Source organism: Saccostrea cucullata, unplaced genomic scaffold, assembly GCF_032062105.1.
Source record: "Saccostrea cucullata isolate Sc308-1 unplaced genomic scaffold, CSIRO_AGI_Scuc_v1 ctg202, whole genome shotgun sequence".
NCBI classification, from domain to species: domain Eukaryota; kingdom Metazoa; phylum Mollusca; class Bivalvia; order Ostreida; family Ostreidae; genus Saccostrea; species Saccostrea cuccullata.
The window spans coordinates 6,439-78,527 of record NW_026927292.1 but is presented as its reverse complement, the minus strand read 5'-3'; the positions used below and the strand labels follow the sequence as shown (position 1 = coordinate 78,527).

Sequence of the window (72,089 nt, the reverse complement as noted above, 5' to 3'; positions counted from 1 at the left end):
TAAACTGCTGGACATACTTCGTAAGAAAACGCATTTATTATGTCCTTTCTGTTTCGGTTGTTACTTATTGAAAAGAGAAACATTAATTTTGGTTTAAAAGTACGATAAGCTTTATTAAAGATAATGACCTTTGCTTTTTAATGTATACCTTTCAACACCAGACAGAGCAGTACTTTTTCCAGTTTACTGAGTGTTGCTTGTATACCCTTAGTTGATGAGGATAAGATATAACCAAGAGGAGAAGAAAAACACATGTTTAGTTTAAACATTTATTTGGAAAATGAAGTAGCAATGGCAGATCTACAAATACACAAACATATATACAATACCATAATACACATAGTCACTGAGACAAATACTTTTATTACCTATTCACTTGAAAAATAAGAAAATTAATAAAAATAAATTAAATAAATAAATAAATAAATAAAATACAAAAAAAAAATTAATAGACTAAAAAAATAACTTTTCAAGTGGTGACAACGGGCAGCTGGTAAAAAGTAAGTTTAATTTCACGCACTCACAAGGATGGGCCCATGCATCAATATATATAGCAGAAAAACTGCTTAAACAATGGGGGTAAAAATTTACTGACCAATGAGATTTTGTGAGTAGAATTCATGAATGGAGACTAACAACGAAATATGACAGAAAGTAAATTATGGCTCAGTAAATTATTCAGAAAAGATAAAAAATTATTTTAAATAAATATGACCCTGCTACAAAAATAACAGTATCATCTGCATACATTTCCAGTTGAATGTTCGTGTCTAAAGTGATAGTTCAGCGATACATGAATCTAATTATGATGGAAAAAATAAATTACTTAAATGGGGAGGGGCTCAAATTATCGCTTTGACGGGCGCCTAAAGCTTTTTAAAATGTATCTGAGAAGATTACATTTTACGGTTATGTTTCTCAACAATAAGGAAACATGCAGTATATTTTTTTCAATGTGCAATCAGTCAACAGCGCAATGTTTGCAAATTTCATATAATCAATGTTAAAAAGTTTCTTTCAGAACCATTAAAAAAGCTTCACCTGCCTTTCTTTGAAATCACTGCAACCTGTACGTGTTTAAAGGGATTGAGATGGGGTTGTGTGGGGGCTTGAACTTTGCTTAAATGTTCAATACCTTTATGGTGTCTTAATAATAATAAATACATCCTGGATATAATGTGTATAATGAATTGATGCAAAGACCGATTAACCCCAACCACATCCAAAAGAAACCGGTCCTTCTTAACTTTTTTCATCGTACAGATTTGAAAAAAAAAATAAAATGAGCTGTGATTGTATTAATTTCTTCTTATATTACTCTTGTTTCAGGTACCTCTGCTCCCCGTTGGATGATGTTTCCACGGGAGTATGCGCAAGACAAGAAGTAATAAAAAGAAGTAAAAAGGAACAGGAGAGAAAAAGAATAGAACACGAGGAGAAAATAAAGGTTTTGAAGGCCAAACGTGAAATGGTATATAAACAAATCATTTAATTAAAATAGAATAATCAAAATATGCACATAATAACAATCTTACTCTTTGTTCTTCCTTGACTATAAAGATTAGCACAACATTCAGTTGTAATGCAGGGATGTGTCATTATAACAGGGGTGAAATTAACCCTGATCTTAAAAGTTTGTACTTTAACAGCCAATGTTTTTTTTTGTGTTAAAACATTGGAAGCATATCAATATGAAGTCTTAAGTATTTTGCAAAGATTTTTCGAAACTCTTTTTTTGGGTATCCACTGTGACGTCAAATGTGACATTGCAGGAATCCTCCAGTGAATATAACTTCAAATCTAGTGAATTTTTTAGGCATTTAAACTCTCCAACCTAATGGGGCAGATAATTCTTTTTAAATTCAAGTTAAAGGTGATGCTAAATTTGACAATAAGTAAATAGTCAAAATAATGCTCAGAACGATCCCAGTAATTGCAATGCATGTGTTTTTAAAATGCCTTAAACTTTGTAAAATTGCCTCAGATAAGAAGATAACACACTTTAAATTGATGTATTTAACTCTTTACTCCCTACTGAACTGTTATTCAACATACATTAAACGTTAACATCATAGAAAATGACGTTGCTTATCCCTGTCTGGACTTCATAGCACGGTTAGCGTCTCTATATGAGTGATAAATTCTCGAAAGAGACGTTAAACAACATACAATCAATCAATCAAAATTTCGATTGCCTAAAAGAGCGAAAACTTACATTGTACACATATTTTTTCTTTATATCTTATAAACAAAAGATATTTTGTTAATACATGATGAAAAACAAATGTGCAGAATTGCTAGTCATTTCATTTGATATCGATTAAAAGGGGTTGGCTCCCTCAATTAGCGAATAAAGTCCTTGAAATTTTTCAGTTTATAACTAAAAACGGTATCCTGGATAATTGAAAGAAAGATGTTTTTGACACCTTATTGATCTCATGAAAATGTTTATTTGATCCGGTATATTGCGTAATACTTACCAAGACAGGTAAACAGGTAATCAGTTTCATTCGACAAGTTAATCAGATCTCTTTATGTGTATAACTTAAACAAACTTGCTGCAGATAATATATCGTACTATATTTCATGCTCATATTCTTCTTTAATAAGGTTTCGAGCGTGAATCAAATTCACAAAGTTAATAACATGTAAGGAGACGGTCATTTTCCACAATAAAAATTATCCGTCCCTGACGAAAAGGGAAAATTTTAATTCTCAAAATTTCTTTTGTGCATGTATATTCATTTATTGGGTACAAAATATGGTTGTTATACATTAAATATCTTAATGGCATCGCAATTAGACATTATACATGTAGATTTGTACAAACGTTTATAATACAAAAATTATTAACTGTGAAAAAAAAAAAACAGAGGGAAATGTCTTCATAGATTAAAAACACAATCACATTGATTTCTCTTTAAACGTTCAGCATACAATGTTTTTACCCTTAGTCCCTGCATTTTGATAATACGGATTATACGAAAAAAACACATTTGAGCGAACGAAGTTAAAGATTTTCGGACGTTTTACCAAATTAAATTAAATGAACTAACATTTTGATTTCAATGCACAACAACTATGTTTTCTACATTAATTCATATGGTTTGGGGTTTCTAAATGCGTTATAGATCATGACCTTCGGTAATATAAATGATGTGCTGATTCTAAAAAAGGCAATATATGACAAGTTATTTCATCACCTATCAAATATAAATATATCACGGCATCCATAAAATAATGAAACTTCACTTTGTGGTTCTTACAAATATTTGCTCAGTGTATAGTTATATTCCTATGCAATTTCATTTTTCAGAAAAAGTCAGAGTGGAGGGCACAAATAAGGAAATTTTTGGTTGAACAAGTAAATGATTCTTTCACATACATGACAACGGAAGATGGCAAAGAATTTATTCTGAATCCCAAAGGCTGGACTCCTATTATGGAGGAAACATACGTTCCCTTCAGTTTTGGTGACAATGTCCATGCGAGAGTGAACCACTATATTGTTGAAAAAGTACGATCTCCTGAAACTATTGACGAAATCAAAGCCATAAGAGACGATATATTAAATTTCTTCAGAGAAATTTCCTCTGAATTACGAAATATGCAAAAGGAATGGACAGGAATGCTTCAGAATGATGCAAGTAAACAAGACACAGACGAAGAAGATTCCGTCGCGTCTTATGTCGCTGGAGTAATTACATCTCCATTATGGTTCCACTACTGGTAGCTGGAATTGCAATTGCGGTTGCTTCACTGCCGATTTCTGCACCATTCCTAGCCTTTTTTAGTAGGGATAGCAGAAAAAAGAAAATTATCGATGAAGAGTATGAAAAAAGTAAAGGATCATTTAAATCTAAATTGCGCAATTCATTGGAAGAAAATCATACCGATGCTTTGGAGAAATTAATAATTAAGGTCACAGATGTTGAACTGGAAAGAAGAATGAATTTCTTTCAACAAACGATTACAGTAATTTCGGATAACCGGGAAAAAATAATCGCAAATCAACAGAATTTAAATCGCCTTGCAGAAAGAATCAAGTCTATGAAAGAGATGTCAAGTGAAATAAAACAAGTTTTGCACTCGTGTTCATCCGCGTAAACTTGCAGTGAATATCAAACGGAAATTAAAGAAATATACATATATAAAAATATATATAAGAGATATATATCTTCGATCTGTGTACATGTCAATGAATGAAAGTACAGTTTCTCATTTATGTTAGTAACCGCCAGAATGTGAGTGCAATGCAGTTACAATAAAAAACGTGATTGAAGTTAGTTGATGCCTTTCTGTAGTTGTTTTCTGCAAAGAAAATAAATTGTAAGAATGTAAAGCAACTAGAGAGTGTGTGCTATCTCAATTCATTTTTACACATTATCAGACGAGATGCTTCTTAAATCATTAGGGATTATCTATGAAAAGTTATCAAAATCATTCAAAGGCATAGCAAGGATAAAGCATTCCACTCTTGTGAAACAATAGTCACACATTAAAAATAATACTAGTATAAAATTAATTAAAAAAAACATCACAAAATGCGTTGATTTTAAAATTAAATAAAATGATTCCTAATAAAACAATTGGAATGAGACTCAAAACAATTTTTTTTGCATAAAAAAACATGTTTTAAAAGTATAATATACATTGATATTGTCCACAAACATTCCGAAAATTCCTATTACATGTATATACATGTTTTTCATTTTAGTTACCCCGATGTTGAACTCATAGACATATCACGGATTTTCCAAGCACATTACATTCTTTAGATTTTTCAAATCTACATCCTTTCTTTTAATTCAATATGCACAGACAACTGAAGTACTCAACTTATGATCCGCTGCCAAGAAAAAAAAAAGAGAGGCGTATTCAATTCAACTAATAGTAAACTGCTGAGAATTTGATGACTATTTATGGATAATTTTTGATGAAGTATAATTAAAAAAGAAGTGTATTTAACCTGTGGTCACATGCAAATAAAAAAGAGGGGATTTCAACAAACCGTAAGCTGCAGAGATTCAATATTCAACAGATATCAAATATATACAAATGCATGGCAAAAGGTCGTCTAATTGTCAATTTACGGTCAATTGATTATCGAAGAACAGTCAGAGGAATGCCCTATTGAATATTAATTTCCGTATTGAAGTTCTGTAAAATTACTATTCATAACCTCACCCCATCCCACTTTCACACTTCTACACTTGTTGCTTTGACAAACGGACAAACGTACAGCTAGAGAGATGGACGGACGGACATCCCGATCATTATATACTATCCCGCTTTTCAAGATTAACAAAATTAATAAATATATATTTTTTGTAAATGTTACCTTGCTCCAAGTCATTTAATGGAATAAAATTACATTTCTAAATAATAATATCACGATAATTTGTGTTCTTAAATTGACATCGTTTTGCCTTCTATAACGTTTTTAATAATATATTAATGTTCTTGTCCAATTAAAAATTTCTGATTGTTTTTATACGCAGAAGGATAAAACGTACGCTGAACTAGGACCTGGGGTCCCCCGCAAATAGTTCGTCGTTTTGCGTAGTAATAAAACATTCTAGGAACTCTCCAGGAATAAAGGCATAAAAGTAAATTCATCGATATCAATACGGAGACCTCAGGTCACCTTATATATTAATTGAATTTTGTATGATAGACAATTTTCTTTGTCTTACTCCAAAATAATCATATTTATAACCTTATATAGATCAACTTTCTTATACATATATATATATATATATATATATATATATATATATATATATATATATATATATATATATATATATATATATATATATATATATATATATATATATATATATATATATTAGCAGAAACATGAAAGTAATAAAGGGTAACCAGAGGTAACCTCATATTTTACATCAATAGAGGGACCAAAGATCACCTTACATTGTACATCAGTAGGGGGACCAGAGACCACCTTATATTTAATATCGTTAGGGAGACCAGTGGTCACCTTATATTGTACATCATCAGAGGTATCATAGGTCACATTACATTTTAAATCAAAAGGGGTCCAAAGGTAATCTTTTATTGGACATAATATGGGTGACCTGGGGATACCTTATATCGTACATCATTTGGGGGACCAGAGGTCACCCTATATTGTACAAAAGTAGGGGGACTACAGGTAACCTAATATTGTACTTTACATCAGTAGAGGGACCAGAGGACACCTTTTATTGTACATCAGTAGGGAGACCAGAGGGCACCTTATATTGTGCATCGGGGGGGGGGGGAGGGGAGGGAGAGGACACCTTATACTATGCATCTGTAGAGGAACCAGTGGACACCTTATATTGTTCATCAGTAGGTAGAACAGAGTTCACCTTATATTGTAAATAAGTAGGGGGACGAGATGACACCTTATATTGTACATCAGTACGGGGATCAGAGGTCACCCGATATTTTACATTAGTACAGGGACTAGTGATCACCTAATATTGTACTCTACATCAGTAGAGAGACAAGAGGTCACCTTATATTGTACATCAGTAGTAGAACCAGAAGTCATCGTATATTGTACATCAGCAGAAGGACCAGATGTCACTTTATATTGTACGGGGACTAGTGGTCACCTAATATTGTACTGTACATCTGTAGCGGGACCAGAGGACACCTTTTATTTTACATTAGTAGTAGGACCAGAGGTCATCTTATATTGAACATCAGCAGAAGGAACTGAGGTCCTCTCTTGCATATCAGTAGGGGGACCAGAGGACACCTTATATTGTACATCAGTGAGGGAAAAGGGGTCACTTTTTATTGTATTAAAATTTTTTTCCACATTCTCTGCGAGTTAAAACTAAGGCAGTCTGTCCCGTAGACGAAATAATAACTCTTAAATTATATTTTTACATAGGATAATCTCATTATGAGGGTAAAGGTTGATTTTTAAGCTACTTACTGTATTTTACTTTGTATTATAGGAAAAAATTAGATATCAATCCAAATTATATTGTTTTACCAAGGTTAGGTGAGTTTACGCTTTTTGAACTACTCAGTGGTTTATAAAAAAGCATAAAATCCTTCAATCCAGGTTACACCAGTAAAACTTGTTTTGCTATGTAAGTCATTAAAATTTTAAATTATTAAGCAGAAATACAGTGTAATTTCTCCCTTTAAACGTCTTAAAATTGTACAAATTTTAAACGTAACGCAAAGTGGATTAATGTACTTTGACATAAGTCATTGTAACTTACACAAATTGGGTTGTAAAATTATTATTATTTTTATATCGAGTAAATAACAAACAAAATCAAATTATAATTGACTGTATCTAAACCTAAGAGCAACAAGCGTTAAAAAGTAAGTCATTGTGACGTAGGCAAACCAGGTCATATAAATTAGATTATAGTTATATACAATCAAATAACACTTTACAGCCAAATATAAATTTTACCCTTACTTAATCATAATAGCAGCAAGCGTAAAAAGTTAACAATAATCTTTCATGTAGCAGTGTTGAATATTTTATCTCTTTAATTAGCAGTGGTATCTTAAGCGTAAATTTCAACGATATAGTGAATTACGATTGCAGTGTGACCTGAAAAGCAGATGATACAAAATTTTGTGTTTTTAATAACCTTTATATTTTTCCTCTCAAAACAATTTTGAGTTTGCAGTAAAAAAAATCATAAGTTGTGTCTTTTCCCGAGAAATATACAAGAGCTTGTCCTGCATAACAAAACAAAACATGAATAATTGCAATTAGTTTTGTAATTCCCTTTGTGGTTTCAATAATTTATATGCTGACTAAAGAACGGAAAGACACGAACAATTCGAATATTTAGTAAACTATAATAACCGTACTTAGTCGATTATAAGTCTGTCCACCTGTAAAATGCTCTAGCAATGTATGTTTTAATCTATTTTCAATTGATGTTTTTTTTTTTTTCAGTGATGTTTTTATTTTATTTTTTTTTATTATTTTTTTTTGTTTTGTTTTGTTTTGTTGTTTATTTTTTTTTGAAACAGGTGTCGATTTTTAACTTTAAATTACTGTAAAAAAATGATGCCTTCTTAACATGTTAATATAAATTATTGAATATATGTATTATATGAGAATACTTATAGAATACTACGTATGTTTCGCTGTGCAGAAAAAAAAACCCAGTCATTTATGGCACACATATAAGTCGGATATAGACATTTGGAGTAAAATTTGACTCTCCAAAACCGACTTTTAGGCTAATTTATAGGTAAATACATTCTTATTACAGATTAATGCAGGGATAACATTTATTAACAATATGAATAAGAGTCTTACCAGTTAAGAATCTGGACCGTTGTCAGTACTATAATAACGATTATACATAAACAAAATGCTGCAAGCATCCCATAAAATCTAAATTGGTTATCATCTTCTTTCAACGATAGAACTGTAACAATAACAAGATCTAGAATTTGCATTTTCATATTCAAAATATTTTGAAAACAAAACAGACAATAGCAAACAGCTAGAAAGACAGGGCAAAAACTATATTCTCCAACTCTTAAATAATTGGGGATAAAGGTTGAACATCAAGGTTTCAATAAGAATGACCAACAACCCCCATTTCTACTTCACAAAATAACATTTGGTATAATCTATCTCTTTTAATATTCGAAATGCGTCCGGTTATTCTAATACGAAGATGTCAAATTCGGCATTTGTTGAATCGCCAAGATTTTAAAAATTAGAATCATCTAAAACTTTTAAGTGTTTTAAAATTAATGTGTTATTTTTAAAGATGACCAACAACATGTGGTTAAACTCTTTATTTCAAGATAATCGCCTTGCAAACAATTGGGTCCTTGCAAACCATTTTTACACCCCTCCTTCAAGTTCAAAATCATTTTATTCAACTAAACTCTTTATTTAAAGATACATGTAATCGCCTTGAAAAACAACTGGGTCCTAGGAAACCGTTTTTACACCCCTCTTTCAAGTTCAAAATCATTTTATTCACCCAAACTAAGACTGGTACATGGGTTTCAAATAACATATATATGTTATATATCTTTTGTAGGGGCATCGGCGCTACACGTTTTCCTACAGTTATTCCCACAATGCCCTTGTGGACATTATATATAAGAATAGAACAGTACTTGAGATCAAATAATATTACGATTTTTATATATAATTAGGGTTAAAAATAACAGAAGAAAGATTCGCATTTAACATCATTCATGTATTCGAAACTTTTGAATTCGATTTTTTTATATTTCTCCTCAATAATTAAAGTTTGCAGATTATCCAAATCTAATCAAAATTTTGTTAGATTCGCTGGCATACACGCTACACTAACATCTAACAACATCCCATAGAGGGTATACGTAACGTCAGAGGTCAAATTCTCTCAACCAATCAAATTGTTGCTGGCAAAATCGTTGGATATTTAGTGACGTAATCGAAGCGAATAGGTCTAAAGTTGTTCCGAATTTGACCTTTGACATGACCTTCTATGGGATGTTGTAAGATGTTAGTGTAGCGAGTATGAGAGCGGATCTATCATCTAATTTTTATTAGAATGCAGATTATCCCAGCAGCTAACTATGATCGACCTATGAACAATTTCTAAAACGAGTCAAATCATTGACATACAAATTGATAAAACAATAATATAAGCAGTCTCTTTTATGGTCATCATTTAAAAAGTTATATGATCGATACAATGACCTTGTCAGAAAATAAATCTTATCAAATGCTTGCTGGCATATTTCATACTTATATACCAGTAAGTCAATTATTTATACATTGAATTAACCACTGATGTTTCCCACATCACGACAAGAAGCACACCGAGGGTTGGACCGGTCGGCTGGGGATGCTGACTCCTTCATAAAACCAGGTCCCACTTCTGATGTTTTGGAGGTCCCTGTTTGCTATGGTCCTATTTTGTATCGTTCTCTTGACTTTTGATATTTGATACTGTATAGTGTCTCCAAATGTTCACTTATTAAAATCGTAGAAAAAACTCCCCATGACTTATTTTTCCCATTATTTGGAACTTGCATGAAATACGAGAACTGTTCAATACATGTAATTAATGCCCCGAGCTCTATGACATATAAAATAGAAGTCATATGACATTAAGTTTGACTTTCTCTCTAAATTGAATCTTTAATGAATTGATCACGAGGGCTATTCGAGACATTGCATTAAAATGCATGATAAAGAATCAGTAAGCTAGAGTGAAATTCAACGCTTCAAGAAAACTGCTTCAAAACTCGTTATGAATCCCTTGCAGGCGATTTTCCCAAGTTTTGGTATAAAATTTCTGTCCAGTAAGATTACTGATGAAAGTATTGTTATTTATTAAAATTTCACAGGTTTGAAACGTTTTTTATTTCGCAAAAAATACATTGGATAAACAAGGAAATCCTCCATAATATATAATATATATATAATGAATATCTTAAATTATTTCTCAATTGTTTTTTTTTTGTATGAAGAATTGGAATTATACATAAATTAGGAATCTGAAGACTATTCATATGACATGTTTAATATAACTGAGGATTATCCAAGGAACTACGAATAAAATAAATATGAATAATTGTTTGTTGTTTTTAATTACTTTTTTTCAATTTTTATGTTTTTTGTTTATGATACTGTTGAAATCATATTGAGAAAAAGGAAAAGAAAAAAATTTAAAGAGCACAATTAATCTTTTAAGGCTAGAAATAATTCTTACCCGTTATACTACGCATCCCAAAAAACCCTGCATCACAGTCTTCTAGACAACTTCCGTTTACATGGTGACATTGCCTACCGTTCAGACATTTTCCACATGTATTTGTACATTCTAGTCCATATGTTAAGCTGTTGCATTCTAAGTGTAAACTTCAAACTGTTTATCAGGTATAAACGTATTAAGTAAGCCGGATCTTGTTTTGAGTAATGTAAATTAATGATATTGAATTAAAAAATTCACTTAATAAAGAACATTTAAATTGGAGAATGTTCTATCGCAAAACAATATAACTTCGTCTTTTAGTCTGTGTTTGTGCTTGTTTTTAAGTATCAAAATTCATGCTTTTATTAAAATATATTTAAGAAATGTTTTTTTTTAATTTATGGGGCATTTCAGATAAGGTTCCCTACCTTGAGTGCATAGTGATCCCATCCAACCAGCAAAACATTGGGAAAGGCATTTTCCTGTAAACCTATTACACGTGTCACAGTGACCACACGAGAGGGAACAATTCTTTCCATGGAATCCCATAGAACAAACTGTAAAAACCATTTGTTAGATATTTATTGTGCGTATTAGTGTGTGTACAATGTGTGTGTAAGAGTATGTTTATATTATAATTAAGACTTCATCAGTCTCATTATTTGGTAAATTAACAGATAATTTGAAACGTAGCACTTATGAACCAGAAAATCATCAGTAAAATGTCCTCTTTTTCTTCACTGTTTAGGCGTCAACGAGTCTAACATAAAGAAAAAAGTCTATAGAGAGACAAAATGATCCTATTTGAAAAAGTATGCTCAAAGTGCCATTCATTTCTGTCAGTAGAAAATAAATCAGTGCCATGAAACTGCTGTTTAAGAATCATACTTTCCTGTCACAGAAATTATTTTTGAAATGGTGCCTTATTTTTCAAGGTATCTTCCGAAAGACCAGAAATTTTCAGTTCAAAGAACCGAATGCTTTGCAAGGGAAGGGATGATACGTATGCTTTCATCAACTAAGGCGGGGGTTAAAACCCTCGAACTTTCGATCACGGAGCAAGTGCTCTTAATTAAGGTCTTCCGTTTCCAACGGAAGACCTTCTACTTATTTTGATGATTAAGATTATTCTTATTATTCTTCTTTTTTTCCTTTTCCTAGACGCCAACTTTGAGGCCTCATATTTCACTCATTTCTCAATGGATTTTGCTCAATTTTTTAGAGTTGATAGACGTTACTAAACTCTATCAGAATGTTATCTAAAATTTAAAAAGGTCACTTCTGGTTTTGAGTTATTTCCCGTTAAACGAAAATTTATAGGCTTTCGTTTCCAGACAAAGGCTTAGAGACGGCTAAAGCTTGAGCAAAAATTCTACTGATTTTAGATAAATTATGTTATTTTTATTGCGGTGATGTAAACATCTTATGAAATTTAACTTAAATTCTATTTTTAAAGTCTTTTGAGTTTCACACAGAGGTGAAATGGCATTAATTTTTTTTCGGAGCAATATCTTTTTTTTTATACATATAAAATGTATCATTTTTATTTATATCAACGAGAAAACGAACATTAGTTTTCATTAATCAAATGCTTACCTACATTTTGTACAATAATCACCACAACGAGACCTATAATAACCAAGGCAAATACGATCATCGCAGCTAACCATCGTTTTTTTTTCCAGGTTGTCGTTCTTTTATCTTTTATTTTTTTTCTTATTTCTTTCCTCTGACGTTATCTGATTCTGTTTTACTTTACTTGTGTGATCTTTTTTTCTGTCACTTTTAGCCTCATTCTCAGAAACTTCGTCCAGCTTTGAACAATTTTTTTATAGCATTATGTTTCATAAATATTGCACAGATTGAATAAATTGAAGTGGTAGGAAAAATGAAACTTGCTTCATAGTAAGTATGTGATGATAAGCGTATGCTCTGCCACTAAGCTACCGTGACCGGTTATGAGCATTAAAATGTATGTATGAAATATATTGAAAAATAAAATCCTTACCGAAGCCATGTTCTGTTGATCTGTTCTAGGAAATTTGAGTTCAGTGTACATGTTAGTGATAATAGTATTGTTCTCCCGCTTGTCTCGTAGTCAATTTTTAAAAGTTAATACATTTAACTGATTTTTAACGATTTTAATTATATTCATATGGTTTTCATAAAACATTACTTTTCTGGGAAAACAAACAGAGATAACTCTAGTTTTGTTAAACTTTTTTTACTATAGAAATCAACGGAAAACGAAACAAAATTTCACCACCCCCAAAACAAATAATGGGAATATTGACAGCCAATTTACAAATTCATAAAAAGGGTATATTTTTTTGTGTGTTTCACCGGTGTTTGTGTTGTGTGTGGGGTGTGGGGCCGGGGGGGGGGGGGGGGGTGGAGAGCGGGTGGTGCTATTCTTATTTTTTCTCAGCGATTAAAAACAAAAAACATTGTATTTTATTAAGATAAATAATTATGTTTAATTCATTAAAAAGATAAGAAAAGATATTAGGAAAATTTAATCAAATCTCAAACGGTTTCAAAATATGGCTATATTGAAAAGTCCGATTAAAATGAAAATCAACGTCTCCGCCCCCACCCCCACCCCTCTTTATTTCAAGAGCTTGAATTGGGACAATATTTCTTTAAATAGCTGGTATTAATGTATTCATAATTTACAAACTACCAACTGTTCTTTGTTTTTATTGCCACATCGCAACTAATATTGAATGAAAATGTGGCAAAATATAAGCTGGAATCAAGAGTTATCGTGCGTAGTTCTTTTAAACATGTACATACAATTGTAAGCGATTAGGACATTTCACATCTCAAAATGAAGTTCGTTTATTTGAATTGAAAAGAGCATCCAAAGTAGATTTTTTTTTAATTATTTATTTAACCACAAATTCGGATGTATTGTCCAGAGATGTAACATCTTAGGGTTTTTTCTTGAAATATGAAATTGGAATAAATATATTCTTATATATTATAGATTTAAAATGATACTTTACTTTCTGTATCCCTAATGATTTGTTGTTTGTTGCATTGAAATAAAAGGACACTTTCGTTTGCTAAAAGTTAAGCCGTGTAGCAATCTCAAATGATAAATCGCCGCTTAAAATACAAATAGCATTAAGTGTTGCAATTACAACGCTAAATGCCATAAATTATTGCATTAATAGCTGACATTCTCAACCGCTAATGCTTAATCGCCGCTTAATGATAGAATTATATCATTAAGGTAGGTCGCGGGTTTACTTTTGTCATCAATTTTGGTATACAATTTTGACGATCCGAGCGATTGTTTTGTGCACAAGTGATTATGACGTCAATGACGTCACAAAAGCGACGTTGCGTTCTTTCCCGTTTAATTATCTGAAAATGACTTAAGGTAGGATTCTTCTCATATTTCTAATAATTAAAAATTAATGAAATTTTCACAGAATCAAGAAGACAATATTGGTAAGTGATAGTATCAGTGAAATTAAATTTGACCGTTTTATATTAGAGGCAAGGTCAGGTCAAGGTCATTATCTTTTTCCTTGACATTAAGAATTAAAAATAACTGTTGCCAATCATGTGATACCTACTTCTATTTTAAAAGTTAAATGATTGTTCTTTTTACATAAAAACATATTACTATATCGGGTCTATAGCATGATATAACCAAATTTACATAAATAATTTAACTTAACTGGATATTGCCTAATCCGAATATTCTCTGTTTTTCTTAATTTTTTAGGATATATTAGTTATTTTCATATGCTTCCTATAATTAACTTTTTCTTATTTTCACATATAATAAAGTAGTCTTATAAATGTACAAAATGATACGAAAACCAAAAGTTTTGATCGTTTGCTAAGAAAGAAAAAATACTTTTTATGGATTTTTGGCTCAAATCTGCACTTTGATAGGAAGCTTTAAAGCCATATATGGCGTATGTACAATGAAAATTATTAGACTAAAAATTATAAGAACTTATTATTTGTTTCATCACTTTATATAAAGATAGAACTTTTCTGTAAATTACAAAATCTAAGTCAATTGCGTAATAAAGATATCACAATTTAATTTGGATTCTCGGAATTTTATCCGACTCGGAAGAAAATACAAAAGATTTAAATAACACATAACATAGAAGATAAAATCGTATTATTAGTTGAAACGAGGTGTTCTCCGTGTTCAGAATTGTATGAAAAATTTTAATTTAAATGTATTAACTGTATTTCTTTACTTAATTTTGTATTTTTCAAAAATACATTTTTTTTTATCAGTTACGCCATATATGACTTTAAAAGCTAATAAAGTTTTAGTTTGTTTGATAAATTATTTTAATTTGATATATTTTGAAAGTTTAGTCCCTCATTATTAATTTAACTTACATTTCTTCGATTGTGTAAAAATTATAACTAAATTCATCGTTTTATTATAAATGTGTGAGTCAGAAAAGAAGATATTTTCATACGCCACCATTCCGCCAAAAATATAGTCCCTGCTAGTTTTCAAACGCAGTTTACCATTTCTATTTAAAGTTGTGAAATTGTGATGAGGAAAGAAAAATATGGTCTTTTAAATTACTTACACCTCAATGTATAAGACATATAAGCAAATATACTTTGAATGTTTCATCTAGTCAGAAACCAGAGAAGAATCCTACCTTAATGAAGTTATGTACGAATCAAATACGTTATGCATGTACAAAATACTCGCTATTGTAAGAAAACTTCGTACATGTATAAACCAAGATCTTTTCAAATCAAATTACAGTCTAAAATTCTGATGTTATTTGTAATTGTCTTTAGAAAATAAAATAAATAAATAATTAAATTAATAAATAACCCTAGAAAGGAATTAATATTATAAGTGAAAGCTTTACTAAAATGCTCAATTAAAGTTAATCAAATAGAAACAGCGTTAAAGTTGTTGTATACAAAAAAAATCGTAAATAAAATTGCTAAGCCCAAAACTTGAGGGATTATGTGTTATGTGCGCATTGACTAAATATTTTTTTAATTCAAAGGAACACGCGTATATATACATGTAGCACCATGACTGCAAATCAAAGCCGGGACAAACATGTATACTCGCATACAGAATGAAACCAATCCTCAACACTAAGAACGAGTGAAATTTTATTACATGTACAATGTACATACAGGAAATAATATTTTATCATTCGCGATGTTGTCGCTGCATGCTAGTTCTCATGCACGATAAATGTTTATACAGTTCATTCTGACTTTCAGAATATGAATTTCACAAATTTACACAAATATTTCACAAACCTGCGACCTACCTTAAGCGTCACAAACGCACAGTAACACTGACGCTTAATGAAACAAGCAAATATCGACATAGACGACGACTAATGATACACACTAGTGTATCATTAAGCGTTGAAGCTGCAACATTTAATTTTTTTACCTAATCAAGTGAATTTTGTTGTTTTATTAGAGATTTGATATTTTCATCTATTCTGTATTTGTTTTCAGTTTTTCTTATCTTTTCAAACCGATCTATTGACCGGTCAATAGAAGCGCGTTCTATTGACCGGTCAATAGATTGCGCGTTCTATTAACAACGTATTTCGGTAAAATAACGATTCGGGTTTCGAATTTAGTTGTTTGTAACAATGCACAGACATGGTAAACAATCATCTTATTTGATCTTTCGACATTGGTTTTTAAAATTGTATGATTTCAATGGTCGGGTATTTTATTTAATGAGAGTTACTTTGATTAATACTGTGGGACGTTGAGACCGATCCTTCGGTGAGACCTATAAACCGAGGTCCCATGTAAAAGTAGGTGCTCTGCTGGCACGAAAAAGGACCCTCTCCAACGGGAAATGGTTGCATTTCCGTAAGAGTGAAAAATTTTCGAGAGGAATGTAAACAATATCTATACAATCAATCTTTAATTAATATTACAGATGCACCATATATAGGTATAATTTTACAATATGGTACGCACGCTTGTTTTTGTTCTACCATGTGAATGTGAACATGATCGCTGAGAAAGTTGGTCAAGCACCTCGTTGTAAGTGTATCATCATATTATCATATTGTTTGTTAAAGTTAGGCATATTGATAGGTGATATTTTACCAAGTTGACTCTTTTAAAGCCTGTATTCATGGACAGTTCGAATTTCCTCAACCTTTGTTTTGGTATTTTCTATAGTTTATAACTCTGTATCTCATGACTTTAATTAATTACTGAGTATGTGTGTGTGTTAGTGTATGTGAGAATGTAAGAACTTATGAGTGTTCTATTTATTGTAGTTCTTACTACTTACAAGTTTACAAAGCAACTGAATACTTGTAGAAAATGTAATATAGCTATCAACGATGGATTGGAATGGGCCGTAGTTATTACCATTTATATCGCATGTATCAACTGTTGATCACGTGACTTGTATAAAAATAGAATTGTTAAGCTGAATCTAGGAAATAGGAATAGTGCAAGGGCATACGCTTGTTTTTCAAGAAAAAAATTGATACACATTTAAAGAAGCTCATTCCCTCTACCCAGAAAGGGCTGGGAGCTAGTCACTGCTGTTTGCGAAGTACTTCAAATTTTGCCAAAAACACTTATGATAGGTTAAAATTTCCACTTTGCTTAAATTCTGTTATAAATAAAAAATAATGTTATGCTGACCAGGATCAGCTCCTAGCACTTTTCAAAATATACACTATACGAGGGGTTATCAAAAATTTCGTGGACTAGCGCAATAAAATTAAAACCGCTTGAGGTACATAAACGAATTTTAAAATATCTAGTTATCATCATCTTTTCTATCTATAGAATAAATCACAGATCACAAATTTTATTTTTTAATAAATGAGTAATGTTTTTGTAAGCAATGGTATGTCCATGCGGTGCAACCTCAAAACGACGTTTTTTCCCCCTAATTGTAGCTTAGAAAAACTATTATGGTTTGAACATTTGACATCCAAATATCCCGTTTATTCAGGTATGTGTTGGGAAACTATTGTTCCATAAAATAGTAAATTTTTACCTCATTCTGGAAGTTCTATGAAATTTTATCGTAACAACAAATATCCAAACAAATATTGCCTTGAAAATGACGTCAAAAGGGGGTAAGGGTTTCCTTTTCAACATTCTTTAAAGTTTTGCCCCCAGAAAAACTGGTATACACCTAGAAAATGTTTAAACTGGCTACGGAGAAATAATATGCATCAATATAACTTGTTTTTTTAATGCTAAAATAGATTCAGAGAGAAAAGGAATGCACAGTTAATTTCGATTTGAGGTGAAAGTGTGAAAAACCAATTACATCAAAAAATGACGTTGAACATGTGTTGTAGATTTTGAACTCCAAAAAGCAAAATATGCTAGCAGAATCAAGTGAGAATCTCTTCCAATGTCTTAATCCATCTGGAATATCATTTGCATTGAAAGCCGCTGTTCATGACATTGTATAGTCATATAAACAAGAAGGATTGAAGTCCTTTCTCAGCTCCAGGGAATCTCATCAAAATAAGTGAATGAGGTAGAAAAAACAGACATTGAAAAACAATGACGTTGTCGGACGTCATAAAACTAAACGGCGACGGCGCCGGTGATGCTATAGTGTCGTTTTTATTTCATAATAATTTGGGAAATAATGAACGTATCAAGCTAAAATTTTCAATATTTGTTTATTTTTTGTTCGCAGCACAGTTAAGGTTACAGTAAGGAGGCGGGGCCTAATTTGTACCGGAAATGTTTATTATGACGTCACAAATAATGTAAGGTCTTCACAATACCACAAAATAAATTATTTGCTATTTCAAACAGCTGGATGGCTGTATACTACATACAAACTTACTATTACATGCAGTTTTGTCGTTTGTTAAATCCCACACAACAGTATATAAACGATGCATCGATCGACATGCACTTGTCAATGTGACGTCATCTCGCAAAAATGACGCAGTTTGTACACAGTGAGAGGCTGATCATTTCACATTTTGTATAATGAAAAATGTCTTTTGTTCTCAAATAAAATATTATTTGCAGTAAAATAATAAGCCGTTAACTTGGAGGTGATGTCTATTTTAGTATTTTATTTATAAACTGTACGTGCATTCTCCAGACAAGCGATAATGCCGTGTGTTTGTATGCAGATTCATTGAAAAAGTAATGGAAGGGCCCTCATAAATCGATTTATTGCAAGGGCATACCCTCAATGTATCTTGTCAAAATTTTACACGTAAACTCAAGAAGCATTAACATATTTGAAAAGTGCTGCGAACCTCTTGAAATCTTGCAAATAAATTAATTATAGCTATATATAATGTAGTTAACTAGCGAAATATTCAACCTGCCGTCCAACAAATTAAATTTTAGCAATTAAACAAAAAGAAATCTATATAGATTCACAGCACTTTTCACAAACTACATATAGTGTTGAAAAGGATTATAAAATAAACTAAGATTTTTAACTATGTTATGCCCTTGCAAAATTGAAATTTATAGTTGACCTCTAAACTGCAAGTATAATTGCCAAAGTCATGTGACGTCGACATTACATGTCAAGTCTAAATAAAAAAATCTAAATGTCCCCAACATTTAGATTTAAACCACATTACATTTTTTTTTATATCAGTGAATTCCTAAAAAGAATCGCCCATCCTAATAAAGTATGTATTTTTATCTTTAAAAATCGCCGATATTTCCATTTGTAACCTTTAACTGTGCTGCGTTGTTTTATGTTCTTTAAAAATTTCGTAAGCTCAGACTATATAGTACTAATTTTATAGAACTTTTTGATAACCCCTCGTATAAGCTATAATTATTCCCGATTTCAGCTAAAAAAAAATAGTCTATGCCCTTGCACTTTTGATATAAAACACGAATATGCTCATCGTTTTAGCGATATTCTCTATATTCCCTATCCCTGTGCAGCTTCAATGCTACTAGATAAATTCATATCCTATACACATTGCATTTAATAAATTATTTTCTTTTAGTTTTAATGATTAGGTTTAAAAAATAGCAATGGTATCATATTTATTTAAGTATTCTTGTAATTATTAAACCAGTGAATCTAGTCCTCTTGATCACCTGTGCTGCGTCATGTCAAGGCTGATGACGTCATATTTGATGAAAGGCTTTCTTCTATTACTTGACTGTATTACTATCAAAGAATTGCAATTTTGCAAGATTTTATAAATGATCGATACAGTAAATAAATTCAAGTTGAAACTTATGCATAATCTTGTCGTTAAATAATTTTTGTGGTTTGTTAAATTTCAATGACGTCACAATTAAACTTCCAATACGATATACAAGGAATGTGAACTCTGACCTTCCTTTACATAGCTGAGTAAGAATACCAGTAGGAATACAGAAGGCAGCAACCATGACACTATGTAATAAGACTATGGTTTTATGATGTTTTTTTCACTTTCATTGCCAATGAAAATTAGTAAAATAAATTATCTGACAGCTGAACTAATTTGATTAAATATTTTAAACATTCAATGGAAAAGTTGTATGTAAATGTCTTGTAGATTTAGGTGAATGTCAATTCAGTCTTTTCAGAGGTGTTTATTATACCTGTAGCTGTTTTGGATGACTTGTGTTACAGTCCCAGATTTCAACTTTTTTCATTCCCTTTTTCAATATTACCAGGTAATCTAGACGGATCAGTTTCAACATCACCTGATGTTAACTATGCTTAAATAACTTAATAATTGTTCCCTCTCTTATGACTACTGACCGAGAAAAGAAACATTAAGAATCCTTTTGTTCACAAACATTTTTAAATCAAAATGATCCACTCAAATTGCATCGGGGTGACCTAACTTTGACTTTACGTCTTAGCTTTCGTCTTGCCATTTTTTTTTAAATTGATATCTGCGTAGTTCTTATATAATTTTCTCTAGTAAAACTTAATTGTTATTTATTATAAGGTGGTTATTTCACGAGGTGAAAAAAGTGACGATATTTGGAAAAGGAAAATTGACGAGTGTTAATTTTGACGAAATATTGAATATTGTTATGTATCCTTGATTTCACAATACATGTAAAATTATATGTCAATAACATCTATCAAAAAAGGTTCAAAACTAGTACTCGAAGGAATTCGTCAGAAACAATAAGGCAAAAGCAGTAACACAGATAGAAATATTGGCTTCGTTGACATAGACTTGAGAGTTGCCTATTGGAAATTGAATCCTGAAAGTTCACACTGTTGTAAGCAAAAACTTCGATTTCCTCGTGAACTCAATTTACAAGCGTTTTGCATCAATATTTCCCTTGCTTGTAAAAATCCCCTACAGTGTATAATATATAATTGAATAAATTGCTGTTTTGTATTTCATTTTTATCATACGAGGCTAAATGCTAGAGGTGAAAAAGAAGTACAAGGGAATATATAAATGATTTAGCAAATGATATTTCATTGTATGGGAAAGGTGGATGTGTGTGTCTCTAAGATATTGCAAGACATTTCTAAATCGGATGGCATTAAAGGTTGCAGCTGCAACGCTAAATGATACATTAGTGTGTATCATAAGTCGTCGGCTATGTCGATATTTGCTTGTTTCATTAAGCGTCAGTGATGCTCTGCATGTGTGACGGTTAATGATATAATTCTATCATTAAGCAGTTATTTAGCATTAGAGGTTGAGAATGTCAGCTATAAATGCAATAAGTTATCGCATTTAGCGTTGCAATTGCAATGCTTAATGCTATTTGTAACATTAAGTGGAAGTTTATCATTAGAGGTTGCTACAATGTCGTGGCACAAAACTTTGGTTTTTCAAGGTCTCATTCGTACTTCAAAGTACCCATCGCCAGGCGAAATAACAGTTGCTACCTATTTTTATCGACTAACGTCAGTTGCGACCAGAATTCAAGCTCACCGCCTTGCAATCACAGAGCAAGTGCTCTACAGAACAATAAATAAACAAACAGCAACAACAACAACATTCAAGTTATGGTTTCCTCGGGGTGCAGTAAGTATTTGTAGATTGTAATTTCAAATCAGGTATTAAGTTTTAAAAAAAATAAATATACCCAGGCCCAAACCAAATATAATTGCTTTGATGTTATGATTCATGTGGATTACTTTAGTTTAAAAAGCTGATTTTGAAAAAAATAATTGCCTTCTAGAATTATGAGAATAATATGGAAATAAAGCTTCTTGAGATACCGTATAGGTGGAAACTTTAGCGATATACGCTAATTAAGCGATTATTTCTTTTAAAAAAAACTGCTTTTCAATATTTAGGAAATGTAATTCTAGCGAAATGAAAATGCACAATAAAGAGCCTATTAAAAAAAAAATAATAATAAAAAATAAAAAAAAGAAAAAAAAGAAAAATCGCCGCAATCAATATTTAGCGTTATCCAATTAAAGCGATCTCAACACCCTGGCTAATAATGCCAAATATAAATACTTGCTAAAATTCTGCTTTTACGGTATCCCTTGGAAATGAAAATTTTACACACAAACAGAATATGTGAATTTAATACCTTGAGTTTTCGATTTCCATACCAATAGGGTTTTCTCTTAGACAACGGGGATCTTAAGTAAAATTTCAATGCAAAAGGTCAGAGGCTCATCGAGATGTCCAGCAGAAACAAAAGCATGACTAATCTGAAGGCAAACCAACGGATAGACCCAAATTAATATCCCAAACTTTCAGTGCAAGCAGAAGAAATCGAAGAACTGAAAGTACTGGGAAGCACTAAACATAGTCCAATTTTAAATTCATCAGATTTTTAAAATGTAAATTGCCTGTTGAATTGGAATTTCATCAATATCTTGTGAGTGCGGCTACACTTGGGCGAGCACAGTTGTTTGATAAATTATAATCAAACATATGAATCTTCCCGTTAGATATGACATTGTTTAATGTATTTTTATTTTAAGCATTTCACATTTTCTTCTGTCAAAAGATCAATCAATTTTACATACTTGAAATTGCAAGAAAAATTTCTCCGCCCATACGAAAATGCGTAGTTGACCGTCAACTAGCAGTCAACTAGTCGTCAACGGATAACGCGAAAACAGTTGACCATTAGGAGTTGAATTGTTTTCTGAAAAGCGTTCAACTGATTTGTATAAAATGGCCAGTTGACCATTAGTTGAATGTTTATACTGTGAAATCGTCATGTAGAAAACAGTTTACCACTAGTTGAACCCTCCGACTTAGGAGATCGTGAAATAGAATCTCGCTGATTCTATTTATGTTGAGTAAGCGTTTCTTAAGGTCTTCAATGTAAGATTAAGGGCTTTTTAACGTATTTAAATAATTTCAAACTAGTTAAAAGGCATTGCTAGATAACGATAAATGTGAAATGAACCAAATTCACAAGATTGATAACATGTAAGGAGACAGTCATTTAGCAAGTTTCAAGTTTTTGAAGATATATGCCCTTGATGAAAAGAAGAAAATATTTGATTTACTCAAAATTCTGTGGTAAATAGTTTATCTTAGTTTACATTAAAATAAAGAGGGAGTTTATGCATACTTTCACCAATAGAATTGTTTCAAATTCAAATTGCTTTTTACATGTACAATATCTGATAAAAACGTGCACTGCCCAAAGACTTCAATGTAAAATTCAAGGTGCAATTAATTTGACAATAATCAACATTTTCTTAATTCCTTTGGTGAAGCATTTTTTTTTATAACATCTTCATAATGCTGCCATAAATAAAAATATCGGATCATTCATTTATTAGGTACAAAATATGGTCGTTATACATTTAATACCTTAAAAAACCCAATACATGTATTAGGTTTTTTGAGAATACATGTATTTGTGTATTTGAATTGTAAATATTACCTTTTTTAAAAATAAAAATGTTTTACTTTTCTTCTTTGGATTCAAAGTGTTAATAAACCCCAAAAGTATTCTGGGACTATTGTAGAAATAATTTACAATGCTTCAGTATATTTTTAAGGACGTAAAAATACACAATTCTTTACTTCAGTTCTTTATTTACGCAAAACGTGTTTATAGGGGAAAAAATATCAACATCACTGTTGTGTAAGCGTTTAAAATGAATTCTGAAAATAATTGCCTGTAATTAGCTCACCTGAGCCGAAGGCTCAAGTGAGCTTTTCTGATCACATTTTGTCCGTCGTCCGTCCGTCTGTCTGTCCGTCTGTCTGTCCGTCTGTAAACTTTTCACAATTTCGACTTCTTCTCAAGAACCACTGGGCCAATTTTGACCAAACTTTGTACAAAGCATCCTTGGGTGAAGGGGAATTTAAATTGTTAAAATGAAGGGCCAAGTGGCCAACACAAGGGGAGATAATCAAGAAAAGACAAAAATATGGTGGGGTCATTAAAAAATCTTCCTCTCAAGAACCACTGGGCCAGTAAAGCTGAAACTTACGTGGAAGCATCCTGGGGTAGTGTAGATTCTAAATTGTTCAAATCATGACCCCCGGGGGAAGGGCGGGGCCACAATGGGGAATCAAAGTTTTACATAGAAATATATGAGAAAAATCTTTAAAAATCTTCTTCTCAAGAACCACCAGGCCAGAAATGCTGAAACTTATGTGGAAGCATTCGTGGGTAGTGTAGATTCTAAATTGTAAAAATCATGACCCCCGGGGGTAGGGCGGGGCCATAACAATGGAATCGAAGTTTTACATTGAAACATATAGGGAAAATTTTAAAAATCTTCTTCTAAAGAACCACTCTTTCAGAAAAGCTGAAACTTATGTGGAAGCATCCTTTGGTAGTGTAGATTCTAAATTGTTCAAATCATGACCCCCAGGGATAGGGCGGGGCCACAACAGGGAATCCAAGTTTTTCATTGAAATATGTAGAAACAATTCTTTAACAAACTTTTTCTCAAAAGCCAATGGGACAGAAATTTTAAACTTATGTGGAAGCATCCTTGGAAAGTTTAAATTCTTATTCATTTAAATTATCAATATGAGACCTAGGACGCTGTTTGATTTTTAGCTCACCTGAGCCGAAAGCTCAAGTGAGCTTTTCTGATCAAAATTTGTCCGTCGTCTGTCGTTGTCGTTGTTGGCGTTGTCGTTGTCGTTGTCGTTGTCGTAAACTTTTCGCATTTTCATCTTCTTCTCAAGAACCACTGGGCCAATTTAAACCAAACTTGGCACAAAGTATCCCTGGGTAAAGGGGATTCAAGATTGTTGAAACGAAGGGCAACACCCTCTTCCAAGGGGAGATAATTATGAATTAGTGAAAAATTATTAGCATTTTAAAAAAATCTTCTTCTCAAGAACCACTGGGCCAGGAAAGATGAAACTCATGTGGAATCATCCTCAGGTAGTGTAGATTCAAGTTTGTTCAAATCATGACCCCCGGGGCTAGGGTGGGGCCAAAATGGCCGACCAAAGTTTTACATATGAATATATAGGAAAAATCTTTAAAAATCTTCTTCTTAAGAACCACTGGGCCAGGAAAGATGAAACTCATGTGGAATCATCCTCAGGTAGTGTAGATTCAAGTTTGTTCAAATCATGACCCCGGGGCTAGGGTGGGGCCAAAATGGCCGACCAAAGTTTTACATAGGAATATATAGGAAAAATCTTTAAAAATCTTCTTCTTAAGAACCACTGGGCCAGGAAAGATGAAACTCATGTGGAATCATCCTCAGGTAGTGTAGATTCAAGTTTGTTCAAATCATGACCCCCGGGGCTAGGGTGGGGCCAAAATGGCCAACCAAAATTTTATATAGGAATATATAGGAAAAATCTTTAAAAATCTTCTTCTTAAGAACCACTGGGCCAGGAAAGATGAAACTCATGTGGAATCATCCTCAGGTAGTGAAAATTCAAGTTTGTTCAAATCATGACCCCCGGGGGTAGGGTGGGGCCAAAATGGCCGACCAAAGTTTTACATAGGAATATATAGGAAAAATCTTTAAAAATCTTCTTCTTAAGAACCACTGGGCCAGGAAAGATGAAACTCATGTGGAATCATCCTCAGGTAGTGTAGATTCAAGTTTGTTCAAATCATGACCCCCGGGGCTAGGGTGGGGCCAAAATGGTCGACCAAAATTTTACATAGGAATATCTAGGAAAAATCTTTTAAAAATCTTCTTCTTAAGAATCATTGAAAAAGGAAATATGAAACTTAAATGAAATTATCCTTAGATAGTGTAGATTCAAGTTTGTACAAATCATGACCCCTGGGGCTAGGGTGGGGCCAAAATGGCTGACCAAAGTTTTACATAGGAATATATAGAAAAAATCTTTAAAAATCTTCTTCTCAAGAACAACTATGCCAGGAAAGATGAAACTCATGTGGAATCATCCTCAGGTAGTGTAGATTCAAGTTTGTTCAAATCATGACCCCTGGGGGTAGGGTGGGGCCAAAATGGCCGACCAAAGTTTTACATAGGAATATATAGGAAAAATCTTTAAAAATCTTCTTCTTAAGAACCACTGGGCCAGGAAAGATGAAACTCATGTGGAATCATCCTCAGGTAGTGTAGATTCAAATTTGTTCAAATCATGACCCCCGGGGCTAGGGTGGGGCCAAAATGGCCAACCAAAGTTTTACATAGGAATATGTAGGAAAAATCATTTAAAAATCTTCTTCTTAAGAATCATTGAGAAAGGAAATATGAAACTTAAATGAAATTATCCTTAGATAGTGTAGATTCAAGTTTGTACAAATCATGACCCCTGGGGCTAGGGTGGGGCCAAAATGGCTGACCAAAGTTTTACATAGGAATATATAGAAAAAATCTTTAAAAATCTTCTTCTCAAGAACCACTATGCCAGGAGAGATGAAACTCATGTGGAATCATCCTCAGGTAGTGTAGATTCAAGTTTGTTCAAATCATGACCCCCGGGGCTAGGGTGGGGCCAAAATGGCCAACCAAAGTTTTACATAGGAATATATAGGAAAAATCTTTAAAAATCTTCTTCTTAAGAACCACTGGGCCAGGAAAGATGAAACTCATGTGGAATCATCCTCAGGTAGTGTAGATTCAAATTTGTTCAAATCATGACCCCCGGGGCTAGGGTTGGGCCAAAATGGCCAACCAAAGTTTTACATAGGAATATGTAGGAAAAATCTTTTAAAAATCTTCTTCTTAAGAATCATTGAGAAAGGAAATATGAAACTTTAATGAAATTATCCTTAGATAGTGTAGATTCAAGTTTGTACAAATCATGACCCCTGGGGCTAGGGTGGGGCCAAAATGGCTGACCAAAGTTTTACATAGGAATATATAGAAAAAATCTTTAAAAATCTTCTTCTCAAGAACCACTATGCCAGGAAAGATGAAACTCATGTGGAATCATCCTCAGGTATTGTAGATTCAAGTTTGTTTAAATCATGACCCCCGATGCTAGGATGGGGCCAAAATGGCTGACCAAAGTTTACATAGGAATATATAGGAAAAACTTTAAAAATCTACTTCTCAAGAACCTTTGGGCCAGGAAAGACGAAACTTATGTGGAATCATCCTCAGTTAGTGAAGATTCAAGCTTGTTCAAATCATGACCTCTGGGGCTAGTTTTGGGCCCCAAATGGCTGACCAAATTTGTACATAAGGATATATAGGGAAACCTTTTAAAATCTTCTTTTCAAGTACTTTAAAGCCATGATTAGTGATATTTTTCTATTGATATGGAATCATCCTCAGGTAGTGTAGATTGTACATTGTTCGAATCATGACACCCAGGAGGGTTAAAATTCGAGCCCCCCCCCCCCCCCCCCCCGGTTAACTTTCAGTTTTGATCTGATATGTGCTTTTTCCTAGAAGTTGTGCTCAGGTGAGCGATGTGGCCCTTGGGCCTCTTGTTTTTCTGATATTTTTATAATAAATAATTCAACAGCCTACTACAGGTAAATGAAATACGGCAAATTTACCTCAAGTTCTGATAATCTTAATGAAGGTATACAACATTGTTTTTTTTTATTCTGTTGTAATGAATTCTTCAAAAGTATTACGCGGTTAACTATTTGCCCCCTATTTCACTGGCGCTATTCCTGTCCATTGTTAATAAAGTATATTAAGGTTTTTGCTTTTTTTTTCCCTTATCTTGATCACTGCACACACGATTTCAGAGCACAACATTTTGAAATATTAGTTCTCCTATTCGAGTGAATTCGTTGAAAACACAGCCACCAAGTGCCCTACATGTACGTACACTCGCAAACTGATTTCAATGCGAATTATTTATATCATATTTTTTACCCACATTACAAGTATAGAGTACAACACAAAATGTAGACAGTCTTGAATACTGTTTTTAATATACACTGAGATGCGAAAATAAGCTTCATTAATATAGCTCTCTGCATGGTGCAAGGGTGATAACAGGAACACTTGTTTTTAGTTTTATTGCATGAAATTAGGGTCTACGCGTGGAAGGAGAAATGATAGGATATATAGATATATGGATTTACTTTATATATAACGTACATATACATGTTTGTAAGCACATTGTCAATTTTTTGCGAAAATGTCTGCTAAATAACCCATTGTGAGGTTTAAATACTTATCAAAATCTCATCTGAGTCTTAAAAATATGTACTTTCTGGTCAATTCATTAAATGTACATGAGATAATAAATACGTACATCCCTTTTAATTAAGTATTCGCGCCATAGATGCAGCAATTGTTAGCTACATGGTACACATGTGATGAAAGCCGACACGATTTGAAACTTTTGAACTACTGTATGTATAGATTGTTGATTGATTGTATATTGTTTTACGTCCCTCTTTAGAATTTTTCACTCATATGGAGACGTCACCGTATGCCGGTGAAGGGCTTCAAATTTAGACCTATACTCGGCACTCAGGGCCATTGAGCAGTGAGGGTTCTTTATCGTGCCAGCGCCTACCGTGACACGAGACCTACGTTTTTAAGGTCATATCCGTAAGACCCGTGACTTTCACTTCTGATGCCGAGCGCTTGGAGAAGGAACAGTCACTACCTATTTTTACGTCTAAGGTTTGACGCGGCGCTGGGAACGAGAATCGAACCCGGACCTCCCGATCACGAAGCGAACACTCTACCACTAGGCTACCGTGAACGGTCTGTATGTATAGAGATAAGCAAGACAAGAACCACCCTTATCTAATAAAAGTGAATTTTCGTACAATCCACACGCATCTCCGACTTTCTTTAGGCTATTTTAATGTTATACTGAGTTATGTACAGTTTTTATGATAGGAGTCAACAAGTATCTTAACCTACTTGTTGACTCCTATTATAAGAACTGCACATAACTCAGTATTACATTAAAATAGCCCAAAGAAAGTCGGAGATTTCCATTTCTAGAAAAACCGGTGGTGTTGTCTAACTTGCTAAGTGGCGCTGGATCGGGAAAGGAAGTAGATTTACGTTGACAGAAAGCGCTTTGCTCTGCGCTTAGCGCTTAAAAAAAGGTTCTTCCTTTGATCATAGGGATTTCTGGTATAAATATTTTGCAAGAGCTCATACTAGGCTTCTCGAGATATCGCAAGGAAACGAAAGTGTTAAACCAGGTACATTATCTATTATGAAATAGTAATCTTGACCTTTTGATCTCAAGAAAAATTGGAATCATCCCTACTCTCAAAGCTTCTCGAGATATCGTGCAGTTGACTAACAAACCCAAATCAATATCCTTAACATTAAAAAGGGGGTAAAAAACCAAACAACTGATGTCAAAGTGACAAAATGATGCTCTCTGACCAAAAACAATTTCTCTTCTTTGGGTTCCATCAATATGAAATGTACCCAAAAATGCAATTCATTGTAATACCCCAAAGGATTGATCTACTCGGGTATCAATGCCTTTTAATTTGGCCTTAAGGAATAAAAATCATTTTTCCATTAGTGGATGTTATCATGTTATCCAGATAAATACGAAACAGAGGTGGGTCACTTCAAATGTGGCTTTTTAACAAAAAGTGTCTAGAAAATACAAAAAATGAGAAGTTGTTAGAATGCTGTTGGAGGAGGTTCTACAGGTAAGACACAGCTTTCCAAAAATGTTCACAAGAATACAAGCACTTCAACGCCACGTCAATGACCAAGAAAATAAACGAAAAGACACGATAACGTGACCCAAGAACTGGGTACGGAATGTATAACGAGGCGGCCCTGTCTCTAAATTAGACTGAAGTTTTCTACAAACATGCCCACGAGGTTTCCTTTCAAAACCATTCTCTTTTTTTGGAATATCTCATACCGTTTTTCCGCCAGAGGTTTGGATAAATGGTGCGTTTTCTTCAATAATTACAAATTTTGACGTCACGACGTCATCACGACGTTACTGATTTTAAGGTGATGATAAATGAAATCTTTAAAATCTGTAAATTCCCTTAACCGAAAATTGTTTATTTAATCCTGCCAATATTCCAGTAATCCGTTTTGAACTTTTTTTCATTTCATCATTCATTTATCGTTGATAGTTTGAAATAGTTTAATAATTTTCAGAAATATATTTTTTTTTAACAAACGATTGTACGAGACAGGCTAGTCTACGAAACTTGATTCATCCAGATTAACTGTGGTGAGTACTTTAAAAATTGAACGTATTGTTTGTGAAGTTAGAATTTTTAGAAAAAGCTACACATGTACATGTATCAGCAAAACCCTCCCCTTTCTATTCCAACAAATGGCGACGCTATAAATGTTTGGGGGTACCTCTTTTTCATGTTTTGCCGTTGGAAACCCAAAACATGTGTCGGATCAAAAAGTAAAATAATAGGCGCACAATGGCAATATGTTATTAAGATTCTGTGAAAGTAACATTGAATTTCATTCAGTGGTATAAGAGGAGTTGTGGATAAGAGATGGGTAGCCCAAAGCGTAACAGACAGATTTACGTACAGCTAGATTTACGGACAGACATACCAATCACTATATAATACGAAAGCCCAGAAGGCTCATTCGAGATTCGAGATTCGAAATACGAGATTCGAAATTCGAGATTCGAAATTCGAGATTCGAGATTCAAGATCCAAAATAACCAATCAAAAGGCGATTTGAGATTCAATTACTCCCCTTTATTATTTTTTACTATTAAGAAATCGTTGAGTATTTAAATACCAAGGAGGTAATTTGATTAAATTACAACGCAAGAAAAAGTGTTATATATTATCAAAACGAAATTTAAAGAAATATTTGATTTTGGTATGGAAGATATGCTTAATTAATTTATAATAGCTTCTTAAATGTCATAAGAGATTTATATAAAGAATATATATATTTTATATTATCTACTTTGGATACAGGGTTGTTGACATAATAGTAAACTTAGATTAACAGTACATACATCCCCCCTTTTTTCCAAACATAATTTTTTTTACTATTGTAAATGTTCATCGAAAGGTCGGTTGCAAAGCCCCCCCCCCCCACGTTTTGGTACAGTGGTGCAGTATAGTCAAAGAAGATTAAGTAGTAGTGTATTAAAAGAAATTAGGTACTAAATGAAGTTCGATCCCCCCCCCCCGCCTCCTTTCACTCCCCGAAATAGGATTTTCGGGTTTGGACAATTTTTTCCTGTCAGTTTTTATTTTCAGGTCTGAAATGATATTTTTTTTCTGCCCCCCTCCCCCATCCCACTTTCAAAATCTCTGTAATAATTAGTACTACGGGTTTAAAGGTGGATAGGGTCCGGACACGGTATTAGAAAGTGGCCAGTGGCCAAGTTTAGGAAACCAATAGACAGCCCCTTGAATATGGATGACTGAAACATGCATGCTTAATAAAGATAATGACCCATTGGGAATAATAAATTTTAAAAAAAATCATTGCTAATTAACCTATCCCCACCCCAACCTCGAAAAATAGGGGTTATCATGGTAATTGGAAGTTATTTTTGAATGGACATAAGCATAAAGTTACTGTTTTCTATAGTATATTAAATCAGAAAAATATTACGGGAACGGGGTGGGGGGACAAATGTGTTGCTATCAACATTCATTGTCAAACTTGCGATGCATGGATACAATAAATATATATTCGTTAATTATTGAAAAGGAAACCGCTCGGGTCTCGCCCGACTTGGTCAAAGACTCAAATATACTAGTAAAACCATAATGATCATTTCATTGGGGGGGGGGGGGGGGGGGCACAGCCATACATTTTCAGTTTTCAACTACCAAAAATTTCTTGACAACCAAAAACAAAGCAAAATAAGTCATCAGATGTTTTATTGAGGGGGCACAAGCATATAGTAGTTATGATTTCTATAGTATTTTATATATTGGCAAAATTATAAAATTATGGGGGGGGGGCACAATGTAAAGAAATGTACAATCATTGTATTTCATATAAGTAATAATTTTCTCCCTTATCAATGTTCTTATTTTGAAAAATGTCGACCTAAGAATTCCGCAATTCAACGATAAGACCATATAATATTCTATATACGTATATCTATTGTATGTTTAATGAGGAAAAATAAGAATTTATATATATTTTCTACTATGTAACCTAAAATTCCTTTTTATTTCGTTTTATTACATATATCTTTTTTTCTTGCATTATCATTTAAGCAAATGACCCATTTGATATGAATATATTCAACGATTTCTTGATAGTAAAACATAATAAAGGGGAGTAGTCAAAGTTGAACCTGTCTTTTGATTGGTTAATTTGGATCTTGAATCTCGAAACTCGAATTTCGAATCTCGAATTTCGAATCTCGTATTTCGAATCTCGAATCTCGTATTTCGAATCTCGAATCTCGAATGAGCCTTCTGGGCTTTCGTAATATAACCTCCTGGTTTTCAAGCAGAAGTATAAAGAGAAAAAAAACTCGATTTTTCGGGAATGGGTCCCAGATTTAGTTTACAATTTAAAATTACTTTCTAACGGGCATAATATTCTAAAACTTGTAGAAAATAAGTATACTACATTGAAATATTATGTAACTTTAGTGTATGAATTAGATGATTGATCAACGTAATTCAATCTATGGAAGTCTGTGCATTTTGTTTTCATAGCAGTGATGTCGACTGTAAACGATCGATCAATTGTCAAAGTCGAGTGGAGATCAACAGAAAATAGGAAAGGACTGTCTCTAGTTTGAAATCAAATTCTTGATATAAACTTGTTCATTTGTAGTCATTATAATACATGCTGATAATCAGCAACCCCCCTCTCCCCTATCACACACTTCTATATATCTTACTATTTAAATGAAGACAAAATGCAAATAATCTTAATGCAGAATAACAAGACTCTTACATTTAAAAAATTCAAAATTCACTTCACGTCGTTTTTCTTTATTAACCTTTTATAAGCTACAGCTGTACATATTGAGGCACTTTTGCAGTTCTGTTATTAATATAAGAAAACTGATGTTATTTGTGACTTGTGGGCACTATCACTATACGGTCTGCCTTTTTTATTAACAGTTCCCGGATTGTCATTAAAGGCGAGCTTTTGTTCCTAAATATTTTTTTATAAAGTTGTTTTAGAAGAAGGATATGGAGATAACGAACAGTATTCAGCCTCAAAGTCCATAAAACAATACAAAATATAAGAGCAGAGCAAACACGGACCCCCGAAACATCAGAGTTGGATCAGGTGCCATGGAGGAGTGAGCATCCCATGCCGACCGGTCACACCCGCCGTGTGCTACTTGTCATGATCAGGAAAAAATAGCTTTAAAATAACCGAATTTTACGTAACCGATGATATGTATTACGTGACTATACAACTATATATACGTAGACAAAAACTGATAAAGTATAGACACTGACTTTGCTTACAATACCTCCTAAATATAAATGTATATATATATATATATATATATATATATATATATATATATATATATATATATATATATATATATATATATATATATATATATATATATATATATATATATGATAGATTTCAGTGACAATAATAATTTTCTGGAAGGGATAATCATCATATGGACCGACGTGGACATATTTCAAATAAAGATCTGATGTGTACCATTTTCAGTAAGGTGATACTGGACTGGACATCCCATCCATCTTCCCAGCCCTGATGAATATTTTCATTTCCTGTGACATTTCATGGATAATTTTGTTGAAATTCTTTTAGATCATAACAGTAGTTTGTCTGATACATTCGTTTTAACAAAAATAATTTTTAAAAAGCAATTTAATGTCTCATAAATGTCTTAATTAATTTCTGAAAAAGTCATTCTCGAGCTAAATACATCGATTGTATGCAGCAGTGCCTCTTTCCAAAAATAATGCATGATTATGCGTGTTTTGATTTCTTAAATAACGAATTCATGTAGTATGTTAAATTTTCATTCACTTTTCTGTATAAAGAAAACAAGTTATTTACAATCGGGAATAGTTAAATTTTATTCAGACAAAAAGAAATGGTTGATTGCATTATGTTTTGTTTAAAATATCTTTGTAATTGCCGATACGTTTACAACTGTAGCCTTAAAAACTTTGTCAAAATAATATTATTTCATTATCTAAAGTTCCTTGTAAACTACAGTTGCGGATTCAGGCATTTAATAACAGGGAAGGGGTGGCATTGAAGGCAGGGTGTCTGAGCTGGAGCTGCATTGAAGCCCCACGGGGGTTTAGGGCACAATCCTGGTGTGGTCTGGGGAACGAATACCTACTATAATATGTGTTTCTCCCTTTATTGTAAAAAACCAATCGTGACCTTGCAGGAATTTTAGAATCCATAGGTACATGTATGGCGGTTAAATAATATTTCGGAATATCTCGTACCATACATGTAGATCTACATGTTTGTGTTTAATGCTAGTGTTTAATGCTAGTGACAAAAAAAATAAATAAAGGACTTAGATGTAATTTTTTTTTAATTTATATACTAAACTGTACAAAACTGAAGCTAAATGCTTGTTTTACAAAATACAAATATTTTTAAAAATTTCAGAGGGGGTAGGGAGATGCCCGGAGCACCGGCCCTGGATCCGCCTTTAAATTGCATGTTTATAAATATAAAATGTCTTGAAAACATTGCTGACAACATTCTGATCACCATGATAAATGTATAACCTAAATCATACTCAAGGAAGGTGAATGATAATTTTCAATACAACGTTACATGTAAAAAAGATTCTATTTTTCTTGAACAGTAAAGTTGATATCATGTCTATTATGAAGGAGACGCTTCTTTTAATTAGAGGTACATGTATAAATGTAAATATGTCCTTTGATCCATACCAACTTATGTCGTTCTTACTGTTTTTCACTGTATATATTGATTCAATTTTTTTCATATTAATTTTTTTATTATGGAAGACTGAAGAATTTAGTTGTTCAATATAATTATGATGCCTCATTATGACGTCATGTTTTTCAATGTATTGCGTCATTAATTTACATGTAATGTACCTTGATAAATTTTACAGAGAAAAGTTTATGGGGTTTTCATGAAATTCATATACAGATTTAAGCAATAATTTTCTGGAAAAGTATAGATTAGATAATAAAACTTTTAGATTCAAACATAGATAATAAATTTCCTTAAAAGTATAGATTTTATCATGGAGGAAAAGTCACATCTATCCAAAAACGAAATATTTTTAACTTCATTTTTCGTCAAAACGGATGTGGCCGCACTTTTGTATAGTCAATTTTTCTCTTGTATATTAGAAAACAAAGTATACTTGTTCTTTCTGCGAAGTTTCGCATACATACTCAGATGCGGTCATATCAACATTTTGACTTGAAGATGAGGAAAACGTCCAAAATATATGAATTCCGGAATATTAGACCGGTTTTGAACGTTATATACACAAAAGGTCGCGTGAGTTGAGGAAAATTGATATCAATTTTTCACAAAGGGGAACGTTAATTGATACAGTTCAATCGTGCTATCATGCTTTTAATTTTTGCCGATTTTTCAGGGCCGCCTCTTTATACACACCGTACCTAGTTCTTTAAAATGTAACGTATAATTAAATTCTTAAAGAAGTACAGAATGACGCAATTGACAGTGTCAGATCAGCAATGGCTACTTATGAGAAGTTCATCATTTTAAAACGTTTATAAGTGCGTACTTTCTTCCAAACAATTGTTTTGTTTGTACATTTATCTTAAGGAAGACGTTATACTAATTTAAAAAAATGCTACGGAAGTCTGATTTCTACAGTTAATTTTCAAGTATTATTCTTCTGGAGAATGAAATAAAAGCAGGGTCTTCCAGCCGTGCATTTCTACTAGAACTGCATTTAAGGACAGATGAAACAAACAATTTTTTTCTTTGAAAATCAGAAATAGACTTAATTTCATGTCACAAGTTTAGAAAAGTGGGTAATTCTTGGAATTTTCCCCCTAAGAAATGGAAAATGAAATAGACTTGGAAAACATTAGTACATGTAATTTTTCAATATAATTACAAATATGGACAAAACATACTCAGTACAGGTTTACAGATGTAAACAAATTTCAGAATATGCTACTTTGGTGCTAAAAGTTTAATTTAAACTTTAGAAAAATATACCAAGCCGGGTGAATTTTATTAAGAAATTCAAAATGGTAAAAATCAACCTATAGTCTATTGCTGATTTTTTGTTATTTTGTATTTCCTCATAAAATTAACCTGGTTTAGTATATTTTTCTTAAGTTTATGAAACATTTTTGCGAGAAAAAAATGCTCTTTCGTCAAAATTTCATATTCCTCTGTATTTGATTAATTTTCAATACTCTGTTTTTTACCTTTAAACTGGTAAAATGCGCATGAATGTGAATCGGTGCCATAGTTTTAGAGTAGCTTCCCTTTTTTTCTTAGTTATTTGTTCGGATGAATTAGATATTCGTTCGGACAAAGTAAAAATTCGTTCGGACGAATTGGAAATTCGTTCGGACAAATAAGTTATTTGTTCGGACAAATTAGTTATTTGTTCGGACAAATTAGAAATTCGTTCGGACGAATTAGTTATTTGTTCGGACGAATTAGTTATTTGTTCGGACGAATTAGATATTCGTTTCGAAAAATTAGAAATTCGTTCGGACGAATTAGTTATTTGTTCGGACGAATTAGATATTCGTTCGGACGAATTAGAAATTTGTTCGGACAAATAAGTTTTATGAAACGTCGCATGGGGCTATTTTTAACACGAGGGGAACAAAGAGTAAACTCGGTAAAAAATGCAATATCTGGAAAAATAAAACGCTTAGAAAAGGGACACTGATCCATATCTTGGTTTATGTGTTAATCAAAAAAAAAATATTCTACCCATTCAGCCGTTTTGGTCATATTTAGCAATACGTTTTTATACAACAGGCTACCACAATTTTTGCAATTATTAGTTTTTGAATAACATCGCCATATTTACAGTAACAAAAATTTTTCTTTTATATCCTTCAAAAGGTTACAGCAATTTTGGGCAAATTTGGGTACATTTGTAAAGATACATAATATCCTTAAGTTTTATTTTAATTTAATTTACTTTTTTAAGCTTTAAAAAGGAGTTGCCATCGTCATTTCAACGTTTTGTGTTGCACTGGTAAAGTTTAAAAAGTAAAACTAATCATTGATTAATGAAGATAAGGAAATCTAAATAGCATTCGTGTTTGTAAGCACATTTCACCATTACGCAGATTCATCCATAGTTTATTTTAAAATGTGGAGAGCCGTGATACATGTATAAAAGAAAGTGAAATCATGAAGTGTAAAATGTAATATATATATATTGTATATCAGATGAGATCATGTATTTTGTTTAAGTTTTTCAAATGCTTTTGTGTTTAAAGAGAGTGTTTAATACAAAACTGAGTAAGTACTTTTTCTGCACTAAAAAATTAAATGAAATAGGAGAATGTTTCAATATCAGAAACTAAAACTACTTTTGCCTTAATTTATTGTGGATAAGTCTATCAATCAAAAAAAAAAATACAATTTTAAGCCCGTTTTGGGCTAAAAAATAATGTACAGGTATGGACATTTTTTTCTCTAGATTTAATTTTTCTCAGTATTTGAACTTCCTTTAACCTTGGGTTGCAATACAAAGCTTAAATTTTTTCTATACAAGGGGATATATTCAAAATCAATAAATTTAAAAAGAAATTTAAAAAGAATTATTTCAATATATTTAAATTTGCTGATAAAATGTACGTTGAATGTAGATTCAGTAATATAGGCAGTGCAGACACATAAAACAAGAAAACCAAGTATCATATAATTTTTTTTTAATTAACAAATAAAATCAGAAATGTACATTTTTTGAAATACCTTATATTCAAAAATCGATAAAACGTATATCAGGTTTTCTGGGCGTGTGTAAAATTCGGCGTTTTGCCTGCATTAAGATATGCCAATATTTTGGCGCAATTTATTTAAGCGGAAAAAATTCAGCTTTTTGCAGATAAACACTGAGAGGAGTAATGAATATTTTAGGCATTAAAATTTTAGCAGTCTACTACCATAATGCTCAAATAAGCCAAAATTAGAACTCCGGTAAAACAACCCTCTATACATATATAGATGAGCATCTTTGCTAGCCAAGGGGTTTCGGTCCGCAACGCTCCTCATAAACCCTTAGCCGATATGCACTGTAAAATGCCGGTCACACATAGCGCCATTTTTTAATTCTTCAGAAAGAACGATTATTCTGGTCGCGGGTATGTTAAGGCAGCACATGGACCAGAATTCGGCGAATTAAGACTTTTTTATAATTATGTAACTCTAATAAATCGGAAAAGTCAAGCATGAAACTTTTGTTATAATTATGCATTCTATAGACTTCAATGGGTCTTATACTACATGAAGCACTTCACCACGACGTCACCACGTGACGTCCATAATTAGAAAATATGCCTTACGAAAAAGTGAAAAGTTCAACACTACCCCGGGGATAATTAATTTCAATTTGTAATAATAATTATGTAAAAACATCTCTGTACCATGAAAAGTGCTGCTAGAATCCTACTGTCCGATTACAGAAATAATTATTTAAAATTTTCGGACGAAACCTATCCAAAATTTTTACATTTTCTTCATAACATCGAAAAAAATGCATTAATTCCCGTAAACCATACGTTTCTAGCAGCACTTTCCAAAAACAATAGAATAAGAACTTTATATAAAAACAAAAATTAAGTTTTAAAGTGTGTGGCGTAGTGTTGAACTTTTGCATCTTGTTTGTTACGAACGACAGAAGAAAGGCTGATCGGCAAATAAACACCCTCCCCGCTTTAATTTTACGAAGAAATTGTTGAAGTATATTACCATACCGTATTCATAAGCTTCATTCCCACATGAATCACACACGATATTCATTCTAAATGCTTATATTTACATTTCTAATAAATTTCCTTTAAGATTCTTTACAAAATAAAATGCAGTATATTTTCTCATGAACTACATTAGGTATGTATCACGAATAAGCATGAATATCTCCATTGTTACGTCATAATGCCGCTCTTGACGTCAAAAAGTCAAAAAATATAGTGTACACTGTTTTTTTTTAAATGACAGTTGAACGGCGTAAATCTATGACAAGTCATCAGAAAAATAATGTAAATATAAGAAATGAATTTAATTTTTTGAAGATTCATGAGGTATATGAACTAACGCGTTTCATGAAATATGCCGGCGTGAAGCGTCGTAGTTCATAACCTCATGAATCTTCAAAAATTAAATTCATTTCTTAATTAAACTCTGATTTCTTGTGTTTGTTTACATGAATTCTCGTTACGTTTCACTTTCACTCTGCTGCTGCATGATCAACAGTTATGACGTCACGGGTTTGGTATTTAACCCCTGTGATAACTACAGAGACCCAGAAACGACAACATTCTGTTTGTTTTATGCCTCTGCATATTTTGATTAATTTTTACGACCTCAAATCAATCTTTGATATCAATTATAAGAAATTGTTTTCTCTAAACTTCACGTCATATAGCTTACTATGACGTCATATCATATAGGTAAGTATAATATTTGGTTGTAACCTTAACCTACCTGCGGTTGATGCAAACTGCCAATGAAATATGTGTTTTGGTAGAAAATTATACAGAATATGGGGAGTTCCATTGAAACTAAAGGTACTGTGAGCAATGAGCTCACTAAATGATACCCTCCCGCCTTCCATAATGTCCATGTGTTGCTATTGTTTTACGGTAATGTGTAAAGAGGAATAAATCGTCCAATCAAACGTTATCCGGAAGCTTCTGTATGTGACATCATTGGTAAACATATAATGGCAATGTCCATGTTTTGCTGTGGGGAACCTAAAATTCGTACGAATAAAAAAGTAAAATAGGAGGTGCACAATGGCAATATGTAGTAAAGATTCTGTGAAACGCAGGGGGAATAAGGAAGCATACAAAATATTCTACCTTGGCTAAATCAGTGCTGCATTATGACGTCATAGAAGGCAAGATGACGTCAATTTTAGAAATCAGGTTTTCGTAATATTGGTATTTAGCGATGTAATTTAACTCTAGAAAATGATTAGAAACGTGTAAACATTAACAAAAATAAAATGTTTTTATTTTGTTATGCTGTAACAGTCATTATGATTGAAATCTACCACCGATGACGTCATAAGTGTACATCAAGTAACTTGGATATTGATAATGTCGTGTAAAGAGAATTTGGCTAAGACAGCATGTTCAAAGAAACGTAAAATGGAGTTTAAAAGGAAATATCGGAAATATTGTGTTAAATTCATATGGATTCAATTAATTAAACATATATGCTAATTTATTTTCATCAATTATATTCTTTTTCGAAGACAGTCGGCTATATTACGTATCCCGGTCGTCCTATCGTCCGTCATTCTTGAACAAAAAATGCAACAAAACAACAATAAGCTGGATATTTCAAAACATAAGATTTGTACAGATTGAAAGTATGCGTTATGACAAACTTGAAAAGTGCTGCTAGAATCCCAAGTTAAGCATAGTTGTACGAAAAATCTCGATTCATATGTATAAAATTCAAAACAAAGGGTAAGGTTTCGTGCGAATGTGTGGAATAAATATTTTATGGACAAGAAAGTGGGATTCTAGCAGCACTTTTTAGACAAAATAGATGTTTTTCAGGTATATTACATTAAGAAATTATCAAACTCCGGGGTATTGTTGTTCTATAAGCCTTTTTATTAAGGAAAATTTTGCTATTATTAGAAGTCACGTGAAGCCGTGGCGGTGATGCACGTCTTTGTGTTAGACACGCTTTTATCTGTATGCAATATTAAATAACAGTTTACGTTTATCAGTGGTTTTGGTAATTTATTAAACTAAATTTTCTTCAAAAAGTTGAATTTCCCGAGATATTACTTATATTCTTCCTTAACATACCCACGAAGTTTCATTAGATTTTACTCAGTACGAGGGCCGTTGAAAAATTACGCGGGCTGTGCTATTATTTACTCTTATAGACGTCATATAGTTATGAAATTTCACAGAAATATGTATCCTAAAAATTCTAATAAATTTTGAGCAAAATTTCTGTATTTTAAAAAAATTCTACGAAAATTATCGGTATGTTGATATCGCTAATGGGTAGGTACGGAGCACGAGAACAAACTGAAGCAAAAGCATGCGGAATCCAAAATTTAACACATTAATTTTCAATATTTCGCAATGTTTTTCTACAACTTTCTCAAATGTATCTTTAAATTGTTTTATTATTATGTATTTAAATTTCTGACATGATATTTGAAGTAGTAACAGAAATATAGTAATTTTTCGCTGATGCGATACCCATGATAACTCCTGTAAAAACGACGTCTCCTGGATTGACGGCGCACCACACTTTTGTTAAATTATGTGTTATGTTCGAGATATCGCCAACCTATATCCAAAATTTGCATAATAAAACACATAGTAAACTACCTAGGGTATTCGTGACATTCATCCACAAATAACAAAATTAAATTTTAGACCGTTTAGACCTCCGTAAAAAGGCTATACGGGAGGGCGGGAAGAAGATTATCGACGAAACTTTATCTGGACTGTAAAGAACGTGATTGAGAGTCACAATTATTAAACTATATCTCATAAATAACTGACGTTCTTGGTATAAAAAAAAGAATTTTCTTTACTTGTTTAATAGATGTTAAGCTCGACAAGAAATGGCGTTTGGATGTTGAGTAGATAAATAAACTCAAACTATACAAGTAATCTTGGGAAAATGTTGAGAAAATGATAGCTCAATCAAAACATTTTTATAATGCCTGTGACGTCGAAGATTTTGCTGCTCCTCGACTCAATGATTTATAGGTATGACCATATCAGTTAAGATTATTTCATATAATATGTGACATTTTGCCCGATTATGTTGTCAAATATTTTTTCTGTGCAACAAGTCCGCGTAATTTTTGAACGGCCCTCATTGTATAAGAGGAGTTGCGTATAAGATATAAAGCGTAACACACGGACGGACAGACGGACGCACGGAAATCCTGATGACTATATACCCTCCCGCTTTTCAAGTGGAGGGTATTACAACATTTGGAATACAGAAATTAAATTCTTTCCAACAAGAAGCGATATATGCTTTAACGGACAGACGTGGTGTGTTCATAGGAACAAAAGCTGGTTTACGTGGTTTACACGTTGCGGACCGAAAACCCTTGGCTAGCGAAGATGATAGACGAGAGAACAATCGTGTTTTATTACCTAGGAAAAGAAAGGTAAATCTCTGGTGATTATATTTTCTTAATTACAAAATAAAAAAAAAAAATCAAAACCACTTAATTATGAAAGTCATATTTTATCGGGACTCAGTTTCCGAGATTAGAATTCTGATATTAACGTTAAAATGTTCAAAAATTCAAAAAGTAAAAAAAAAAAGCATCAAAATACTAATTTATGTACGTATAATTGTGTTTCAGAAATATCCTCCGGGTGTTCTAAGTACCATGTTCGCCACTCTGGCTTTGGACCCTTTACAAGTAATTATGATATAGTATTACAATGTTAATGTACATGTCAAGTTTCATAAACATATGCTGACATTGTAGTATAGATATAAAGTTAAATCACGAGTGTATACTAAAGTGTCAATAATAATAATAAAATTATTTTTTTAAAACTGAAAATGACTAAATAGACACATAAAGTCTATTTGGTATTTATATCTATACATTGTTTTCAATAACAAAAACAAACAGATATACATCTAAAACGTAACAGACACACCGAAGAAATCAACATCCATTTTGTTAAAAGAGCTGGCACAATTCAAAGATTGACAATATCCATGTATTTTGGAGACCAGATCTTCATACAATCTATTGAAATTCCCATGGGTACCAATCTTTGCAGACCTAGTATTTGTATTCAGGAAACTCTTGTTGTGACCTTATATCGATACGATATATGCAGTGAACTTGAAGTAAACGATATCACAGAGTCTAATACATCATTCTGTTTTATTATAGGATTATTAAGAACAGAATTTTTTAAAAAAATTTCGATGTGAAATCTCTTGACATTTAACTTACAATCAAAATAAAAGTGCGATGCACTCTAATATTAAGTTTGTGAAAAAAAAAACAAGAGTGTTGTTTAATTAGTGTTAATTTAATGTTTAATTCTTTTAATTCAAATTACCAGTAAGAATTTTTAAAATTATTTAAATTATTTCTCTTTGAGGCTTCATACAAACCGTTAAGCTATTTCTGTACGGCTTAGGAATACTTTATACAGCGAAGGAACCGCGAAGGAACGAAATGGAGATGAAATTCGAAAGAGTTCAACTTAAATTGTCAAAACAATAAATAAATAAATAAACTTATAAACACTTACCGAATGCTGATAACCTGGTAAGTCAAGAAATATCGTAATTACGCAGCGCTGTTAAGGCTTACTAAATCAACAGAAAATAGAAGTGCAAAAACGGGAATGGTTTTTAAAACTGAACTTATTTTTTTTTCATTCAGTTGTTTTATTACCACAGAACTTAAATACTTATAGAAATAGGATAGTATAACTTACTCTGTACTGTATGACGTTTGGTCACATCGATGGACAGTCACGTGATGAATGCATAGTACCTGTACGGAATGTAGGTCATTAACAAATTTCAATATCGCAAGGGCAAACCCTATTTTAAATTAAAATTCAAGCTATTAATTGTGTCTGTATACTTTGTACTTTCTGGAAAGTGTTGCTGCTTTGAATAGAATTCGCGTTTTGATAGTTAAAATTTCAGGTAAATAGGCCCATGTCGAAATATGTTTAACTTTTACCAAATATTTTGTGTACTTGCAAAGTCACGCTCTTCATTTAACGAGAGCAGCAGCACTTTTCAAGTTAAAGAAAAAAAAATTGTTAAGATTTATTTAGTGTATGCCCTTGCGAAAGAACAATTTAATGAGGCACATCGATGTTAAATATACTTAACCTGAACATAAAAATACGACAAAATTATTTAAACACATTCTCCCGATAGTTAATGAATAATCGCACTCAAATTTAAATGATATTCTGTTTTATAATTAAACAAAGTTGTCATTGTTAAAAAAATCCTCAATCTGTCTCTCACAGCACATGAAGTACGTCATTTCTACCAAAATGACGTCATGATTGACAAGTTCAACGAGATCAGTTATTTGTTTATAACCTGCTTTATGGGATTTAACTAGCGATTTTTTTAATGCATTGATAAGTTTTATTGTTGTTTATTATGCTAATACAATTTAAAGTTGAAAATTATTTCATTTTCTGGTATTATGAGAAATACATTAAAGTCATATTTTTGTGTGACGTCACAATAATTTTTTCCGTATAAATTAGGCCCGTCTCCTTTTTTCAGCCTTAACAATGCTCCGTACGAGTTACTTCATACATGTAATAGTTCGTCCTTGACCATGGCCATGTCCAGGGACGTAGCAACAGGGGGGGCCAGGGGGGGGGGTGGCAGGGGGGGCCTGGCGCCCTCACTTTTTTTCCCATTATAACCTTTACTATAGTAAATGTTCATTGAAAGGTTGGTTGCCCCCCCCCCACTTTTTACCATAGCATAGTGATATCAAGGATTGTAGGGGAAAAATTGGAAGTGATAGTAAGTTGGCTTTGAAAAAGCCATAACCCCCCCCCCCCCCCCCCCCCCCCCCCAACCCGGTTTTTCCACTTTCCTCAATTTTTTTTAATTTAAATTTAAACAGTTTATTTTTTTTTTTTTTTTTTGCTTGTTAACTTTTTCAGGTAAGTGAAAAAAAAAATTCTCTGGTTGGCCCCCCCACTTTCAAAAACGATGCTACGTGCCTGCTGATGTTGACATTAACGACAACGCTCAGAGAGAAAGTTACAGACTGACGATGATTTGCACTGGCTTGTTCAATGATTGAGGAAGAATAAAGAAAGTAATAATATGAATTTGATGATAATTAGGCAAGAGTTTGAAGTACGTTTCTTTTCCCTATCATAACGATCCAAATAGTCCGAAATATCTAACGTTTTTAAGAATTTGATATTTGATATGTTTGGTTCCTGGCATGTAAAATCGTTAAAGAAGCCTGGAGAACGTCAGATTTTTCAGACTACGATACAAACTGATTTGATTTGCTTCATATTTTGTACGTCGAGAATATGACATCAGCGATTTTTAAAATTCACACCAATGATCTGACAATGGCATGGACATTTTCATGGCGACCGTCAGCTGGTCAGTCCTGTGTGTCGCCAGTTTTCTTTTATCTAATTAAATTTGAAGTTTCTTGTTTTCATACTTTAGCAAAAACAGACCAGAACTAAATGCTTTCATTGTTTATACGATAACCTAGAAGCTTGGTCAAGAAAAGAGTTCAGATTGAAAAATTTATCGATGTGTAAACGTTTTCTTAAACTTGTTCTCGTTCAATCAAAACACAGGGAGTCAATTAATAAAATGATTGGAAATATATTTGGATATTTTGCTAGAAAAGGACGTTAATGATTATTTATCTAACAACCATGTTTTATGCTAAACTTGGTAATTTTACCTTTTTAATCGTCATCTTCACTTACTTATGTATCAATATACATTCATCACCTGTATATGGTGGTTTATATGGGAGGCGGGGGTTTCATTTAGTGAGCTCATTGCTCACAATACCTGTAGTTTTTTTTTAATGCTTCCCATTTAAAATATCATGTTAAAATAAAAAAAAAAAGCTTCAAGGCAGTGATTCGGACAAGTCTGTAATTTGTTAATAATGGATAATATTTTGAAATGGACTAATAATTGAACCCCAATATTTGTGAAATTTTCAAAGTTTTTTTTTAATATTATAGTTGTGCATTTGAAACTACATTGAACTGAAATTAAACATGCATCGAACAATTAATGTCCATTGTATATATAAGTACATTTATCAATGATCGTGTCTTGTTTAGACTCTCTGGAGATCTTAATCGTGATATTAGGTGCTCAATAAGTTACTGTACCTTTGTCTGGGATCTCCCTAGTAGTTATCTTCGTCATTAATAAATGACAATATTCAAAGTATGTTTTGTAGTGTTTTAAGGAGGTAAAAAATAAATAAAGCTGCAGGACTAACATTGAACTGTCTTTCACTCATTCTTTACAGTTCATGCATTTGGCTTGCATAAGATGAATTGAGGACATAAAATCAGTTCCATTTTCATACAGAATCCAAATTACTGCTGTTTTTTTTATGGAATCAAAAATTAAAAAAAATGTTTTTATAGATATTTGATGACTGAACGTTGACTCGATCAATGTATTTCTACAACCAAGAAGATGATACCCAAGAAACAAAGGCATCATGTGGCATATGATTAGCATCATAAAGCCTTTCTACATCCGTAATGGCATAAATATGCAACTATAGAATTGAATAAATATTTTTAAGCCATCTTACGTTCATTTTAACCCTGGAACAGATAAATCAAGTTAAGGTAGACAGGCATTCGGAGAAATAGTCATGATTTTTATACATACTTTTATAAGAAAATCTTATTTCTCTATACCCGTATTATTTTTTTTCCTTTTATTATTCTACAGTGGCTGGAACGTTATTGTTGACAAACCAATCGTGTAGAATCGTTCGTGTATCGTGAGTGATCGTTCGTTTAACGTGCAAGATCGTTCGTGTATCAGACTCAATCGTGTGCGTTTTTAATCGTGCGGGATCGTGCGTTTAGAATCGTGTAAATTTCGTTTTGTAAGTTTTTATCGGAATGTTATTTGTAAAATAAGCATTTCCCATATTTGTTTTTCTTCATTTATTAATTAAAATCCAAATAAAATGAAAAAGCGCAATTTACATAATAAAATGCAGAACGAACTAATTATCGCCCGTAAACAAGCAATATAGTAAGTCGTACAATATTAAGTCATCGTCAAATAGCGCGATCAATATTGTGATAAACTGTACTTAGATCTTTAACGCCTTTTTTGAAAAATATGATTTTAATTATTATTTACTTCTTTTTGTCTTCAAGATAATCTTGAAATCAATTCATTGAAAATATTTTTTTTTTTTTTTTTTACAAAGAAATAAACATTTCTCAATGCTAACATAACTAATTAGTCGACAAATATACATGGACACGGCATGATTTTCGGGAGTTCAGATTATATGTGTTTATCTCTTGAACCTTTTTGTAATTAATTAATTTTAAATTTCTGCAAATAAAAAAGTTGAATAATTGGCAAGTTTATCAGACATTGAATCATTGGAAACATAAGGATAAAATTCTTATTATAATTTAAGTCATTCCATGCTGCAATTTTTATTCAATCGTATCCCCCTTTCTGCATATCATGATATCCAATTCAATCAAATTATACGACCCACAGACATGTACATCGTCTAATAGAAAGAACAAAATCCGGATTTTTTTTTTATATCGGAGAATTACCTTAGAAATAATTATTTTTAATCTAAAATATTAAGTTTTGCATAATTATATTTAGTTTCAGAAATATCATTTTCCGTTTTTTTTTTATTCAAAGTCTATGAAATAATATTGATAATTCTTTGAAATCTTAAATAAGTATTAAGCTGTATTTCGTTTTGAAAATATTGATTCCTAAATATTTTGAACTATTTTGAGTGAAGAATCGTGCGTTTGCGTTAACAATCGTGTAAGATCGTGTAACGTGTAGAATCGTGAACGTGAAAGATCGTTCGTGTAACAGGTTTAATCGTGCGTTAATCGTGCGGAATCGTTCGTGTAACGTGATCGTTCGTGTAAGTTGTCAACAATAACGTTCCAGCTACTGTAAGACTTCCAAAAACCTTGAATTCTATAAAGATGGATAAAATGAAAATTGTTGCAGGAGAAAAAAAAATCAATTTCAAGCTTCATTTTGATGGATTTCAACATTAATGTTTGGAGTTATCCTTCCTGGCTGAGAATCGGATATCCTTAAATGCGCTGAAAGCTACAACGCCTTTTTTGTCCTAAACATCTATAAAAACTGTTATAAAAATGTTCTCAAGTGATAATCCTTTCATTCCAGAACTCATTTGTATTTTTACGTAGCAATGTTAAGGCAAGAAAAAAGGGGCGGGGCCTAATTTATACGGGAAAAGTTAATTGTGACGTCACACTAAAAATATGACTTTTATGCATTCCTCATATTACTCGAAAACTAAATAATTTGCAACTTTAAACTGTATTGGCATAATAAACAACAATAAAACTTATCAATACATTAACAAAAGTCGCAAGTCGCTAGTTAAATTCCATACAGTTGGTTTTAAACAAATCACTGATCTCGATGAACTTGTCAATCATGACGTCATTTTGGTAAAAATTACGTATTTCATGTGCTGTTAGAGGCAGATTTGGGAATTTTTTAACAATGAAAAATACGTTTAATGATAAAACAGAATATTATTTACAGGTTTTTAATAGGCTAATAATACCAATGTATATCATTTGTTAAGTGCGATTATTCATTAACTATTGAGAGAATGTATTTAGATAATTCTGTCGTGTTTTTATGTCCAGGTTAGGTATATTTTACATCGAGGTGCCTCATTAAATCGCTCCTTCGCCAGGGCATACACTAAATAAATCTTGACCATGTTTTGAATATAAATAGAGGATATGTTTCTTAACTTGAAAAGTGCTGCTGCTTTCTTTAAATCGAGAGCATGAATGTATTTAGATAATTCTGTCGTGTTTTTATGTCCAGGTTAGGTATATTTTACATTGAGGTGCCTCATTAAATCGCTCTTTGGCAAGGGCATACACTAAATAAATCTTGACCATGTTTTGAGTATTTTGAGTATAAATAGAGGATATGTTTCTTAACTTGAAAAGTGCTGCTGCTTTCTTTGAATCGAGAGCACGACTTTATAAGTACACAAACTATTTGGTAAAAGTCAAACATATTTCGACATTGGCCTATTTACTTGAAATTTTAAGTATTAAAACGCGGAATCTATTCAAAGCAGCAGCACTTTCCAGAAAGTAAAAAATATGCCGAAACAATTAATAGCTTGAATTTTTGATTTCAACTAGGGTGTGCCCTTACGATATTGAAATCTGTTATTGACTTTCATTCCGTGTACCTACAATGTATTCACCACGTGACTGTCCATCTATGGGACTAAACTCCATACAGTACAGAGTAGGTTGTACTATGCTATTCAAGTTCTCTGATAATAGAACACCTGAATAAAAATAAATTCAGTTTTAAAAACAATGCCCTTTTTTGCACTTCTGTTTTCCGTTGATTTCTCGTAGTAAGCCTTAACAGTGCTGCGTATTTATTATTGAAAGAGTCTGCAAATTTAACAGTTTTCTAATTTTTAGAAATTAGAATGTCTACATGAAAAAGAAGAAGACTTAAAGGATCTTTCATAACATATTTACTTAAAACTTGCTTACATGTAGAAAAATATGAAATAGAACTAATTTCTTTGCCCTGCCTACACTACAAATATGGATAGTAAATCCAACGTCTTTTCGCAAGACATGAAAAAAAAAACTTTAAGAAAGTTTGTATAATCATTTGTTCAATAGGTGCGTGTAAATTCAATAGTGGTCACACGTTTTAAAACCATTTTGATTGATTTTGTCCTCTATCAAATAATTAATTCGTTAGTACGGATGCGTTAAGATCTTTCACTTGTTGTATTATATATTTTTTATTGTTATTGTTATTTATTTTTATTATTAAATTTTATTGTCTTATCAACATTTAGTCTAATATGACTTGATAAGACAATAAAATATAAGACGATATACAAAATATAACACAAGTGTAGATACTTTACGCTTCCATACATCAGTAATCATTATTATATCTCTCATTTGAAAAGCGGGAGTGTAAATAATAAACGGGATGTCCGTCTGTCTGTACGTCAGTCTGTTACGCTTTGGGGTACCAATCTCTTATCCGCAACTTGTGAACCAATGACACGGAAAAAGTCTTTTCTAAGAGTTTATTTAACAGTACTGTAGTGAAATTATCAAAGAATACAAACAATGTTCGTAAAGTGGTTTAGAGCAAAGATATCGAAGATCGCCGTAGATCATATTAATAATGTACAATACATAAATGGCTTGCGATCGTATAGTGCCTCGCGATCCCTCCTAGAACGTTGCTCCGAGGAGCCTGGCTCTGAGAAGTCGGCCCAGATGAGAGCGAGAGAGTAAGCTAGAGTAAAGAATGTCTGATAAAGTTAGAACGCATTTTTATAATGTACAATACATAATGCTCATTTACATATATGATAAACAAGTTATTCAATAAATGGGTCTAAATCCTGGAAATTCGACAAAACAATTTATAATCTAAATATGAGTTTTTGTAAACTGGTGGTCAGTGTCCTTGTATTAGGCAAAAGTTAGTATAACTTTAATGTAAACTTTGATAATGTTTAGTTGTTGTTCCTGGATTGATGTCCGTAGATAGATAAACATCCTGGTATGTTATAGTCTTTAATCCGATTAACTTGTTTATTTACTTTTACGGAAAAGTCTTTCACTTCTGTATCCTTCTTGAATTAGGGGTCAATGCACTCGATTATAAGTGGTTATATACACATTGTAGAAGGTGCTTTCTCTGATCGCTACAGAATGAAAAATATACCCAGGGGTAAGAATGATCTAAGTAAATTAAAGTTTGATTACTCAGCTGCATTTCTGAAAAAAATATTTATATTATGTTAGCCACAGTTAACCCAAGTTAACTGGAATACATATAAATTACATAATAAATGATAATGTAAACTTTGGCTATAATAATTTGATACACGAATAGTGTTTCCATTTAACTAAAGAAAATTACATTTCAAAAAGAAAAAAAAGATAAGAAATCGGATTTTAGTGCATTTTGATGCTATTTATATAGTTTTCACACAGTGTTACATGAAAACTATTAAATCTGCTGTATTAAGAATTCCTTTTTAATGTCTGCATGATAATACAGAATACATATACATGTACATGATGTAGTTTAAACCTCTTTTATTTATTCTTTATAGTGCTACGTAATTTTATTAGACTTATCTTTTTGATTTATATACATGTACATGTAAAGCAGTATATAGATACTTGTTAATATCGAAATTTTGCAAATGGACGCATTTAAATATAGAAGTTTGGCAAAAATTCAGAAGAAAAAAACATGATTGTATTTTTTTTATTCATAAAAAGTTTACATAAATGTGAAAGAAAAACATTAGTAATTGTTGTTATTTTCCATTTTATGTGCTACATGTATATTGTACATTACATGTAACGTTTTCATTAACTTAACAAACTAATACAAGTCATTAATTAATTGTTACTAGTCAATATTATATAACTTTGTGAAATCCGGTAATCTGATTGGTCAATACGAAGTAATTACTTTTAAATAACGACCGCTGAAAGCGAATAATGACTCACACGAGCTGCCTCGTTTTCTCTTTCGCTTTAGACAAACATGGAAGTTCGCAAGTTTGCAAGTTGTAGGTGAGAAAAATTTAAAAGATATAGTGAAGAACTCAGAGGCTGAGAATACAAAACAATTTACAAGGATTTCTGTGAACATTTTTCGGGAATACTTAGCACATACCATTTCTTGGTTGAATAGACTTATCCACCCGGTGAGCAGAGTTTTGACGCTGTTTACGCGATTACGGAGACTAAAGAAAATAAAGACAAGCATGCCATGTGTAATTGTATCTTATCGTAGAAGACATAGGTATTTATATTTTGTCAGTGCATATAATTTCTTCTGCAAGTGTAAAAGAGTGCGATTCTCAATCTTGGGGAGGGGGTACTCCGTGTTATTCGGAGATAGGTATCTTGCGTTATTATCATGATATGGGTTACAATTTATTGGCAAAACAAGTTCTTTGAGTAACATTCAATAAATTCTGAAATATCTACATTCAACTTATTCATGGTTAATACTATCTCTGTAAACATTAAGAAGATATACATTGTACTAATAAATATGGAAAAATATTATTTATATAATATAATAAATATGGACTCAATGCACGGTCAATAATTATGCATTTATAATGACCCAGGGTGACAGATATTGACCTCAGATACATGGAGTATATCGCCTTCGTTCGATATACTCCATGTATCTTCGGTCAACATCTGTCACCCTAGGTCATTATAGATGCATATTGCCTACATTGAGTCCATATTTGTATAGTAAAAAATTGTAAAGGAATTAATACTATTATATCTATATTCATATATTAAGAAAAAAACACATACAGATTATAATGCACATAAATATGAATTGAGTCTAAGTCAGGAAATTAAAGAAAAGCAAATTATCAATTCTAAAATTCATATTTTTGCCTGCTTTAGGTGATGCTATTATCATCAACAATGTAAATTATGGAGGTTCGAATAAACGAAAAGGAAGTGATTCAGACGCAGGTAATATTATGAATTCAATTTGATATTAATTCTTAAGCATACATATTCTCAAAATAAATATATCATATGAAAAATTTGTGAAGTTTTTCTTACCTATGTGCTAGTGTGACTGAATGAGAGGGGATACACTTTTACAGAGGCAGATCTCACCTTTTTTTAAAGGTCCCAGTTTTCCGATGTTCACGCTTTGTATTGTTTATATGGACTTTTCAGCATGGTCTTTGTTGGATATACTCGTATTCTCATTTATTTCTTTGTATTATATAACTTCAAGAAGCGATTAAAAAGTTAAACAAACTGAAAACCTTTATTAAACAAAACCTGAAAATTTAAAACCTTGCTAACTTGAGGGCCACAGACCTAAGACGATGAAAATAACACATGTTTATTTGCTTGGCATTTTAAAACTAAAGTGTAAGTCTAAAATTTAATTTTTTTTCTGAAAAAGAAAACTTCTCTATAGGATAAAGGTAACGAATGAACTTGAGATGAAAGTGAGAGAGTAGAGAGGTAAACATATTTATATTATGTACATACATTTCTTCAATTGCCGAATTCCAGCGAATTTAGCGAAATCTCATTCTAGCCTTTCCATTATTTCTCACTTTGATTTTTGAAGAAATATGATCATGAGAAAATGTACTTTACCTTTGAATTGATATACGAAATGAAAATGTATATTGGATAAAATAAGAGAAAAGACAAAAGACAGCGTCAGCAACAACCATCGTCCATGCCGCAAAACTGCTTTTTTACAGACGGCATTATTATGATGTTTTCTTTCTTTTGTTTTTTTTTTAGAGAAACTTACAAAGATATTCCACGACGTTTATTTTAATATTTCAATGAAAAGAGACTTGGAGTCCCATGAAATATTTGATGTAATACGAGAAATGTCATCAAGGGACCATAGTGAGTCTGATGCATTTGTATGCTGCATATTAGCCCATGGCTCAGAGAATGCTGTTTATGGAATAGATCGGAAGGAGATACAAATTCGTGATGTTATCAACCTATTCATAGGCACTCATTGCAAAAGTTTGGCTGGAAAACCCAAGCTGTTTTTAGTTCAAGCTTGTCAGGGTGATGATGATCATATCAGTAAGTTCATAATTCAGGTAAAGAACCAAACAATGATAGTTCCCCCGGACGACTTGCTCTTCAGCCCCCCCCCCCCCCCAACACACACAGTAAGGAAGAGTCTCGCCCTAGAGTCATTCCCCAAAAATATAGGAAGAGTAAACTAGCTAAGACGGAAGTCTCATTTTCGAACCTTACTTCGCAGTACAGTTAAGGTGCGCAATGGAAATATCGACTAAATTTTGTATTTAAAATGTATTCGTAATCGGGATGGCGATTATTTTAAGTAAATAATTTATATAGGATAATTGTAATTATGAATAATAACTACATATTGAGGACGATTATATTCTATATTTAAACTAGTAACGTGATACGGCAGTCACGCGATTGTAGCACATTGACATGCAGTATTGATGTTACATATAAATATCACTAGTGCAAGGACATAACCAAGTTAAATTTCCAAATTTAGTATATAAATATTTTCAACACGCATTCTAGTTTCTAAAAGGTGCTGCGATCCTGTCTAAATTCTGCAATTTCACTTATAAAATTATATCTGTATGACCGAATACTATATTTTTTGCTGCTCAGCGACATAAAATATTGATATCATTAAATTGTTTTTAAGATTTCATCAGAATCGCAGCACTTTTCAGATACCTTGATAGTTCTAGAGTTGAAATGTAAATGCTTACTTTGATCCATAGAGTGTATGCCCTTGCACTAGATCGATTTATTAAGACCCCTCACATTACCCTCCGAGGTACTTGCATACAAATATACGGCAGTGTCAATTAAATACGTAATGTACAGAACATATATTAATAAAATAGTGAAGAAGACATTAAATTCAAGTTATTGGCCTATAGAATATCTGTAAATAATATTTTATTTAATTAGAGATTACATTTTTTGTTGAGAAAATATTACATGATCTGTCTCTCACTGTATACAAACTACGTCACGTTGTAAGAAATGACGTCATATTGAAAAGTGTAATGCGATCAGTGACTTCTTGATAACTTGCTATGTGGGATTTAACTAACCACAAAACAGCACGCTGTAGTAAGTTTTTATGTAGTTTGCTGATTTCTTACTGGTTAAATTAGCTAATCAATTCATTTGTGGTATTTTAAAAAAAATGTTGTATGTCATATATTGTGTATGATGTCATAGTCAAGTTTTCCCATACAATTTAAGCTCCGCCTCCTTTTTGTAACCTTAACTGTGTTGCGTTCCCAAAATGATTTGCTGTAGAGTGATAGGTTCCGTTTGGGGAGATCCCACTCCAGTGCCATGTTTCCAAATTGAGGCCTTGCTTTTGATTAAATTACATTCTATCCATCAAGGTAAAGTCTAAATTTGACATCTATTAAACAGAAAAAAAACTTATGCTGTCTTTTTAACTATTATTTCATACAATATTAAACTTATGAGGACGGTGTATACTTCTCTAAATCAAACAGAATACTGCTACAAATTTCATTGTCAAAAATATCGACCATAAACGATTGATTGATTGTATTTTGTTTAACGTCCCTCTCGAGAATACCTATGTTTACGTCTTAGGTATGACGCGGCGCCGCGATCGATAATCGAACCCGGGCCTGCCGATCACGAAGCGAACGCTCCACCACTAGGCTACCGTGACCGGTCGACCATAAACGAAAAAAAAGTGTTACATACAGAGGTTAATTAGCTATTCTGACGGATGTAAGTACAGCTAGACAGTTTTATTCTACTCTCTGTGAAAGCGTAGGTAATTAATGTACTGCAGTGGTGAAGGTTTGACATCTCAATTTCATGCACATCTATGGTGTGAATATAGAACTAATGAACTTTTTAAGAGTAGAGCTGACTTTTACAGTTGACAGCTTACTTTTACACTAGAACAATGTAGGGAAGCTCTTTCAAGATATAAATTTTTAGCTCAAAATTTAATTCAACCAAATAACGTGTTATTTCAAAGTGTCAATAAGTTGTCCCTAAAGAAAACGACAGCAACCCTATCCTCAACTTCCCGGCTTCCATGCTAGTGCACTTAATAACATAAGAACATAAGTGGCAATACCATTGACCACTTGAAAGGTGTTCTTATCTATAAGCAACTCCGTACCTCCCTACATGATGCAAGTTTAAATTTCAAGTAAACCGTCAACTGTGAAAGTCAGTACTTCTTTTAAAAGTCCAATAAAGGACATTTTCGCTGGGAAAACTTCTACAAAACTATCTATTATGGATACAAAGTATGGAAAACATAGAAAATCTACATGGAAAACAAGTGCAATTATGGAATAAATGATAAAACTAACTGTTAACTTTCAAATGGCGTATATTGTTACAGCCCAAGCAGTATGCACGTTTACGTAACATTAACGAAAGAAACACACTTTTTTTCAAATAAATGCATACCACTTGCACATAAAGTTTTTCAAAATCACATGACCGGAAGTGAATTTAACAAAGATATTTGACTTAGCTCTGGACATTTGCAGTTTAATAAACATGTATAGAATTCGATTCAATTTTTTTTCTGTAAAAATATTTATTCGAATGTAAAATACTAAAATTATGTTGTTTTCCTCTTAAAACTGGAAGTTCTCGTTTTCGTTTCGGATGAGAATGACATATTTCAAAACTACTAATTAGATACAATAAAATGATAAAAAAAGATTAAAAACGAAAAGTTGAAGGACTTTCTATGATGGGTCATTTTGTCCACCTTAAAATCAACATTTTAGAATGATATTCATAATTGATTCTTTTTTGTAGAATATATTTCATTGAAGAGAATTCTAATACTATTTTATATATTAATATGCACGTAGAGGGTTGAAATAGTATGAGAAATTATGCTATGTTTGCAACATAACCAAACAAGACAAAGATAGGCTTTTTTCTTGACTTGTTTTTCTATTGGGAAATCTTTAGTAAAAATATTAAATTTGTTCTACTTTGCAGTGAATATTTCCTGAAAAAAGGACAAAATAAGCAGTTTTATATATCATATGATAAAATTGCGCGAAACTTAAACTTTAAAATGTCATTTTTCTATAAAAAAAATGGCATTTGATCAAATTGAAAATTACCAATACGGACAAATGTTAAACCATGCAAATTAATACTTTATATAAAAAGATTTGGATATTCATTTTGAAGGGCAATTTTAGACACATCATATCTAGCTCTTTTCTATTTCTATTATCATTTCCTGTTACGAACAGAAGTGACGCCTGTAGTATTTATCCCTTTATCTTTTACCTGCTTATTAAAAATTATTACTCGTATAAGTTTGGTTTCTTATTCCCTTACCCTCTCTGAGATCTCGCTATGATAACCTCTCATTTTGAGCACAATAAATAACGTCACCGGAAGTAATTTTTTTTTCTTGCAAATTAAAATTATGTTGTTTTTGTCTCATAACCGGAATTTTCAGTCTTTGTTTCCGGTGGAACTAACATATTTCGAAACAACTAATGAAATGCAAAAATGTGAAAATGTGATAAAAAAAAAATAGAAAATTCGATTTTTCCATGGGCAGGGAAGAATAAAAGTGCATTTAAACTATAATAAATAAAATTCAGTAATAGTTAGAAGTGCCCCACCTCATAAGAACATCTAACCCTTGGTCCACATATTTCAACATTTTGGAAAATGCAGCACAGTTAAGATTAAAATAAGGAGGCGAGGCCTAATTTGTACTTCGAATGTTTACTATGACGTCACACATAATATAAGGTCTTTAAAATACCATAAAATGAAATTATTTGCTTTTTTAAACCGCTGGATAGCTGAATACTACATACAAACTTTCTATTACATGCAGTTTTGTCGTTTGTTAAATCCCACACACCAGTATATAAACGATTCATCGATCGCAATGCACTTGTCAATGTGACGGCATCTCGCAAAAAATGACACAGTTTGTACTCAGTGAGATGCCGTTCAAGTCATATTTTGTACAATGAAAAATATCTTTTATTAGGGATTTTCGACTTTTGTCGAAAAGACCTATTGTTTTCGTCTTTTTTATTATTATTATTCTGAACACTTTTCTGTCAAAGATTTAAGAATAACCTTTCAAGATGTACATCATATATTATAACCATCTTAAAGAAAATGCAAATGTCTCTTGCGTGTAATGTTTTGGTTTTCCGGATACGTCACTTCCTGTTTCTACCGAAGGAAAACTGAAATTACTAAAGAAGCCGAAAAAATTTTAATTTTAGTGTCTAGACTCTCAAATTTATGATATGAATTCTAAGAGACCTTATCTAATAAATAAGTGCGCGTACGTAACTTTTTACCACAGATACTTTACAAGATACAAGACTTCAAACATCGAAAAAAGGGGAATGAAATTTTTTAAAGTCACAATTAAAAAATTATTCTGAGCATTGAAATATGTTTGAACTATTCAGTAGAGCATATCATGAAAGTTTCACATCAATCAGAGCAGAACTTCCGGTTTTATAGTCTTTGAAAATTGTCTATGGGAATTCTATGTTAATTTGAAATTACGCATGGCAAGTTTTCTCTTAAAGTAGTGAAAATTTTCTTGTGAAATTTTCAGTTTAGAATGACCTTGAATAATGTTCCTACCTGAAAATACTCGGAAAATTAAAATCAGGAAAATTAGGGGTTTTAAGGGGCAAACATTAAAAACAGACCTTTGCCTGTTATTTCTTTTATTTCTCAATGAATTTTCAAACAGTTTTCAGATTTGAGTTAAGCATAAAAAGCACAATTTAAAAAATATGGTCAGTGGGGTCACTTTTTGACCCCTTATAGGAGTTTTAGAGACCTGAATTATTCTATTTTTAAGTATTTAAAAAAAAAATTTGCAGGAGTTATCTCCCTCTACCCACCTGTTTGGAACCTTATATGCTATCTATGTTTCAAGTTTGGTATGCATCTGAAAAGTACTTCCGGTTTTCTCAGTCCCTTAAAATAGCCTATGGAGATTTCTACGTTGAAATTAAAATCATGTTTGTTCCATTATATCAAGAAGTGGGCAAGCAATTCCCGTGAAATTTAATATAAATATTGCTTCAAGCATTGTAAGGGTAGGGTAAGGTCATGAAAAGAAAAAATCCCTAAAAAAGAAAGGATTTTAGGGGTTAGTACAGAAAACAGCTTTTTCTCTGTATCTTTTTAAATTATCAATCAATTTTCAAACTAATTTTGGTATTATATCAAACATAAAGAGTACAGGTTAAAAATTATGGGCCGTGGGGTCAATTTTTAACCCCTTATAGGAGTTTTAGTGGATTGAAAAACAGTACATTTTCGTATGTGTTTAATAATCACGAAAGAGTTATGTCTCTTTGAGTAGACGCTGATGTACAAAGAGAAATGTTATGTTTCCAACAAGTATTGATCTCAAAAGAACTTTTGCGATATTGTGTTATATGATTTTTTTTTACTGTGTAATATTAATTTTGCTTTTAAGATTCTTTATTTTAAGGGATCGAAAAGCCCTCCGTTTTTGTAGAACGACAAAAAGATATAGTTCTCAAATGAAATACTATTTGCAATTAAATTAAAGGCCGTTAACTTGGATGCGATGTCTGTTTTAGTTTTTTATTTATAAACTGTCCGTTACTTCTCCAGAAAAGTGATACCGTCGTGTGTTTGTACGCACATTCATTGAAAAAATACGCAGCACAGTTAAGGTTAGAACAAGGAGGCGGGGCCTAATTTGTACGGGAAAACTTAAGTATGACATCATACAAAAATACGTCATACAAAACTTTTTTAAAATACCACAAAATGAGGTGATTTGCTAATTTAACCTGTAATAAATCATAAAACTACATAAAAAATTACTACAGCAACCTGTTTTGTTCTTAGTTAAATCCCACATAACAAGTTATAAAGAAGTCACTGATCGATTTTCACTTGTCACTGTGACGTCATTTCGTAAAACGTGACGTAGTTTCTATGAAGTGAGAGGCAGATCAAGTAATATATTTCCAACGAAAAATATATACTATAATTAAATGAAATATTATTTATAGATATTCTATAAGCCATTAACTCGGATTCATACATTTTCTGTATATTACATATTTAATTGACACGGCCGTACAGTCGTATGCAAAAACACCGGAGGGTAACGTTAGGGGTCTTAATAAATCGACCTAGTGCAAGGGCATACCCTCATAGGATCATAGTAAGCTTTTAAAATTCAACTCTAGAAGTATTAAGGTATCTGAAAAGTGATGCGATCCTGATGAAATCTTAACAATAATTTAATTATAGCAATATTTCAGGCCGTTGACCGGCAAAAAATACAGCATTCGGTCATACAAATATAATTTTAACAATGAAATTGCAGAATTTAGATAGGATCGCAGCACTTTTCAGAAACTACAATGCGTGTTGAAAAAAATTATATACTAAACTTGGAATTTTAAGTTGGTTATGCCCTTGCACTAGTGGCATTTATAGGTAACACCAATACTTCAAGTAAATGTGTTAAAATCCCGTGACCGCCGCATCACGTGACAAGTCTAAATATAAAATCTAATCGTCCTCAGTATATAGTTATTAACCATGATTACAATTATCCGATATAAATAATGTATTAAAAATAATCGCCATCCCCATTATGTATACATTTTTCATTTAAGGAATGAATTTAATGGCTACCCATTTTATACGGTGTAAACTGGGTTGGGACAGTTTACGCTTTATAAACCGCGAAGCGGTTTATAAAAAAAGCGTAAACTGTTCCAACCAAGTTTATACCGTATTAATGGGTAGCTATTGAATTCATTGCTTATAATTTAATTTTCATTAATTTGATGTAAGAAAAAAAGGAGATTGTTCTAACAAAATGACTTCAATTTGTACAAAATTTGAACGTAACGTTAGGCGGATTGATAAGTTTTTGACGAATTTCATTTTATACGATATAAAATAATTTTTTATCCAATCTAATACAGCGTTACAACCAGAATTAAATTATTACAAAACAGTGTTGATATTTCCATTGTGCACCTTAACTGTACTGCGTAATGGAAGGGCTCTAATAAATCGATTTATTGCAAGGGCATAGCCTCAATGTATCATGTCAAGTTTTTACAAATAAACTCAAGAAGCATTAAAATATTTGAAAAGTGCTGCGAACCTCGTGACCTCGTGCAAATAAATTAATTATAGCTATATTCAATGTAGCTGACCAGCTAAATATTCAACCTACCGTCCAACAAACTAAATTTTAGCAATTTAGAAAAAAAAAATCTACTGTAAACGCATTACATTTGGCTGTGTATTTTTTTAGCGCCTTTAGCGGAAAGAGACGTTCGCTAATTCAAAAACAACGCTAAATGTCTTGCACATATACTCATGTTTACGATGATTGATTGATTATATATTGTTTAACGTCCCTTTCGAGAATTTTTCACTCAAATGGAGACGCCACCACTTGCCGGTGGAGAGCTGCAAATTTTGTCCTATACTCGGCACTCAGGGCCATTGAACAGGGAGGGATTTTTTTTCGTGCTAGCACCTACTGCGACACGGGACCTCGGTTTAAACGGTCTCATCCGAATGACCGGTTTCCACGTCCCACAGTGGGATTCCAACCCGCGACGTAAGGATTGACTCCTTACTTCGCGACTCTAGAGCAGACGCTCTACTCATGTATACGAAAAGAAAGAAAAGCGCCAAATCAAATCTACGCTAACCTGTTCAAAATCAATTTCTGCCAAATATCGTACACGCCAAATATAATACATTTACAGTATTTAAGTTCACAAACTACATGTAGTGTTGAAAAGGATTATAATTTAAACTTTAATTTTAACTTGGTTATGCCCTTGCAATATTGGAATTTATAGTCAACCTCTAAACTGCAAGTGTAATTGCTAAAATTATTTGACATCGACATTAGGTATCAAGTCTTAATAAAAAAAAAATCTAAATGTTTCCAACTTGTAGATTTAAACCACATTACATTTTTTATATCAGTTAAGTCCTAAAAGAATCGCCCATCTGAATAAAGTATTTTGTTATTTATCTTAAGAAAAAATCGCCGATATTTGTAACCTTACATTGTTTAACTGTGCTGCGAAGGGTTATGATTTATAAAAAGAGGCAGATTTCAAAACAATTTTTTTTCTGAATATGATAAAAGTCCCCGCCCTTTATGGTACCCCTGACCCAGATAGTTTATTTTGGAAGAGACACGCTTCTTCATCATAGCAATATTTGCAGTTAGCTTATTTAAAACCAAGGTGCAAATAAGATGAGGTTCAGAGTAGTAATGCGTTTCCATTTTATAGACAATAAAGCCCTACTCTTCCACCTGAACCATTAACCGAGAGCCCGAAAATTAACAATTTTTGAAGAAACATCACTTCTCATCATAACTTTACATGAACTTTTTTGTATAATCCCAAGGAGCAGAAGGGAAGATTTACAAAGAATTACTGCATTTTCACTATTTAATCTATATAGTCCCTCCTTATCACTAGAACCCATGAACATGGGACTGCATGTTTATATTCTGGTAAATTTCTCAATGCTTACTACAATCGGACAAACAGATTGACAGTGACAGTGACAATGACGGACGAAAACAGATAGTAACAAATCACCTTAGTAAAATAGTGACCTAAAATTAGTTATCAATATAACTACGTATACTATTTCAACATATATTTTCTTTGAACATGTTTAAAGAACATTTGAAATTTACTACAGTGGTGCGAAGTCAACGGGACTATGTAGCTGATGGGATTAAATATGTACCTAACGAAGCTGACATGTTGTTAGCTCTCTCAACAATGCCCGGCTATTACTCATATAGGAATGAGATTCTCGGTAGCTGGTTTATCCAATCGTTCGTCAAACACTTCGCTGAAAACTACAAAAAGTAAGTTATCTATTGAACGATTAAATAGATAAAAAGTAGAAAGCACTTGGGTATAGATGAGGTAATTAAGATTTATTTGTTCCTTTTGAGAAGTCATATTCTTAACTTTGATGAATTATGCTTTACTGGATAAATTCAAATATTACTGAAAGAACTTTATTCGGTAATAATTTAATTTAAGTTGTAACACGTCATTTGATTGGATAAATGGTTTTATCCATTTTGTAAAACATAACTTACCTACGTCACAATGAGTTATGTCAAAAGATTTTTACTCCGCTGGACGTTAACTTTTAAAATATGCTATATTTGAAGCCTTTTTCCGAAGGAAAAAAGCGGAAAAAAATTGACTCATTGTCTACATTGAAATTACATTATGAAGAATGAAGCTTATTTAAACTTATGTTATACGATATAACATAACTTTTTGGCAATTCACGCATTTTTATAAACCGCTTTGCGGTTTATAAAGCGTAAACTGCCCCAAGTTATGTTATATCTTATAACATAAGTTGAAATAAGCTTCATTCCTTAAATAACCAATATTTGACCCCAAAATCAAACTTTGATAGAAAAATATTTTATAATGTTCTTAAACAGGGTGATTTATCCTGACTTCAAAGCACTGAATGTTTTCCATAAGGAATGACGTCATATGTTTGAAATAACATAACGAAAATGACGTAAATTTAAAATTGCCATGATTTCTACAGAAAAATGTAAATATTACGTCGAGCTAAAGTCACCGAGCGCAGGTCTGATCAGGCTCAATATTTTCATAAAATTTGTAAATGTGGAATGATAATATCAATGAAATATGTAAATATTGTTCTTGAGCAAACTTGCGCTGTATACATTCTAATGCTACGCAGTACAGATTAGCAGTGGATTTAATTGCAGTAACCACACAATCTTTTAAGAAAATAGGGATAAAATAAGAGACAAGGCATTGCTTCTCCATTTTTCGAGAATATTAGGACATTATTTCGGAAAATAGCAGAAAACTGAGACGATTTGCACCAGCTCCGTAGATCCATCACCGCACTGTAATTCCAGGCCAGGTATGTATATGCATATGTAGGTACATCGTGTAGATCTACAATATGTAGACATGCTTTTGTTAACCTAAAAAACCCGAGTGTGTTCATGTTCATTTAAATGTATTAGCGCAGTCAGTGAAAAACTGTAATTATGCAGTGCCTTGTGTGTACCCCCCCCTACAAAGTTCCACACTTTTTAGAATTATTAAAAATTAATTGCACTACAAATGTACTGAGTTCCTGTCAATTAGCTCATTTTCTTTGAGAAAATATGTGTAATAATGGAGATCATCAGTAACACAAATTTAAACTAATAAAAATTAAATGAGATGTTTTCATTGTTTCAGTCAATGATTCACTAGTGACTAGGCCTAAACAAACAATGATGTATTTTGACATACAAATATGCTACACAATTTAAAAAAAAAAAAATATGTATAATTGTGTTGAAAACATAAAAGCCCCACTTCAGATCCATGGTTGTAATTTTCTAGAATTTCTAAATTAATTAAAAAAAAATATTCATTTTTTGTTAAATTAGATGACTGTAAATTAAAAATATTTATATAATACTACTACGATATATTTATATAATACTTTTATCATTGTAGCTGTCAAGAGTTTCAGGCTTAAAGAATGAATAAATAAAAAAATGCATCTTTTCTCCACAGGGTATGTATACTTCTAAAGCATTTCACATTTTTAAAGTTTGCATGTGCTTACATATTATTTTTTTTTATTTTGGTAAAGGAGAAACTAGAAAATATTCTATCAATAACTATTGTAAATGTCAGAGGTTTCACTTTCCCAGAGAAGTTTTGTAACACATTTTTTTTCATTTATATGAATAGCATTGCTGCATAAATTCACTACCATATACAATGTAGCAAAGGTTGTTTTGTCAAATGTAATGCCATTTTATTATACAATGTATATTTAGTAATCTCATAGCATATAACTGCATATATATTGTGTTGTAGGCCTAGCTATTCCCAGATGATGGACAAATGGATTCATACAGGCAGCAAGTTAATCCATCATTTAAGGAAAATGGTATGCTCAATATTAGCTATAAACCATACAAAGTTTTGATGATAAAACTAACGGAAGAATTGAAAACATGTATATAAATTCTATGTTAAATGTTTCAATGCATTTTTTTAATTCATCTTTTTTGAAACACAAATTACTTTCAATGATAGTATTTCCTGATTTTCTCATATTTTCAGAATTCATTTTTTACACAAGAACATGAAGTGATGGATTTTTACCTGCCCAGCATTCCTACAGTCTGTCATTGGATTTGAAAAGAAATGTTTATTAAATAAATTTTCTAGATAAATAATAATTTGACTTTTTCATATATTTACTGTACAGATGTTGAAAATACCATTAAGATTTGAAAATCTTAACTTTCTTACTATTTTGTGTGGAGGGTACTAATGATCATCAAGATCTTATTTCCAGCATGTGCATTTTGTTCATTTATTTTTTATAATATTACCAAAAACAGGAGACTATAGATCCCCCTTATTTATTCAAAATAGGATAGGGGACCACCATTTGTTCTGAGGGAAGGGGGAGGGGAGCAGGCGAGTTTTTCTAAGTCAGATTTTTTTTCATTTTAATGTCAATGAAGGACAAATTAATATTTATTTCCGATCAATGAGATGAAGGACAGATTATTTATTTATTTTCCTCTTCATTGAAAATCCTACATGCAAAAAAAAGAAAAATGTTAAAAAAAAAGAAAAAAAAAAAAAAGAAAACTCTGATTCGTGGGAGGGGGAGATCAGTGATCTGCAATTATTTATTATTAAAATCTGCCAGTCCCTCAGCCTCAAAATAAAATAGCTGCCCCCTTAATAGATACAGGAGTATACCCCAATTCTTTCTAATTAGTACCTTAAACTTATAACTTAGTTTATATCCCTTAATTAACAGTAAGCGGTCTGATTGAAAGCGATCATACTATAGTAGAACATGACATCGTATGCAGAAAGAAAAAAAAAATATTAACACAAGTGTGTGTACAATAGGCGTCGGAAGCAAAATGAAAGGGGGCTGGTTGAAAGGGGGGGGGGCTAAGCCAAAATAAAAGGTAAATTCCAATGCTTACTATAATTTGCAAATTAGTAGGGAGGCTAAGCCCCCCCCATCCCCCAACCCCACCCTGGTTCCGACGCCTATGCGTACAGTAGTGAGAGAGGGGAATAGACATCTAATTAATTATTAATGAAGACTATATTTTGATTAACCATTTGTGTTCTACATAGATATATCGGCAATATTTATACCTATTTGTGTGTAATACTACGTGTATAAATACGCATCATTGAGGAAATGCGGGAGGTTTGAAGGACAATAAATGTATACAATGTATGGAGAACGAATACACAGAAAAGAAAGAAATGTCAAGGATTTTATGGATACCGTTTGGTTAAGTAGAAAAAAAGAGTCCATCCCTGTCCGCATGTATATTTATTTAAAATTTATTAGGTAAACAAACTATATATCAAGTACTCAAGAGTTATCTCCCATGCTTGGTCAGTGATGCGTTTGAAAACTATAATTAGATTGACTCTTCCAACATTTCAATTTTTAATCAAAAAGTGCGAGGGCAAGGCGACAATCTAAAAAGTAGGTTTTTATTTTAAATTATTTATTTTATTGTATAGTTTTCAAAAAGTGATGCTCATTTCTTTGTAATCCTTTAGTTAATTTATAATTCGTGATGGAATTAGGAAAATATCCTATTTTTCATACATTACTGTCTGTTTTAGCTGAATTACTAATAAATATCGGAAAACTAACTGAATGAGCATCACTTTTGAGAAAGTATAGATACATAGAGACAACATAAAACATTGTGCAGTTAATTTTTTTGTTTGTCTTGCCCTTGCACTTTTTGGTTAGATTTGACATTTTATTTTTTGACCTAAAATCGGAGCCCACGTGACTTCAGGGGGTCACATGATGACAAAAAATACCGATGTGAAAAGCGATGGACATACTCTTCAAGATCACAAATAGCTATTTTAACTAGAGTGTCTTGCTGAAAAATAAAACTGTTAAACAGTATATGTATCGTATTCCGTGAGTTTTTATAGAAAATGTTGCCTTAACTGTTCTGCGTAAAATCGTTGAAATTCTGTCCATTTTGTCCTCTTTCTGAAAATAATGTAAAATCGGGCTAGTTTGTGATGTCATAAAAACAAAAATTGTCAATAAACTACTTGAAACTACTATATATTCTGTAAATTTATATTTCTTATACAATTTATAAAATTCAGCAAATTTCAAGAAATTTTCAAAAATTTGACTTTGAGGGGGCAAAGATATGCAGTATACCGCATATAGTTCTTTGCAATGCATAACTCATATCCAACATAAATAAAAAAAAAAGATATTTGAAATTACGTACAACTTTACGTTTTCTTCATATCAATTAAAACTGGATGTGAAAATATATGTTAAAAATATGTTTCACAAAAAAAGCACTTAAACTATCAGCATTGCAGACATAATTTTTCATGAGATTTTCTTTCTTTCAGTACACACCTTTTGGACATCCTTACTTTGGTATCGAGTGAGGTATCAGAACGTGGACAAATGCCACTTGTAATCAGTACCTTGCGCAAACATCTGTACTTTTGACTTGAAAAATGTGACTGATTTTCAAATGGTGTATTCCAAGAAAGAAAAAAAAGACATTAATTCAAATGTATTTTATTTACACATGATTACGTGATTAATAAGGAAATATAGCTTTTGTTAACAGATTTTAATTAAGCTTAGCATAAATTACGATGCAAAAGGTCTGTCTTTTCTGTAAAAAGATGTTATCATATTTATATTACGCATGCCAATCGAATACAGAATTGATAATCGGTTAACTGCGAGGTTTTAGGACATTCAGACGGATAAACCGGTTAACTGTATCAAAATACTGTAAGTTTATCTGATAATGTACATATTTTATTCTTCTCATATACAGGAACCCCTGTTCTAGATATTAAATCTATAAATTTCTATTAAATCTTGATATTTAATAAAACACTAATGTGTATATATTTAATTTCAGTTTCAGTAAAGACTAAAAAATGCAAAACCACAAGTCCTACTTAACAAATCATTTGTAATCATATCATTATATATATTGAAAATCATTATCATTTTTAAGCAGATTTCACATACGTTCTTTCTGTGCGACCATTGTGAATGAAAGTGAGATACAAGTAGATGTATTTGGACATAATTTTTTTAAGAGGATCGTTTACAATAGACAGTATAATGAAATTAATTTTTATTTATTAAAATAAATTCAGTAAGTGGCCCTTTGTTATTTCTTATTTCCAATTACTTTAACTAATACATTAATAAAATACGTAGAAATTCCACAAACTTTTGAATCAACCCTCGTGATTTATAAATCTTTATTATCTAAAGCTGATTTGGCAATATTTCAGTCATATCTCAGCAGTACTATAGAAAGTCTATAGCAAAAGAATATTTAAGAAAAAACATAATTTTTCTTACATGATGAACCTAATCAAATGATAGTTCTTTTTCACAAATAAATGCAAGTTTGGCATTACAGGTATCATAATCCAAAAGTCCGTCTAGGCAAAATATGGCACAATGTGTAAAAGGAAAGTTATTGGACCATAGTTTTTTAAAGTTGACAAAAGACATTTCACTTTTGAAAGGGGGTAGAAATTTTCTTTTTCTATATTTGGCGCTTTAATCCAAACTCCGCAACAATACTGAAGACATTCATCTGAAAATTAAAAAAAAAACCAAATGATGACCCAAGAATTAGATTATTTACAATTTATATTTCAATTCAACATCAAGACATGTGACGTTATTAGACACATGGTATTTATAATTGGGAAAATGAGAATTTGATATTTCATGAATGTTTTTATTCAAATCATTCATTATTACCCAAGCTTACAATATATTAACTGCTTACCAACCAAAAATGGGTTTTACACAGCTGTGATAATTTTTTTTCACATTCCAATGTTTATGCAAAGTTTTTATTGTCATAATTTTGGTTTTATTTATTTGTAGTTTATACATATCTTTCTACATTAGTGAAAAACCTGGTACAAAAAATGGAATAATTAACTCTTTTTTGACAAAAAAACAACCTTCATGTCATCACAAAAGAAATCTTAATTCTCATCATGCATGAAACGATGTTTTGTTAAAAAATATTAAGAAATCGAATAATGTGGTTGAGTGACTGTAGAAGTCTATCGTTTTTACTTCGAAATGATAAAGAGGTAAAGATATTCTTTTTGCAACGCTTTGACTATAACTTTTCTAACGTCAACTTTCCTTGCTAATAAAGCAATTGACCTTCATCATCTGCATACGGAGTTCATATATCTTGGTTGATTCGTTATGCAAGAGGATGTTCTACGTAAGAAAAAAAATAAAAACGATGTAAATCATTGACAAAGAAGCTGATAAAACAAGGATATCAATAGAATTATCTATCAATTTGTAAGTTCTGTGGACGATACAATGACCTGGTCAGCAAATAAAATTTATTATCGAGTCAAATGCTGACTGATATTTTTCATTATAACCGTTTGTCCACGATTCATAGACTTAGTTGACAACCGATATTTTCGTTATGTCACGGTAATGACAAGAAGCACAGGGCAGGTGTTACCGGTCGTCAGGGGATGTTCACTTCTCCATGACACCTGATACCAACTCTTATTGTTAGGATATCCGTGTTTGCTCTGCTCCTACTTTGTATTGGTTTAAGGACATTGGTATTGAGTACTGTTTGTAATCTCCATATCCATCATTGATGATATATTATTCAGCCAAAAAACAACAAATTGCCTAATTTGGTCGTCTCACATTACCAAGATTTAAGGGACAATAACAAAATATAGCTGTTCTTTTACCTAGGTTCAAATCGGGGAACAAGATGGGTATCATGACAATGGACCTCGATTTTTAAGAAATCAAACCTTAAAAGGCTCAACTTTCTCTCGTCATTATGTCGAGTGTTTGAAGAAGAAACAGCTGATATCAATGTTTTAAAGACTTAAATAGAGGACGGGTATAGAACACACATCCTTTCGATTACAAAGGGATTTCTCTATATTTCAAGTCAAAAGAAATTTAAAACTATTCACAAATAAATCAGGTTATGAATCTAACTTTAACCTAATAGGCCTGTTTCAACCCCTCATAATGAGACTATAAGATCAACATCTGTCTTCAAGACGCCAGTACAGGTTTCTTGATAAGATAAGACACACACTTCTTTGACAAATTAGAGTCTTTTTAATGTATTCATTGTATAGGGGCATTTTTTTTAAATAAATAAAAGTTTAGATGAATAAAATCTTGAAGTTGAAGCAAGGGATTATGTCAAAACCTAAGCTCTATTAATAAAGCATCTACCGGTGAATAAATCATACTTTAATCCAATGGGCAGTATCCCCCACATATATGAGATAAACACAGGTCTAATGATTTCGATAAAGTAGTAAAAAAAAGCCCTCTTACCATGATTCGATTTTGAAAGAAAAGTTTCGATAATCCAATTATTTTCTTCTTCGTGAGTTTCCACTTGAAGAAGATCAGCTTCATTCTCTTCACACAATTTCTATGATATATTCAAAGATTATTTCTGATAATATCAAAGCAGAAAAATTGTTATATTCCTTATGTTAATCGGAAGAAACAAAATCAGTTCAATAGAAAGTAGATTATATAGACATTATCAACAGTTCTTAGAAGTAAGACAAAATATTTAACGTATGTATGCATGTTTGTTTATTATTCAGCATTCCTCTTGACACTCACATGGAGACACTGCATGTACCACCTGTCGCAGTGGAATTTTTTTTTTGTTCCTTTCTCCTTATTCATGATCATTGCACCGTGAGGAATCTTCGTGCCGGTATCGACTGCGACAAGAAACCTCGGTTTATACTTTCTCAACTGAATGACCTGTTTCAGCGCACCACAGTTGGACCAATTCCTTACTTCACGACACTAGAACAGACACGCTAACCACTGAAGCTCGCGGGCGACAATTCGACATATATGCATTATGAAGTATTTTACCTAGTTATCTATCCCTGGATATATATATTGTGTACCTTGTCTGGAGATCGTGCAGACAATTGAATTTACATTCAGGATTTTGTTGCCTACCACATATGCCAATGTGATGAAGAAGAAATCAAAGCGTTTTTAAAACCCCGCTTGAAAAGTGGAAGGGTATACTGTAAACAGTATGTCCGTTCGTCCGTCTGTCTGAACCTCCGTCCATCCGTCTGTTACACTTTAGGGTACCCATCTCTTATCCGCAACTCCTCTTATACCACTGAGTGAATTTTAATGAAACTTTCACAGAATCTTTATTACAAATTTCCGCTGTGCACCTCGTATTTAACTTATTGATCCGACAGATATTTTGGGTTTCCCGGCCATAGCAAAACATGGACTTTTTTCATTATAACCATAAGAGAGGGGGAGTATCATTTAGTGAGCTCATTGCTCGCAGTATCTCTAGTTTTTTATTCATAATAAATGTGTCATAAATATAATCAATATGTAAAATAATTATCAATTTGTCAAAACGTAAGTTAACGTACATTTAGTTTCACCTTCAGGACACACGCAACGTACTCTACCTACTAATATTTTTTCAAGATTTTTTTTTTTAAATCTTAAATTATACTGCCATCAGAAGTCCATCAATAGAAATTTAGCATTCATTATAAGGGTTTTTGAAAAGATAACAAAATACGAAAATGCTTGTATAATGCAAAGAAAAATGAAAAAACAAACAAACATATCTTAAAGATGTTTTGTGCATCCAAACTTGGTTTTTAGAAGTGTAACTTAATTTAGCATATATAGGCATTACAATGTAGAATTTAGTTCTTGTAAGTCTAGGAACCATTAACCTACATTGCCCATGTCCTTAAATTTAGAAAATAAACCATCCCGCTTTTGAAATACTACGGAATTAAATAGCGTTACTTTTCTAAAAAGAAATCACAACATTGTAACATTGTTCGACTGTTAAGTGAAAATTAATTAATATCTACTTGTCGCTTCTCATCGAGACTTATTGATGAAATTACGCTCTAACAATCAGTTTTAGAAGAGAAATAAGTCGGATTATAACATCATGATTTGTATTTAATATTTGAAATAATTCATCACCAGAAAAAGAAAAGAGTACGATGCAGCTAATTTCATTCCCGTTTCACTTATACCTGTCGCCCATGTAGGGGAACCATTCCGGGACTGAAGCCCTGGCCAATTTTAGAAACCATGCGTGAAAATTTAGCAATATTTATCTTAAAAATATTTATTTAGAATTCCAAGTTTTATATTTCTTTACAGTTTCGCAGTACAGTTAAGGCAACATGTTCAATAAAAACTCACGGAATCCGATACAAATAATGTTTAACAGTTTTATTTTTTAGCAAGACACTCTAGTTAAAACAGCTATTTGTTATCTTGAAGAGTATGTCCATCGCTTTTGACATCGGTATTTTTCGACATCATGTGACCCCCTAAAGTCACGTGGACTCCGATTTTAGGTCAAAAAATGAGATGTCAAATTTAACCAAAAAGTGCAAGGGCAAGGTAAACAAAAAAATT

The 72,089-nt window shown here is 32.1% G+C and overlaps 1 protein-coding gene across 1 annotated transcript; it reads left to right on the top strand.

Annotated features, from left to right (window-relative positions):
* Positions 1-42,456: 42,456 nt before the first annotated feature.
* LOC134273962 (caspase-8-like) lies at positions 42,457-67,105 on the top strand. The gene is made up of 6 exons (XM_062756191.1): positions 42,457-42,511; positions 50,581-50,625; positions 52,347-52,418; positions 53,220-53,519; positions 62,217-62,388; positions 66,983-67,105. The coding sequence occupies exons 2-6, from the start codon at positions 50,607-50,609 to the stop codon at positions 67,083-67,085; spliced, it is 666 nt and encodes a 221-aa protein (XP_062612175.1). The 5' UTR covers positions 42,457-42,511; positions 50,581-50,606; the 3' UTR covers positions 67,086-67,105.
* Positions 67,106-72,089: the final 4,984 nt, after the last annotated feature.

Bases quoted from the DNA above. Each gene is read 5' to 3' on its own strand.
- LOC134273962 (XM_062756191.1), top strand. The intron at 52,419-53,219 runs GTAATATTATGA...TTTTTTTTTTAG, and splicing joins AGGAAGTGATTCAGACGCAG to AGAAACTTACAAAGATATTC. The intron at 62,389-66,982 runs GTAAGTTATCTA...TCTTTCTTTCAG, and splicing joins TTCGCTGAAAACTACAAAAA to TACACACCTTTTGGACATCC.